The sequence below is a fragment of the Oncorhynchus mykiss genome, chromosome 9 (assembly GCF_013265735.2).
Source record: "Oncorhynchus mykiss isolate Arlee chromosome 9, USDA_OmykA_1.1, whole genome shotgun sequence".
Lineage (NCBI taxonomy): Eukaryota > Metazoa > Chordata > Actinopteri > Salmoniformes > Salmonidae > Oncorhynchus > Oncorhynchus mykiss.
In genome coordinates this window covers 44,113,907-44,177,359 of record NC_048573.1, presented here as the reverse complement: position 1 = coordinate 44,177,359, position 63,453 = coordinate 44,113,907, and the positions used below count along the sequence as shown (strand labels likewise).

The window sequence follows — 63,453 nt, the reverse complement described above, 5'->3', positions numbered from 1 at the left end:
GGCCATTGCCGCGTCCAGGACTTTAAGATGTTTTTGCTTCCCTTTCTCTTCTTGATTAGATTTGTATTGGTCTCTTTTCTTTTTCAGCTTGTCAAGTGTAGTTTCTGACTTACACTGCTAGTCAATGCTCAGTTGTCAAAGTTGTAAAGCATGTCCTGACTGATAAAGAGCTCTAAATCGGTCTTCAGCATCTCCTCTTGGTCTTCTTGTCAGTCTCTTCTTTTACTTGTGTGTCTACCTTTTTTATCATATCCTCCTGCATTTAGTTTATTTTTATTTTCTTTCATGACTTCTTTGCTTGTCCCTTTTACTATCTGCTCCCTTATGCTTCATTCCCCCATCCATCCCACTTCCCAGTATCTCTAGCTCTTGCATGAACAAGTCCTCGTTGTACTCTTATTTTGCTTGTCTACAGTCGTGGCCAAAAGTTGAGAAAGATACAAATATTCATTTTCACAAAGTCTGCTGCCTCAGTTTGCATGATGGCAATTTGCATATACTCCAGAATGGTATGAAGAGTGATCAGATGACTTGCAATTAATTGCGAAGTCCCTCTTTGCCATGCAAATGAACTGAATCCCCCCAAATAATTCCACTGCATTTCAGCCCTGCCACAAAAGGACCAGCTGACATGTTAGTGATTCTCTCGTTAACACAGGTTTGAGTGTTGACGAGGACCAGGCTGGAAATCACTCTGTCATGCTGATTGAGTTCGAATAACAGACTGGAAGCTTCAAAAGGAGGGTGGTGCTTGGAATCATTGTTCCTCCTCTCTCAACCATGGTTACCTGCAAGGAAACACGTGCCGTCGTCATTGCTTTGCACAAAAAGGGTTTCACAGGCAAGGACATTGCTGCTAGTAAGATTGCACCTAAATCAACCATTTATTGGATCATCAAGAACTTCAAGGAGGGCGGTTCAATTGCTGTGAAGAAGGCTTTAGTGCGCCCAAGAAAGACCAGCAAGCACCAGGACCGTCTCCTAAAGTTGATGCGTGATCGGGGCACCATCAGTACAGAGCTTGCTCAGGAATGGTAGCAGGCAGGTGTGAGTGCATCTGCACGCACAGTGAGGCGAAGACTTTTGGAGGATGGCCTGGTCTCAAGAAGGGCAGCAAAGAAGCCACTTCTCTCCAGGAAAAATAAGGACAGACTGATATTCTGCAAAAGGTACAGGGATTGGACTGCTGAGGAATGGGGTAAAGTCCTTTTCTCTGATGAATCCCCTTTGCGATTGTTTGGGGCATCCGGAAAAAAGCTTGTCCGGAGAAGACAAGGTGAGCGCTATCATCAGTCCTGTGTCATGCCAACAGTAAAGCATCCTAAGATCATTCATGTGTGGGGTTGCTTCTCAGCCAAGGGAGTGGGCTCACTCACAATTTTGCCTAAGAACACAGCCATGAATAAAGAATGGTACCAACACATCCTCCGAGAGCAACTTCTCCCAACCATCCAGGAACAGTTTGGTTACGAACATGACCTTTTCCAGCATGACAGAGCACCTTGCCATAAGGCAAAAGTGATAACTAAGTGGCTCGGGGAACAAAACATCAATATTTTGGGTCCATGGCCAGGAAACTCCCCAGACCTTAATCCCATTGAAAATGTGTGGTCAAACCTCAAGAGGCGCTTGGACAAAAAAAACCCCACAAATTCTGACAAACTCCAAGCATTGATTTATGCAAGAATGGGCTGCCATCAGTCAGGATGTGGCCCAGAAGTTCATTGACAGCATGCCAGGGCGGGTTGCAGAGGTCTTAAAAAAAGAAGGGTCAACTCTGCAAATATTGACTCGTTGCATCAACTTCATGTAATTGTCAATAAAAGCCTTTGACACTTATGAAATGCTTGTAATTATACTTCAGTATTCCATAGTAACATCTGACAAAAATATCTAAAGACACTGAAGCAGCGAACTTTGTGGAAATTAATATTTGTTTCATTCTCAAAACTTTTGGCCATGACTGAACTTTAACGTCTACTTTGACATTCTGTTCCTTTGGACTTTCTTGTGTGATTTTATTTTGTTTGTCGTCTTTTTTTTTTAACTCTCTCACGAATTCCTTGTTCAGATCTTCAGTGCCCCTTTTTCTTTTAGACATTTAAAATGTTTCATGCATCTTCCTCACCCTTTCCTGAAGGCTCTCTTCTCTCATTCTCTGCTTATACTCTCCATTTTCCTCTTCTCTCTCCCTCCCCCAAAGGCTCTCCCCTTGCATCCTCTGCTCATTTTCAATTGTTTCTCTATTTTTCTCCTGTCTCTTCCTCTCCCGAAGGCTCTTTCATTTTGTAATTTTCAATGGTGTTGCCTTTGTTCTCCATTTTCCTCCTCTCCTCTCCGTCTCAGTTTTTATTTTCCTTCTGAACTTCCTATTTTCTCAAGATTATTTCCTCTTCATTTCTCTCACCCATCACTTCCTTCTCTTTTTTTCATAACTTCACTGTCACTTGACAAGTCTGTCTCCTCCATGTTGTTGCTCTCACTTTTCTATCCCATCTCTTCCTTTTGCCTTTCCAGATCTTCCATGACACTTTTCATGTCTTTTCCGGCCATGTGTTTTTTGGTCTTCCCTTTTCGTTTAGACATTTAGATCTCCCACTCCTGCAAGCTCTCCTTAGTCATCCTCGATGCATTCTTCATTTTCCTACTTTTTACCTTATTTTCCTTCTGAACATCCTTTTCTTTTCCCAAAATTATCTCCCGAATCTCAGAAAATGTCTCTTTCTCCCATTATCACTGATTATTATCCCTTCTGTTTGAGGTTTTTTGCTTTTCTGCACCGTTTCTCTCTATCAGTTCTCTTCCTTCCCCCCATTCATTTTGTAATCTATTGATTATTTTATCCAGTTCACTCATTACAAGAACCTGGAGGTTATCAATTCGCTCGTCAACCCAAATCCTCTCCTGGAAAAACATGACCTCCATTGCCTCCCTATCCAAATGCCTTCTCATTATGAATGTATTCCATGACTGAAAGATAAATATTAATCGACATCAATGATTTTTAAAGTCACTTGTCACTCATACTAGCATACTAGGCCTTTATTATCGATGATAGAGGGAAGCTCTAGTGATGTGCGGGTTAACTCATGACCCCGCAGGTCAAGTGGGTTAAGGTCAGAAAATATCATATTTAAGATCGGGTAGGTGGCCAGTAAAATCTAAGGTTAAAGGAAAGCAAATATATAGCCTATTCAATAAATCAAATGTTATTTGTCACATGCGTCGAATACAACAGGTGTGACCTTAACCAACTAACAAGCCCTTAACTAGCAATGCAGAGTTGTTTTAAGGTAATGAAAATATTTACTGAAAGAAGTTACAAATAATACACAAGTTTTTTTTTTTAAAGTAACACAATAAAATAATGAGGCTAAAAACAGGGGGTACCGAGTCAATATGGGTAAGTAAAGTCGAGATAATTGAGGTACAGAAACATGAAGTGTGGTAGGTAGGGGTAACGTGACTATTCATAGATAATAAACAGCGAGTAGCAGCAGCGTAAAAAAGGGGGTCAATGCGAATAGTCCAGGTAGCCATCTGATTAACTGTTTAGCAGTCTTACGGCTTGGGGGTAGAAGCTGTTAAGGAGCCTTTCGGACCTAAACTTCGTGTTCCGGTACCGCTTGCCGTGCGGTAGCAGAGAGAATAGTATGACTTGGGTGGCTGGAGTCTTTGATCATTTTTAGAGCCTTCCTCTGACCCCGCCTGGTATAGAGCTAATGGGTGGCAGGAAGCTTGTCCACAGTGATGTACTGGGCCGTACGCACTACCATCTGTAGCGCCTTTCGATCGGATGCCCAGCAGTTGCCATACCATGCTCTCGATGGCGCAGCTGTAGGACATTTTGAGGATCTAAGGACCCATGCCAAATCTTTTCAGTCTCTTGAGGGGGAATAGGCATTGTCAAGCCCTCTTCACAACTATCTTGGTGTGTTTGGACCATGATAGTTTGATAGTGATGTGGACATCAAGGCACTTGAAGCTCTCGACCCACTCCACTACAGTCGTGTCGATGTGAATGGGGGCATGCTCGGCCCTCCTTTTCCTGTAGTCCACGATCAGCTCCTTTGTCTTGCTCATATTAAGGGAGAGGTTATTTTCCTGGCCCCACACTGCCAGGTCTCTGACTTCATCCCTATAGGCTGTCTCATCGTTGTTGGTGATCAGGCCTACCACCGTTGTGTCGTCGGCAAACTTAATGATGGTGTTGGAGACTTGCGTGGCCACACAGTTGTGGGTGAACAGGGAGTACAGGAGGGGATCATGGAGCAAGGAAGCCCTGGTGTGGCAGATGTGTTGTTTCCTACCCTTACCACCTGGGGGCGGCCTATCAGGTAGTCCAGGATCCAGTTGCAGAGGGAGGTGTAAGCTTAGCTTAGTGATGCGCTTTGAGGGCATTATGGTGTTGAACACTGAGCTGTAGTCAACAAACAGCATTCTTGCGTAGATGTTCCTTTTGTCCAGATGAGAAAGGGCTGTCAATTACCCATTGGATATTTTGACAGTATTATGATCGCAACCTTAAGTTGATTGTCTTTAGAATTCTACCTTACTGGCATATCAAAGAGGGAAAAAAGTCAAATATGAACAGCTATGAGAACTTACCAGTTTGTGAGTGTCCTCTGCCAGGTCTAATGGTCTGAATCAGCATCTGGTATCCAAACCACCCGTGGAATGTTTGATGGCATAGATCAACAACGCTCTACAATGCACCCGTATTTGTAATGTCATAGGCAAAGATCCCCAATTAAATGTCATCCTTTTATGACATAATGCCACCTCCATCTGTCCCTCTGTCATTATTTTCCACCCCTTTCCTCTGTTTATTTAAAAAACGTTTTTTGCTGTTCTTTAATTTCATCTGTATATACAGTGCCTTCAGAAATTATTCACACCCCTTGACTTTTTCCATATTATTTTGTGTTCCAGCCTGAATTTAAAATGGATTAAATTGAGATTTTGTGCCAATGATCTACACACAATACCCAACCATGTCAAAGTAGAATTACATTTTACTTCTAATTTAAAAAATGTACCTGAAATGTATTGAGTCAATTCAAACCCTTTGTTATAGCAAGCCTAAACACATTCAGGAGTAAAAATGTGCTTAAAAAGTCACAAGTTGCAATAATAGTGGTTAACGTGGTTTTTGAATGATTACCCTATCTCTGTACCCCACACATACAATGCCCTTACACAGCCTGAAGGTGTGTTTTGGGTCATTGTCCTGTTGAAAAACAAAGGATAGTCCCACTAAGCGCAAACCAGATGGTATGGCGTACCACTGCAGAATGCTGTGGTAGCCATGCTGGTTAAGTGTGCTTTGAATTCAAAATAAATTACATACAGTGTCACCAGCAAAGCACCCCAACACCATCACACCACCTCCTTCATGCTTCACAGTGGGAACCACATATGCGGAGATCATCCGTTCACCTATACTGCGTCTCACAAAGACACTGCGGTTGGAACCAAAAATCTCACATTTGGATTCATCAGACTAAAGGACAAATTTCCCCTGGTCTAATGTCCATTGCTCAGGTTTTTTGGCCGAAGCAAGTCTCTTCTTCTTATTGGTGTCCTTTAGTAGTGGTTTCTTTGCAGCAATTTGACCATCTGTACTGTTGATGTTGTAGGTTATTTGAACTCTGTGAAGACTTTATTTGGGCTGCAAGCTGAGGTACAGTTAACTCTAATGAACTTATACTCTGCAGCAGAGGTAACTCTAATGAACTTATCCTCTGCAGCAGAGGTAACTCTGGGTCTTCCTTTCCTGTGGGGGTCCTCATGAGAGGCAGTTTCATCATAGCGTTTGATGGTTTTTGCGACTACACTTGTAGAAACTTTCAAAGTTCTTAATTTTCCCGATTGACTGACCTTCATGTCTTGAAGTAATGATGGACTGTCATTTCTCTTTGCTTATTTGAGCTGTTCTTGCCATAATATGAACTTGTTTTTTTTACCAAATAGGGCTGTCTTCTGTATACCACCCCTACCTTCCACATTCCACAAATTAACAAGACACACCTGTCAATTGAAATGGATTCCAGGTGACTACCTCATGAAGCTGGTTGAGGGAATGCCAAGAGTGTGCAAAGCTGTCATCAAGGCAAAGGGTGGCTACTTTGAAGTATCTCAAATATGAAAGATATTTAGATTTGTTTAACACTTTTTTGGCTACGACATGATTCTTGATTCTTTCTGGTAAGAAGAAGGCCTTATGATTAACGAGACGTGGTGTGATCATAACAACACAGGAACTCAAGTCCTTCTGTTCACCTGATTTAGAATTCCTCACAATCAAATGCCGACCACATTATCTACCTAGAGAATTATCTTCGATTAGAATCACAGCCGCATATATCCCCCCCCCCTCCCAAGCAGACACATCGATGGCCCTGAACGAACTTAATTTGACTCTATGTAAACTGGAAAGCACATATCCTGAGGCTGCATTTATTGTAGCTGGGGATTTTGACAAGGCTAATCTGAAAACAAGGCTCCCTAAATTCTATCAGCACATCGATTGTGCAACCAGGGCTGGCAAAACCCTAGATCATTGTTATTCTAACTTCCGCGATGCATATAAGGCCCTCCCCCGCCCTCCTTTCGGAAAAGCTGACCACGACTCCATTTTGTTGCTCCCAGCCTATAGACAGAAACTAAAGCAGGAAGCTCCCGCGCTCAGGTCTGTTCACCGCTGGTCCGACTAATCTGATTCCACGCTTCAAGATTGCTTCGATCACGTGGACTGGGATATGGTCTTCATTGCGGCGAACAACAACATTGATGTGAGCGGATTTATTAGCAAGTGCATCGGCTATGTCGTACCCACAGCGTCTATTAAAACATTCCCAAACCAGAAACCGTGGATTGATGGCAGCATTCGCGCAAAACTGAAAGCGCGAACCACTGCTTTTAATCAGGGCAAGGTGACTGGAAACATGACTGAATACAAACAGTGTAGCTATTCCCTCCGCAAGGCAATCAAACAAGCTAAGCATCAGTATAGAGACATAGAGTTGCAATTCAACTGCTCAGACACGAGAGGTAGGCAGGGTCTACAGTCAATCACGGACTATAAAAGGAAAACCAGCCCCGTCGCGGACCAGGATGTCTTGCTCCCAGACAAACTAAACAACTTCTTTGCTCGCTTTGAGGACACTACAGTGCCACTGACACGGCCCGCTACCAAAACCTGCGTGCTCTCCTTCACTGCAGCCGATGTGAGCAAAACATTTAAAGGTGTCAACCCTCGCAAGGCGGCAGGCCCAGACGGAATCCCCAGCCGCGTCCTCAGAGCATGCGCAGACCAGCTGGCTGGTGTGTTTACGGACATATTCAATCAATCCTTATCCCAGTCTGCTGTCCCTACATGCTTCAAGAGGGCCACCATTGTTCCTGTTCCCAAGAAAGCTAAGGTAACTGAGCTAAATGACTACCACCCCGTAGCCCTCACTTCCGTCATCATGAAGTGCTTTGAGAGACTAATCAAGGACCATATCACCTCCACCCTACCTGACACCCTAGACCCACTCCAATTTGCTTACCGCCCCAACAGGTCCACAGACGACGCTATCGCAATGACACTGCACACTACCCTAACCCATCTGGACAAGAAGAATACCTATGTGAGAATGCTGTTCATCGACTACAGCTCAGCATTTAACACCATAGTACCCTCCAAACTCGTCATCAAGCTCGAGATCCTGGGTATCGACCCCGCCCTGTGCAACTGGGTCCTGGACTTCCTACCCGCCCCCAGGTGGTGAGGGTAGGTAACAACATCTCCACCCCGCTGATCCTCAACACTGGGGCCCCACAAGGGTGCGTTCGCAGACCTCTCCTGTACTCCCTGTTCACCCACGACTGCATGGCCATGAACGCCTCAAACTCAATCCTCAAGTTTGCAGACGACACTACAGTAGTAGTAGTAGCCCACTAGGCTTGATTACCAACAACAACGAGACTGCCTACAGGGAGGATGTGAGGGCCCTCGAAGTGTGGTGTCAGGAAAATAACCTCACACTCAACGTCAACAAAACAAAGGAGATGATCGTGGACTTCAGGAAACAGCAGAGGGAGCACCCCCCTATCCACATCGACGAGACAGTAGTGGAGAGGGTAGAAAGTTTTAAGTTCCTTGGCGTACACATCACGGACAAACTGAAATGGTCCACCCACACAGAGAGCGTGGTGAAGAAGGCACAGCAGTGTCTCTTCAACCTCAGGAGGCTGAAGAAATTTGGCTTGTCACCAAAAACATTCACAAACTTTTACAGATGCACAATCGAGAGCATCCTGTCGGGCTCTATCACCGCCTGGTACGGCAACTGCTCCTCCCAGAACCGCAAGGCTCTCCAGAGGGTAGTGAGGTCTGCACAACGCATCACCAGGGGCAAACTACCTGCCCTCCAGGACACCTACACCACCCGATGTCACAGGAAGGCCAAAAAGATCATCAAGGACAACAACCACCCGAGCCATTGCCTGTTCACCCTGCTATCATCCAGAAGGCGAGGTCAGTACAGGTGCATCAAAGCAGGGAGCGAGAGACTGAAAAACAGCTTCTGTCTCAAGGCCATCAGACTGTTAAACAGCCATCAATAACATTGGGTGGCTGCTGCCAACATACTGACTCAACTCCAGCCACTTTAATAATGGAAAAATTGATGTAAGAAATGTATCACTAGCCACTTTAAACAATGCCACTTCATATAATGTTTACATACCCTACATTACTCATCTCATATGTATATACTGTACTCTATACCATCCACTGCATCTTGCCTATGCCGTTCTATACCATCACTCATTCATATATTTTTTTATGTACATATTCTTATTCATTCCTTTACACTTGTGTGTATAAGGTAGTTGTTGTGAAATTGTTAGGTTAGATTACTCGTTCGACATTACTGCATTGTCGGAACTAGAAGCACAAGCATTTCGCTACACTTTCATTAACTAGCCATGTGTAGCCATATGCTAGCCATGTGTATGTGACAAATAACATTTGATTTGAAAATATCAAAACAAACTCTGAACCAATGACATTAATTTGGGGACAGGTCGAAAAGCATAAAACATGTATGGCAATTTAGCTAGCTAGCTTTCACTTGCTAGCTAATTTGTCCTATTTAGCTAGCTTGCTGTTGCTAGCTAATTTGTCCTGGGATATCAACATTGAGTTGTTATTTTATCTGAAATGCACAAGGTCCTCTACTCTGACAATTAATCCACACATAAAACGGCCAACCGAATCGTTTCTAGTCATCTCTCCTCCTTCCAGGCTTTTTCATCTTTGAACTTATATGGTGATCGGCATCTAAACTTTCATAGTATTACCAAGACTTCCGGCAAAACAGTTTGTCTTTCAATCACCCAAGTGGGAATAACCAATGAGGAGATGGCACGTGGGTACCTGCTTCTATAAACCAATGAGGAGATGGGAAAGGCAGGACTTTCAGCACGATCTGCGTCAGAAATAGAAAGGAGTTCTGTCTCGTTGGCGCGCGAGAGCAGTGTGTGTGCAATAATTGAATAACATGGATTTCTAAATTTATTTTGCGACGCTCGCGCACTCGACGAGTCCGTTCTGGTCAGCATGTAAGTAAGGTTGCCACTTCATATTTTCAAGCAGGTGGTGGCTGCATCATGTAATGGACTGCTCGTCATGTCATCAGCAAGAGAGTATTTTGGGGGGAATAAAAATTTACGGAATAAGCAAAAACTGGCAAAATCCTAGAGCAAATCCTGATTCAGTCTGCTTTCCAACATATATTGGGAGGCAAATGTACATTTCAGCAGGACAATAAGCTAAAACTCAAGGCCAAATATACACTGGAGTTGCATCCCAAGATGACATTGTATGTTCCTGAGTGGCCTGGTTAGTTTCGACTTAAATCGGCTTTAAAATCTATGGCAAGACATGAAAATGGTTGTCTAGCAATGTTCTACAACCAACTTGACAGAGCTTGAAAAATACAAAAAAAGTACCAATATTGTACAATCCAGGTGTCCAAAGCTCTTAGTGACTTGCCCCTACAGACTCGCTGCTGTAAGGGCTGCCAAAGATGATTCTTAACATGTATTATTGACTCGGGGTTGAATACTTATCTCATCAAGATAGTGTTTTATTCTTACAGAATATTGTGAGTAGATATTTTTGCTTAGCCTATTTCTTTTATTTTCATGTTTGTCTGTGCCTGGTCGGCGGAGGTCTCACTTTAAAGACTAATGGTGCAGTAAAAATCGTGCACTTGATGCAGCTGTTCTGGCCTACCGGGTCAACTAAAAACCTAATCAAGCTTCTCCAAAGTGGGCTTATTTTACTGGGTTGGGCGGGTTTTTGTGTCTGATTGGTCTACTAAGTGTCAATCAAATCTGGAAACACTTTAAGTACACAACTGTTTGACTAAAATCATATGGTATCGCCAAGGAAGTGTTAGGCTGAGGATTGGTGAAGATTTAACCCGAAAATGAGAGCTTTTTCCTTATTAATATTGGCCTGGATGTCCTTGCTTGTGGTTTTACCAGTGATACGTTGTAAAGAACAGCGAGAACTATCCGAAGGTAGGACAGCTCAAATAGCAACTCAACTTGCATTCCAACGTTTTAAATGTTGCTGAGTATTTTGCAATCTCGCTAGATATAAAGATGGAGTCATGGAAGTCGCTATTCAAACGTTATTACATTGTAATTTGCATGTAACTCTCTCGGACTGATAAAAAGCAATTGCATTGCAGATACAAAGTTCCACCGGGTGTTCTCGAGAGTTCCATGCCGCTGACGTGGACTGGATCGCGTCTGATTTAATTCAGACTTGTGCCTAATGTTCTATTGAAAACAAATACATGTCAAGAAAGATGCAATATAGGCCTACAATGCTTGATAGCATATTATGGATTTCATCAGGGGTTGAAGTACGTTATGCGCAAGTGGCAGATATCAGTTAACATTAGGCTACTTACTTTTAGCCTAGTTTAATATATTTTTTTCTTGCAGGAATTTTCTAGCTACTGTACACATACTAATGTTTTTTTCTACTTCAGTTTAGCATAATGTTTACTGAGCTATAAATCAACATTGCATGTGTGCTGGAAATATTTTTTTTATTGATAGAGATTGATGGAAAGTATCACTTCACAGTTTTAAGAAAACACTCATTAAACATACACTAATGACATACTACAGTATGCTATCATAAGAGAGAAGGGGAACATTTCAATGGTCAAGTAGACGCATCTATACATTCTCAGAGACCACCTCTGGATATATTATTCAATTGAACATGGTTGGTACAGACTGTTTACTTCAAGTTTTATGTGATTTTACATTGCACACACACTACACGGGCCAATTCTCGCATCAATTACATACTTCCATTGTTTTTCATTTCTTTCAGGCAACCTTTTAGTTGTGACTGTTGCGACCAAAGAGACAGATGGCTTCAGGCGTTTCATGAGGTCTGCCCGACACTTTAACTACACTATCAAGGTATGGAAAGTTCTGACAAGATAAAACTGATCCAACATTTGTGTCCAGACAATGACTAGCAACCATTCACTCTCTCCCGCTGGAAAATATCAATACCGTAGTGAGGAAACAAGCCTTTTTGAAGAAGGTATATCTTTTTGTTGTGGAGAATGTGTTTTGCAGTTGTTCTCTTTGGGTTTGAAGGTGCTTGGCAGAGGGGAGCCATGGAAAGGTGGGGACTATATGACCGAGCCAGGAGGGGGTCAGAAAGTGCGCCTTCTTAAAGCTGGTTTGCAGGAGATAGAGGAAGACAAGGTTGTCCTCTTCATTGACAGGTAGCCTTCAATCTGCCTTCACTCTTACCAGCATTATTGAATATATTATTGAGTATATTCACACACAAAATTCAGTGTACATCAAAATTCAGCTTGCCCAACGACTGGTTCAGCACTGGTCTTACCCCACATGTCACCAGGAGTCTTTTCTCAGTCCCAAGGTCCAAAACAAATTCAAGAAAATGTACAGTATTATACAGAGCCATGATTGCATGGAACTCCCTTCCATCTCATATAGGTGGAAGTGAACAGCAAACTTGGTTTCAAAAAACAAATAAAGCAACACCACATGGCCTCTTCCCTATGTGACCTACTTGTTGTGTGTATGTACTGACATGTATGTGTAACTGATATCTGCGCACACACACACACACACGCACACACTAAATGTTAAGGTTTTTAAATGTACGTCAATTGTAAAGTATTTAGTCTGTAATGTCTTTTTTGTTATGTGTCGGACCCCAGGAAGACTAGCTGTCGCCATTGGCGTCGGCTATTGGGGATCCTAATAAATCCCCACCTGAACAATGAGGCTCATAAAGGTTCTCTTTTCTCTCACTCTGACCAGCTATGATGTTGTCTTCGCTTCCGGTCCCAAAGAGCTGCTGAAGAAGTTCCAGCAGACAAGACACAAGGTGGTCTTCTCTGCAGAGACCCTCATCTGGCCCGACAGACACTTGGAGGACAAGCACCCCCACTTCCGAGAGGGAAAGAGGTTCTTGGGCTCAGGGGGTATGTAAACACACTTCTCTTGATCACCTAGCAATGGAAGGCAGCCATTTTGTTAACTGTCAACAGCAAGTTGTTGTCAGTTAAACACTAATACTAACAAACACAGCTTTGCTTTTTAAACGTTGACATGCAACAGTCCAGTTAGAAGTTGTCTCAGTCATTTTTATAGAAAGAAGGACATTGGGCCTAAGACATAGGAACTGGGCATGAATTCACCTGGCAGTTTATCCACTAAGGTTTGAGACTGAATGACAGTTTTATAATCTTAATGTTTAAGTCAGCTGCTGAAAACCAGAGCGACCGAAGTCCAAACACGAATATGAAATCACATAAATTGGACCTCTATTACATTGACCATTTGTTTTTGAAATTCCAGTTCTACTGTTCAAACTGCTTTGTCTTTGTCATATCAAATCAACTTTTTTTTGTCACATGTGCCGAATACAACAGGTGTAGAACGCACAAGCCCTTAACTAACAATGCAGTTTTAAGAAAAATAAGTGTTGAGTAAAAAATAGTTAAGTAAAAAATGTAAATAACAAATAATTGAAAAGCAGCAGTAAAATAACATTAGCGAGGCTATATACAGGGGGTACCGGTACAGAGTCAATGTGCAGGGGCACCGGTTAGTTGAGGTAATATGTACATGTAAGTGACTATGCATAGATAATAAACAGAGAGTAGCAACAGTGTAAAAGAGAGGGGGGGAGGACAATGCAAATAGTCTGGGTAGCCATTTGATTAGCTGTTCAGGAGTCTTATGGCTTGGGGTTAGAACCCGTATCGTTCACACGTTCTATCTTTGTCCCTAGGATTCATTGGCTATGTTCCTAACCTCAAAGAGATGGTTGCTGACTGGACTGGGGAGGACAGTGACAGTGATCAACTTTTCTTCACCAAGATTTATATCAACCCAGAGAAAAGAGTAGGAATCTACCTCTATACTGATCTTGTTATGGTTCTTTAAGTGGTCTCTCTCAGAACTACCTTAGCACTTTACTATCTATGCATTTCTTCTTGGTATGAGTACTGTATGTGTATTATACTGTAACATTATATCTATGCAGTATGTTTCCTCATGCTGTTTTTGTTTTCTTAATAAGTGCTATGTTTTTTCTCTCCAGAAATCCATCAATATAACACTGGACAACAGATGCAGAATGTTTCATAATCTTCATGGATCCCTTGGTGAGTTTTTAACAAATGACACATCTCTTTATGTCTTAGAGCATGTCTCGCCATTGTCTCCCACTTCACCTCTAGCCAACAAGTATACACATGTACTTCAACATTTTCGAATGAAAAGGCCACTGCACCACTGAAACCTACTGACATCAGCTTTTAAATTGTTGATCCTCCCCCCTCCTGGGACATCAAAACGGCTGTTTCAGTTTACACTTTTCCCCGTTCTGTAAAGAAATGCTTGGAGAAGAAAAGAGGAAAGTGCGACCTCCCTCTGGTTTCACTTCCTGACTGTGTTAGTCGTGATTGGCTGATTGAGGCTTTGATGAAGGTGTATGAGTGTGATGCAGGTTGTCATATCCTTAGGCTTTCTGGTTCAGCCGACAGACTGCTTTGAGCCTTTCTTCCCTCTCTTTTACTCTCTTTCTCTCCTCCTCTTCCCCGCCCTCTCTTTTTCCTGTATGCCGCTGGCTGAAGCTGAGCCTGCGTTAGGAATTTATGAGTTTGCTGTGAGAGAGGGATGTGTCTGAGCTCACGTAGACCAGAGAGGGAAGGGGGAGGGGTCGGGCACAGCTCCTCCATGCTTTTTCCAGATGCTCCCAAAGCACAGGGCTGGATGTGTATAAACTTTTTAAGCGGCTGCAGTTAGGTGGGCGTGCTGAGTAAACGCTACATCCTACCAACTCCACAGCAACGGCTTCCTGTTAATAGCTATAGACTTCTCTATAATAGTCAGCTTCTTGAGAGGGAGAGCAAGATCATGCTTGTTTGTGTTCATGTCTTGAAACCTACTTGAGGTGAAAAGGAGAGAGCTGAAATTGTCACAGCATCGTTGTAGAACCCAGCCTCCCAGAGAGAGACATGCATTCATTCGCAAAATGTAGTGAGTGGTGACGTCTCTGGTGGTTTGCCAGTTTCAACTGCAACGCCCCACAGTTGCTACATGTTTTTTTGGTGCAGGTCAGCTTTGGGAAAAGTGTTTTATTTTTAACCTTAATTTACACAGGTAAATTACATTGAGACCTAGGCATTGTTTATAAGTGAGCCCTGAAGACATTAAATACAGAGTTTGTTAGTTTTGTAACAAAATCTGTTGAATTACTGTGTAATGAAATCCATCTCCAACACATGATGTCCTGAGTGTATTGTATGTTTCAGTACTGTGGATTGATTAGCCACTGAGTGGCATGCTTCAAGTCTCTCTTGGAAGACACGTGGCCGGCCAACAATTGGCAGGCTTTACTGACTTTATTGTCCCCATGGGGAAAATTTGTTGCAGTGGCATGTACACGTTTATTTTTTAAAATTTCACCTTTATTTAACCAGTTAGGCCAGTTGAGAACAAGTTCTCATTTACAACTGCGACCTGGTCAAGATAAAGCAAAGCAGTGCGACAAAAACAACAACACAGAGTTACACATGGGATAGACAAACGTACAGTCAATAACACAATAGAAAAATCTATGTACAGTGTGTGCAAATGTAGTAAGATTAGGGAGGTAAGGTAATAAATAGGCCATAGTGGCGAAGTAATTACAATTTAGCATTAACACTGGAGTGATAGATGTGCAGATGATGATGTGCAAGTAGAGTTACTGGGGTGCAAAAGAGCAAAATAAAAAATAACAATATGGGGATGAGGTAGTTGGGTGGGCTATTTACAGATGGGCTGTGTACAGGTACAGTGATCGGTAAGCTGCTCTGACAGCTGATGCTTAAAGTTAGAGAGGGAGATATAAGTCTCCAGCTTCAGTGATTTTTGCAATTCGTTCCAGTCATTTTGTCGCAGGACTGGTACTGATGTTACGGTTTGTGTGTTTGCGCCTAGATGAGGTGGTGTTGAAGTTTGAGGACGGGCAAGTGCGGGCCAGAAATGTGTTGTATGATACATTACCTGTCGTTATTCATGGCAACGGGCCCACCAAGGTAACCTTCCAACTTTTGACCCTTTGACCCCTATTGACCGTTGTAATTCTATTGACCATTGAAATTCAGACACAATAAATAGAATGTAAATGTAAGACCAAAAGAATAATCCAAATATTTGGAAAAAGGTACATAAACAGTATCATGAAGTGGTAAAAATAAAATAAATGTTTCTTGTTTAAGCTCCAGATCAACTACTTGAGCAACTACATCCCCACAGTGTGGACGTTTGAGACGGGATGCAGTGTGTGTCTTGAGGACCTGCGGCCACTCTCAGGACTCAAGGTGGGTTGCCTGTCTGTTTATGTGAAATATTCTGGTAATACACTCTTAGGGCGTATTCTCATTGAAGAGAGTTGTAGCAGAGGTATCGTGATGAAATTTCAATTGACCTAATATGTACATAAACTTTTCAATTGACATGAGCAACGGAATTTCACGTGCCTAGAGAAGGTTCGGTGGATTGGCGATGGACATTCTTGCTTCGCAGCTTAAATTTACCGTAAATATCCCAGTATAGCCACCAGCCAGTAAGCATCCTTTTAACAAACTATTCAACTATGCAAGCAACTTCATCTTAACCAACTTTTCATCTTAAGCATATTACACTCTCTTGTATAATGCAACAATTCACAACCGTGTGCAGAGTATTAAAGGGTTTATTTTCTTATCTGTACACTCATTATATTTCAGGTTTAAAAAAGTCTTAAATATAAGGAACAGATTTCAGCTGTTTCAAAAGCATTGCTCTGCCATTTCGATTTTTACTGTAGGAGCATTTAGCTTGAAGAGACCATTCTGTTTACTGTTGACTGCTCAGATAGGGGTGACTTTCGAGCAAGGCTCGCCTGCGACCTCCGTAGGAGAAGTGACAAGTTTACATTACACTAAAAGGTCTAGCCGAGGTTATTTTCTCTAAACTTCTAATGTAGCTCTTGTAGTGAGAATACACTCTTAAGATGAATTGTAATACACCTGCGTCGGAAACGACACGCACGGCCGACACGCAATGTATACCGGTGCGATTAATGGTCACCCGTGGTGTGTGCCAATGGAGCTTGATTGCAGGTTGGGTGACAAGATTCTCTGGGGGGGATTGGATGGAAAGGCATTTGATTTTTATATGCAAGGTTTTCAAGTCGACTGCAATGTACATGACAATGTCATTACATTATTATTTTTAATACTGTACAGGAGAGCGACTACCCACTGGTGGTTATTGGAATCTTCATCCAGCAGCCCACCCCCTTTGTCAGTGTGTTCTTTGAGACCTTGCTCAAACTGGAATACCCAAAGAACCGACTCAAACTCTTCATCTACAACCAGGTGAGAGAAACATATTTTATTACATAGTACCATCGATCTAACATTTAAAGGGATACTTTGGGGTTTTGTCAATGAGGCCTTTTATCTACTTCCCCAGAGTCAGGTGAACCCATGGATACCATTTTGATGTCTCTGCATCCAGTATACAGGTAGTTTATTGATTGTTAGCGCAGCTAGCTGTTACCATAGACTTCTAGTCATGGCGCTATCGCTAGTTACTAACTTCCTTCAAACTGCACGCAGAGAAATACAAATTGTATCCACGAGTTCATCAGGCTCTGGGGAAGTAGATCATTGTAAGTAGATGCAAGTATCCCTTTAATAAATGTGTATAATTAAATATTTTCCCTTTTGATTTGAGTAACCGTTTGGTCTTGTATGAATGGAACACCGTGTTAGTTACACCCAGTAACCTCTTGTGCATTTCTCCCTCCGAATTGTTGCCAATCCACACATGTGCTCACATGCCTCTTTGGATAGTATAACAATGACGAGGAATGTGTCGGATCTGTGCAAGTACCAGTCAAGGGTCAACCGACTTAACTTCAGGGTCCGTGCATGAGATATGTTGACATGAATCAAAGTTGTATTACAACACTTGAAATGTGTTGTTAAAAGTTGATGCTTTCATAAGTTCTAGTCTTCCAGAATTGAAGTAGAGAGGAGATTCAGCAACTCTTAGTGGACAATAGAAGTTTGGGAAAACCCTGAAGAAGGCCGAAAGCTGGAACGCGCTGGTTTTCCTTTCATTAAAAAAAATAAGCGTTTCTATTCACTTCTAATTTCCATCAAGAGTTGCTGAATCTCTACTTCAGTTTTGCTCCTCAATTCATACACCTTGGTTGGAGAGCGAGGTAGCCATATTTATCAAGAATTGAAATGACAGATTTCATTGAACAGATTACCATATCCCACATTGTAGCTCAATGGCTTTGTTTAATATCAACCTCAAACATCTTGTGGGCTATAATGCTCTCATTGTAACTCTTTATTTTTCCTATGTGTGAATGTGAATAAGACTGTTACAGAAGCACAACAGCTCTTGTCTTTGCTACTGTCCCACAATGTCCTCTTTCAGGAGCAGCACCACGAGGTAGCGGTCAGCTCTTTCCTGAAGGACCATGGGGAAGAGTACCAGGATGTTAAGGTCATCGGGCCTGAGGAGAACATGGACAGGGTGGCTTCCCGCAACCTCGGCCTGTGAGTTCACCTTGGCTTTCTCTCTCATACTAGCTTTGGATGCGCACATACAACCTAGCTTGACATTATTCCCAAGTTTTTCAAAGATGTTCAGCATGTGACAAGGGGTAGTTTACTGATTAGGGCCGCTGCCTTCAGCGCATACATGCACTGTATCAATCTGGGTTCGAATCTCCAATGAAGAAAAAAAAATGTTAGGTTTGGGACTGCCCCATAAATGTGTGTTTACTATGTTTCATATTTTTTGGTTCCCAGTGATATGTGCCGACAGGACAAGGACTGTGAGTATTTCTTCAGCATGGATATCGAAGTGGTTCTGAAGAACAAGGACACCCTAAAGATTCTCATCGAGCAAAATGAGTAAGCGGCAATAAAAATGAGCCTGTCGATTATGCCTGACCAGATTCCCGATCTCTGATGACGCATGCAATAACTGCTCTCCTAAAAATACTGGACACACACACACACGTGTATTTGGGTGGATACACTTTCAAAGCTCAGCTGGTTTTCAGTGGGACGTGATTAATCATCCCCTGTCACCCTTCAGGCCTATAATTGCACCCATGATAACCCGAGAAGGCCGCCTGTGGACCAACTTCTGGGGAGCACTCAGTGCTGATGGTTACTACGCTAGGTCGGAGGACTATGTGGACATTGTGCAAGGACGCAGAGTGTAAGTCACACACACATTATTTCCCATAACTGATTATACCAATATGGTCATTATGGAACAATGTTATTTTATAGAGAGCTGAGGTCTGATGGGTTTTTGTTATGACTCTCCCCGGGGGGCAGAAATGCTTGTTTCCTGCTGTAGGATCATATTTTGCTAAACTCGGCAACACTACTACAGCTTCCATGCCAGTACCATAGTCTTGTTTAAGAGAGCGCTTCCAGCACAATGTATGGGAAGCCTGTTCTAAATATTGTTTATTGTCACTACAGTGGTGTGTGGAATGTCCCCTACCTGACCAAGGTGTACCTGGTGAAGGCCAGCCTCCTTCACGAGGAGCTCTCCAACAACGACCTCTTCAGCTCGGGCACTCTGGACCTCGACATGGCCTTCTGTCACAACGCCAGAAACAAAGTCAGTGTTGGAAAGCTATGATAGATTGATTGGTCAAATTCTCCATTTCATTTTGGGTATAAAATAATGCATGACAGGCCTCCAAGTGGCGCAGTGGTCTAAGGCACTGCATCGCAGTGCTAGCTGTGCCGCTAGAGATTCTGGGTTCGAATCCAGGTTCTATGGCAGCCGGCCGCGACTGGGAGACCCATGGGGCGGCGCACAATTGGCCCAGCATCGTCCGGGTTAGGGGAGGGTTTGGCCAGCAGGGATGTCCTTGTCCCATCGCGCACTAGCAACTCCTGTGGCGGGCCGGGCGCAGTGCACGCTGACACAGTGTTTCCTCCTACACATTGGTGCAGCTGGCTTCCAGGTTAAGTGGGCATTGTGTCAAGAAGCAGTGCGGCTTGGTTGGGTTTCAGAGGACGCACGGCTCTCGACCTTCGCCTCACCCGAGTCCATACGGGAGTTGCAGCGAAGAGACAAGACAGTAACTACAAATTGGATACCATGAAATTGGGCAGAAAAAGGGGTAAAATATAAAATAAAACAACAAATGTAAGAATACTTTACTGTCCATTACCTTGCAGAGAACTTAAATGTGTCTTTATGCTCACAACATAAAGCAATGGGTCAGCCGCAGTGCAGCACCCCTTGGAAAAATTTGAGGAATTAAGTGCCTTGCTCAAGGGCGCACCGGCAGGCAATGGCATGTAGGATTCCATCGTTATTTATTCTGAAGTCTCGTCTTGCTCTCAGTCCTTCAGTGTCCAGTATTAGTCACGGGTGCTTAGGTTTCAAAATATAGCAAAACTATGATTAGAAGTGAGACACCCAAACAGCGTCGAACCCGTAGAAGTCCCAAAACTTAAGCCAGGTAGCAAATATTTTAAAATTATAGCTTCAAACTAAATGATTTAAAAAAAAGTTAACGCCCTTTGCTTCAATTTCTCAGGGAGTCTTTATGTATGTTACGAATATGCACACCTTCGGACGGATGCTGTCGACAGAAAACTACCAGATGAGCCATCTCCACAACGATCTGTGGCAGATCTTTGAAAACCCTAAGGTGAGAATTGGGTTGTTACGTAGTCATTGGGGGGGTGGACAAAGGCTAGACAGCATCATGTACCTCACAACTTTGGATTAGTTTGTTTGAAGACTAATTGCAGCACTCAGCTGCAGAAGAGCTTATTCCATGTCATTACATGCATGTGTATTTTCTGCAGTGCTTTGCAACAGTAAGAATGCCATTGTCTTATATAAATCTGCTTATGTGGACACTTTGTATCTATTCATGTGTTAACTTGTCTAATCACAATAAATATCGTAATGCATCTCTACACTGAGTATACCAAACATTAGGAGCACCTTCCTAATATTTAGTTGCACCCCCTTTTGCCCTCAGAACAGCCCCAATTCGTTGAGGCTTGGGCTCTACAAGGTGTCGAAAGCGTTCCACAGGGATGCTGGCCCATGCTGACTCCAGTCTGATCGCCTTGAGATAGAAGCTGTTTTTCAGTCTCTCGGTCCCAGCTTTGATGCACCTGTACTGACCTGGCTTTCTGGATGTTAGTGGGGTGTACAGGCCGTGGCTCGGGTGGTTGATGTCCTTAATGATCTTTTTGGCCTTCCTGTGACATCAGGTGCTGTAGGTGTCCTGGAGGGCAGGTAGTTTGCCCCCAGTGATGCATTGGGCAGACCTCACTACCCTCTGGAGAGCACTGCGGTTGCGGGCGGTGCAGTTGCCGTACATGGCAGTGATACAGCCCGACAGGATGCTTTCAATTGTGCATCTGTAAAAGTTTGAGGGTTTTAGGGGCCAAGCCAACCTTCTTCACCACGCTGTCTGTGTGGGTGGACCATTTCAGATCATCAGTGATGTGTACGCCGAGGAACTCGACGCTTTCCACCTTCTCCACTGCGGTCCCGTCAATGTGGATAGGGGGTACTTCCTCTGCTGTTTCCTGAAATCCACGATCAGCTCCTTTGTTTTGTTGACATTGAGTAAGAGGTTATTTTCCTGACACCACACTTCGAGGGCCCTCACCTCCTCCCTGTAGGCTGTCTCGTCATTGTTGGTAATCAAGCCTACCACTGTAGTGTCGTCTGCAAACTTGATGATTGAGTAGGAGACGTGTGTGGCCTGCAGTTGTCGGTGAACAGGGAGTACAGGAGGGGGCTGAGCACGCACCCTTGTGGGGCCCCAGTGTTGAGGACCAGCGTAGTGGAGATGTTTCCTACCTTCACCACTTGGGGGTGACCCGTCAGGAAGTCCAGGAGCCAGTTGCACAGGGCGGGGTTCAGACCCATGGACCTGAGCTTAATGATGAGCTTGGAGGGTACTATGGTGTTGAATGCTGGGATAGGGTGAGATTGAATATGTCTGTAAACATTCCAGCCAGCTGGTCTGCACATGCTCTGATGACGTGGCTAGGGATGCCGTCTGGGCCGGCAGCCTTGCAAGGATTAACACGCTTAAATGTCTTACTCACGTCGGCCACGGAGGAGAGCCCACAGTCATTGGTAGCGGGCTGCGTTGGCACTGTGTTATCCTCAAAGAGGGCGAAGAAGCTGTTTAGCTTGTCCAGAAGCAAGACGTCGGTGTCCGCTACGTGGCTGGCTTTCCCTTTGTAGTCTGTGATTGTAGACCCTGCCACATACGTCTCATGTCTGAGTTGTTGAATTGCGACTCCACTTTGTCTCTGTACTAACATTTTGCCTGTTGGATTGCCTTACGTGGGGAATAACTACACTATTGGTATTCTGCTATATTCCCAGTCACCTTGCCATGGTTAAATGCGGTGGTTCGCGCTTTCAGTTTAGCTTTCAGCTGGTGAGTACGTGTCATGGAAAGAGCAGGTGTTCTTAATGTTTTGTACACTCAGTGTATATTCTTCATTTTCCTCAGGATTGGGAGGAGCGTTACATCCATGAGAACTACACAAAGATAATGAGAGACAAACTGATTGAAACAGTGAGTACTTGTTTTTCTAGTATAATATTTCAAAGCTCACTCAAGATCACTGACATTGCCTATTGCTCTATATAAAATGATGATAATGGCTAATAAAGGTGATAACCGAAGTTTCTTAATATATAATAATATATACCATGTAGCAGACCCTTTTATCCTAAGCGACTTACAAATCATGTGTGCATACATTTTACGTACTACGGGTGGCCTCGGAAATCGAACGCACTATTTCAAGCGTCATGCTCTACCAACTTAGCTACAGAAGACTATTTCCGGGTGGTCAAAGTCCAGTTGGCTACAAATGAAGACCACAAACTGCATGCTCAAAATATGAAAATGCAAGGTCACTCAATTGTACATTTTTTTTGCCCCCTTCCAGCCTTGCCCTGATGTATACTGGTTCCCGCTATTCTCTGATATTGGATGTGACCACATTGTTCAAGAAATGGAAAACTTTGGACAGTGGTCAGGTGGCCGAAATACGGTATGTATTTATACTCCTAAACCAATGTAGCCTACAATTATTATCTTACCTAACAAACCTGTAAATGTAGTAACTTGAGCATTGTGTCATGTTTTTACATGTTCTTATTTACTGAAGGACACAAGGATCCAGGGTGGCTATGAGAATGTGCCCACCATTGATATCCACATGACTCAAATCAATTATGAGAAAGAGTGGCAGAAGCTTCTGTTGGATTACATAGCCCCAATCACAGAGACAATGTATCCTGGATACTACACCAAGGTATGTTTTTTTTTTTTTTTTAAACACACATTTGTACTCATTTGTGATGGATTTATGCGCAGCTCAACAGAAATTCATATTTTCATTACTCTACACATTTTTCATGGATTTTAACTCCTGAATTATATCATGACAACGTGGAGAACAATAGAGAATGCATAAATGATCACGAAAGTTTCATTTTACATTCCACTTTCAGCTGGGGGGTTGTTTGTGTGGTTATAATGGTACATCGTGGTTCTTGCTTTAGAAAGTCCCACAAAATGTAAATATTTCTGCACATTTGTGCACCCTTCTGTTACCTATCGCCACCTTGTGGCCTGATATCCGTTGATTTAGCCAAGTAGAGTTATGTTTGTTTATCTAAATATGTTTAAATGCACACCGCTCCTGTTATTTTGATTAACTTTTGAATATTACTTTGTTCACAGGTTAACAATATTAATATTCTTATTTATGTTTTCAAAATGTAGAATTATACTGTATGCTGCAGGATTTACAGTAGAATGGTCTACATTTATACAATGCATCATTCATTTAATTCAAATGCAACAGACGTGTTTAATTATATTGCAAATATATATTTTGAATAGAATCTTATGTATAGAACAGGGTCCCTCTGTGATACCATGTTGACCCTGACATGCGTCTCTTCTCTTATCAGTGTATCTCTTACCTCAACTTCGTAGTGAGGTACAAACCTGACGAGCAGCCCCTGCTCACCCCTCACCACGATGCATCTACTTTCACTATTAATGTAGCTCTCAACAGCAAAGAAATTGACTATGAGGTAAATGAGTATTAGGGGTCCAGTCCAGTAAGACACACTAAACTGGCAGGTAACCTAGACAAATAACCCTTAAACCCTTGTTTGAGGACAGGGTGCAGGTGTATTGTCCTCTTTCCTGTCTCTTCTCTGGGAATGTATGCTGGAATCGGGGAGCTCTTTCTTTTCTTAGCTGAGGTTTCAACCAGGAGGTCAAGGGGCATGCGGCCTGTCCCGGCAGCCCTCCCGGCTCGTTTGTGAATGCTGCATGACTCTTTGCATCACTCTGGTATTTTCTGTCTGTCTCTCTCTTTGCAGGCTCAGTTTGACTTGGCGTTTGTAGTTAGATATAAGCCAGACGAGCAGCCCTTTTTAAGGCCACACCATGACGCGTCCACATTTACTATAAATATTGCACTCAATCAAAAAGTGCTTGATTACCAGGTGAGTGTGTTTGTGTGATGATTTACACATTGACTTGGGGAGTTGGCCTCTAAAGACTGGGTTGGACCAACTTTGATATGTGAACACTTGTAGGGCTACCCCCATGGTAATATTTGTAACACTTATGGATGTGCCCTGATTTGTTATACCCTCAGGCACCTCTGTAATTAAAACCCTGCGCCCCACTATTATTAACATCTATTACAATTGGTTAGGATAACCCGGCTACTGTATACGGTCATTTAGTGTGAAATTGGAACAGAAAGATCAGTGAAGTTGTGTGTTTTCCTGAAATGTTGCAATCAAGTTTGCCAATCAACTTATTTCAAGTAGGAATGCAAGTGTATGAATGTACAGTATGTCTTCTGAAATGTTCTAAGCATGCAGACCACTAGTTGCTTTGTATGTTTTCATCACTGTTTGTTTCTATGAATACAATTATTCCAGGGTGAGTTTCCCAGAAACATCAAGACCGTCTTTAGCATTAAGATACTCGTTCCTCCATTGCCCACCAATGGATTTAAGATGATCTTATTGCTAAAGAAACTCACCCCAGATTGCTTTCATCAGAATCATTTTGGTGACTCTCATTCTTTCTCCTTTGCACGTAAAAAAAACCCCAACCATCATTTGAAAGGCTTTTGAAGATGTGTTGTATTGCATCCGTGTCATTACCCTGCATCTTTCGAACTTGGACAAGAATAGGTGCATAATCTGGTTTGTTTTGAGAAGAAAGTGCTTTCCGCACAGTTACTGTTTCTCCACTGTTCACAATGTGTTATTTGCACATAGTTATGTACCTATGATGAAAGCCTTCAGTGTTCTCCTGTGCAGTATGACCTTGAGTCTTAGACAAGTTGACGTTTCTCTATGTATAGAATGTGAAGCATGTGTGAATCTCCTGGCTGGATATACTTTTCCTGACTTCATCTCTGTTTGCTTTCCCATTGAAGGGTGGGGGATGCAGGTTCATACGGTATAACTGCTCCGTCGAGGCACCCCGCAAAGGCTGGGCCCTCATGCACCCTGGACGGCTCACCCACTATCATGAGGGCCTGCGAACCACTGCAGGCACTCGATACATCGCAGTGTCATTTGTGGACCCCTGAGTGCCAATGGCAATGTGCTGCCACTTCCAGGTGTCAGCTGTTGTTTCTATGGTGCCTTTACTGAACTTTTGTTAATTCAGGAAAACTCCATTAGCCAAATCCAAGTGGGCGTTGCGGGAGACCTTTTCTCTTGAAACCCCTTTCCACTGAAAGTCATTTGAAACTTTTGTGAGACAAATGTACTGTTTTAGTATTATTATTTTAAATGTCAAAATAACTTGTTTTGTTGAATCAAGACACTCCTACATACAGTATGAGGCAATAAGAATAACTTTATTTGTAAAGTGCCCTTCATTTCTAAATACACTCCTAATACAGTATGCAATGCACCATGGTCTTGGAGATTATTAAAACATCTGTCCTATTTATTATTTTGATATTTGTATAAAAGGAGTTTATTCCAAAGATTCCGTGTGGCTTTCGAATGTGTAATATCTAAAGAACACAGCTCGTAACACATTCTCAGTCCCCTTGTCATTTTCATGTTGAAAACAAGTCCATGTTCAGCACCCAAACATTGTCGATGCAATGAATAGAGCCGACATGAGTCCTTATTCTACATGTCAGACAGGCATGTTTGTTCTACATTGCCTACTTCTATCAGAATGTTCCAAAACGTTGCATCCTGCTGAAAGCGCACCAGAATATATACTGTATGTTTCTCTTAAATAACTATACTTTTTTTTTTTTTTACATTCCATGACAAGTAATCATTGAGGACAAAGTTTGACTGAATTGATCTGATGCTGCCTGGGCATACTCTGAAAAATGTTGTAAACGCTAGTAGAGATAGTTGTGAGAATTTATATTTTGGTCATTTGTCAATAAAACACTGAACCAAACTATGATTCCATTGTGCAAACAATCATTTGAGTAGTTGGTACTGTATCAAAAGCCAAAACACCGTTTTTATTGTGGCCCTAACAAAGATAGCGGAATGAATGAGACAATTACAAAATGGACTGTTCAGTCAGAGGTTATTCCAATGACATGTCCTAAATAAATGTATATTCATTGATTGGTCCCAACATAGTGTATACAATACCTGCTTCTCTACAAATCTCATGGCCAAATGCCTTTACTTTGATGAATATTTAGACAGTAGCTGCTGTTTAGGCTGGGGTAGGGTGAAGTTGCCCCTAGGCTTAGATTCTGATCTTGGGTCAGTTTAGCATTTTCCCCACTAATAGTTAAGGTTTGGATTGGGGGTGGGGGAAATAATCCTAGATCTGTATCTTGGGGAAACAGCTTTTAGGCTGTGACTTTTCAACTGATGTGTTGTTATAGTGATTACAGTTTGTTTATTGATTACTCTATTTCCATACAAATTTTTTGAAGTATTTATTTGATCTTACTAGTTAATTATTTTTTTACTCTAAAGCCACAACGTATTGTCTCTCGAGATACAAGGCGTATATGGTTTCTTTATCTGGAATTATTTAAAAATGTGTTGATCTATCGATATTTTGTATTTATTTGCGTACTTTCTGAATACCCACGTTTACGTTAAATGATTAATTCATCTATTTACAGTGATTGTAGGTAGTTCCACTCCACTCCAATAGGTTGCGATAACGTGCCTTTGCTGTAGTTGTCAACCACCACAAAACTGATCAAGGACGTGAAAATTACCAAATTTACTCCTTTTCCATTCATTGGCTAGGTCATTTAATTGGATAGGTCGGAGAAAACAGCTAACTAACTAGATTTTGTAACATTTAAGTACATATTCATTGCTATAATCGAAGGACCAAGATGCAAGAAGACTGGTTATAAATCAGTCCACCCTTTCGTGGTAAGACTTCTCCAGTGATGCTAACGGTCGTTGGCTAATGTTAGCTAGCTGCTAACGTTGTTACATTCACGTGAGACAACGTGAAGCATCGGAGCCTTCTAGCTATCTACCTTTGTAGCTAACTCTTTAGCTAGTTATGTCATGTCCAAAGTCAGAGAGAAACTTGTAAAACCAGCGCAAATGTCACTTGTGGTTAGTTAACTGCAGCAAGCTACCCGCCATTAGCCAGTCTTTGGCAAATGACAGGAGTGGGATGTTCGCTAAAAGACCGGTAACCCAGACTACACAAACTAGCTACCCCACAATAATACCAAAGTCAATATCAGCATGTGAGATATTTAGCTAGCTATAAAATTTCACAATTGTCAACGTGATTCCAGTTTTCGCAAGGCCAACGGCCCTTTCACACAAAAACAAACCGGGCGAGTAGGACAAGACGAGAAGCGAAAATCACGGAAAACTGAGCTGATTAATTTGGTTCACTGTTTCGTTTTAGCACATGTCGGTGAAATATATACTCCGTCATGACGATATACAAGGTCTGTGGTCTATCTCTAGGCAAATTATCCCCTATCTCCAGTCATGAGAACGTTATCATGACGTCGCACGTTTCATTTTTAGGGTGGATTATCCCTTAGGTCACTGCGGTAACGTTAATGTAGTCTGTTTGACCACTGCAGCCTCAGCTGAGTCTCTTGCGAAATGTAGGTGAATGGTAACGATCAAGTTCTTGTCTAGCTAACTAGATAAAGTAGCATTAGCCTAATATTTTCCCTGAAGGTTGATCTAACAAGTAGGTAAGGTAAGTGGCACCTACCCTCAGTTTTACTCAATGCTGATGGGAATTTTTCTACTCTTTACACAAACGGTCAAATAGGGTCCGCTTATAGTTGTCCTTTTTCACATATGTACAAGTGTGAAATGTAAATGTTTTTTTTGCATATCCAGCTCTCCCTGAGGCACCCTAGGACAGTTGGATCAAGGGCCAGGGATCACAGGCAGTCATCCAGGGGGAGTGGTGCCTATGCACATAGTCAAGCAGTTAGCTACAGATTGTACATGCACCAGATAATGTGATTAATGCTTTCAAGACAACTAGGAATCCATTAGTTAACATTTGCATACAGCTTCCTATTAGTTGATTCTGATATTTTTCAAGTGGGAAACTGAGCCATTTTTTTTTGTCTCGAAAGTGGCATTAAAGGGAAAATCTACCCAAACTATCTTTAAAAAAAAAATCATTAGTCAACTGTTGATACAGTCCCAAATTGTTTTGCATGTCAGCAGTCACATTTTCAAGATATTGCACGTTTGACTGCTTTAATGCAAAACACATTTGAGGTTGCAATCTCATGCAATTGAGAATTGACTGCAAAGTGTAGGCTGTGGCTGAAGAAGACATCTGAATTTTACATGGGCTACAATATGCTTGTGGCTTGAACTTTGTCATTACTGACAGGGCAGTAGTCCATGTGAACCACGGCTGTCTGACACTGGGAATGGGGACAGCTGCCAAAAGCAAATCATGCTTGTCCTTACAGTGTAGGCCTTACTGAAGGTGACTCTCACTCTCTCTCTGTTGAACACTTATTGGCTGAGTCACTAGGGTTGGGTAGGTTTAGGATCATATTGAACAATAATAAATTAAGATTCTGTACTTTGAGGTTTTTACTATCATTATTAAGAGTGCACTCTAAGATCCTGTTCGATATCATGATATCCTGTTCGATATCATGCATTGCTTGCTGATGTCAAGTCAACAATATGACAAAAATAAGGTTTCAGGAGTTGTAGTTAACTCACTCAGGCACTCTAATCACAGATTATCATGGAGTTTTGGTAGATTATCAGATGGCAATGTCTAAGGCTTCTGTTAGGTTGACACCTGACACTAGTAACCTGGTGCCAAGAGCTCCTGGTGACAGTCAATTGGCTGTGAAGTCTGGCACTCCTGCAGAGCACGTACCAGTGCATGTGCTTTTTGGCTTAGACCTGTAGGCCTAAACTGTCTCTGTCTTTAGGACTACAAAAATGCTTTGATAGAAGACACATTATCTTTTTATATCTATCAGGAAGTCAAATGAACCCGGTTGAGATGTGTTTATGATGGTTGTGTGATTGACTAGGCTACTGCATGAGTAATATAGGCTATATGACGATGTCATTAGTTTAGATTAAAACTAGGGCCGGGAATTTAACCTTTATTTAACTAGGCAAGTCAGTTAAGAACAAATTCTTATTTAAAATGACGGCCTAGGAACAGTGGGTTAACTACCTTGTTCTGTGGCAGAACAACAGATTTTTTTCCTTTATCAGCTCGGGGATTCGATCTAGTAACCTTTCGGTTACTGCCCCAATGCGCTAACCACTAGGCTACCTTCCGATACGACATTATCACCATACTTAGGTGCCGATACTATATGTAGGCCTATTGCGATTCTCAAGATTTATTGTGATTTTATGTTCCAAAAATATTGCTCACCATATATTGCTCACCATGTGGGCCAATTCCACGGTAACAAAGTGATGCTGAGACTCGCGTTATTCACTTTAAAATGTATGCCAAACAAAAAGCAATGATTTCAAAGTGAAAACAACAACTCTATGCACAAGGACTAATTCAAAAAGAAAATCCTCGGACTTTTGACAAACACATTTTACTTGAAGAACAGTGCAGATGCGAAGTTTGTTAAAATAATGACAGTTTGTGCTTTTGGTGCCGTCATTCTGTTACCAAACTATGCATCTGCACTGATAAACATTTGAAAGTTGAAAATGTGAGTCGCGGCATCACTCTATTAATGTGGAATTGCCCAGAGAGACATGAGAAAACAAGTTTTCATCCGTCATGGAAATAAAAGTGCTGAAAACAAATTCGCTCACTTTTGAAAAAGATGGAGAACAAGATATGTAGGAAAAATACTGGTGTTTTTTATGCAGTTACAGCCAACTAACACAAGTAATATTGCGTTATAGCGTTAAATAATATCCCGATATGTGACTTGACCCCCCCCCCCCCCCCAATCACAAGTTAAAAGTCAGCTGATTGACCATTAGCCTATTGTTTGTCAATGTTATTTATGGAAACTAAATTGATTCTATTCTAGCTGGTTTTCATTCTGAAGTTGATGTTTCTCCTGTGTAATTGTCATCTGATAATGAGGTGTCGTTCAGCTCAAAAAAATATTCACAATCTATCTTGCTTGCATATGGTACCCAAATCTAAAGCAATCTCCTGAAAAAGTCAACTGTAAAACAAGTTTAGAGTGGATATTAGCCTATAGCCTAGGCTTACTAGCTGAAAAGGGATCTGGAAACATCCCGATTTCCTTTCTGTGGGATCCTAATAGGAGAGTGAATGTATTGTTTACATCCTCACCATTTTGAACAGAGCAGCATTTTTCCTATTAGCAGCTGCCATTCAAAGGATCGTTCTACTCTACATTTGACTCCCCAATGAACAATGTAGCCTATGTTTTAAATAGGGGTCAGTTAATGAAGTTTAGTTTTTCATTGAACGTCAGCCATTGTTCTGCTACTATTTGACTAGTAAGGTGTCTTGTCATTCCTTCTGTTTTCACTGTTGAAACATTTTGAATACCTTTTACAATTTGTATTTTACCGCAGGCAGGCTAAGAAATGTAGCCTAATCACATAACATGGTTTTATCTTTTTCAACTGGAATATGATAAGGATTTGTTTTTACTTTCTCCCTGGGTTTTGAACTTTCAGTTGGGATTAGTCGCTCGTTAAGCCTATCCTTCCAATGCCATCACCGTTTCAGAGGAAGCTAGGGCCTACATATTAGTGACAGCCTACATTTGTAAATGATTTCATCCTTTTTTCCCCTCTTTTCTTTTTTTAATTTATTATTTTTATATATTTTTTTTACCTAGGATGATTTGTTTTCAGTAATACACATTTTGTCTCTTTGCTCTCTTTTTCAGTGCAATGTCTCTGGTTTTCACACGACCTAACCCCAACGCTATTGGCAAGAAAGACAAAAGACTCATGGCGGAGGTGAACGCCAGCCCGCTCAAGCACTTTGTCACGGCCAAGAAGAAAATCAACGGCATCTTCGAGCAGCTGGCCGCGTACATCAAAGAAAGCTCCTACTTTCTGGAAGGTAGCTACCAGCCTTCCAACTTACCACAAGTTGTGATCGAGAGAGCTGGCTTTCTTTTACACGTTTACACCAATGAACAGCACAATGTTTTGTGGTGTGGAATTGATTGACACTTGCCTGTTTTATTGGCAGCTAGGTTTCAGTCCAAACAGTACAGTGTGTGGAGTACAACGGAAATATTATTCCGTCTGTCTTTGGCACTCAACACCCACACATGTCATTCACTAAGTGAATTATCCGGCTCAAGTTTGCGTCGTAGGGCTGATTTAAAATGTATTTATGCCAAATTCTCTGTGTTGGTCCAGTTTAGAGGTGTGTGTGTATGTATGTATATATATATAAAACACTTAAACAACACAATGTAACTCCAAGTCAATCACGCTTCTGTGAAATCAAACTGTCCACTTAGGAAGCAACACTGATTGACAATAAATTTCACATGCTGTTGTGCAAATGGAATAGACAACAGGTGGAAATTATAGGCATTTAGCAAGACGCCCCACCTGCAGAATCCCAGGAGTGGTTCTGCAGGTGGGGACCACTGACCACTTCTCAGTTCCTATGCTTCCTGGCTGATGTTTTGGTCACTTTTGAATGTTGGCGGTGCTTTCACTCTAGTGGTAGCATGAGATGGAGTCTACAACCCACACAAGTGGCTCGGGTAGTGCAGCTCATGCAGGATGGCACATCAATGCGAGATGTGGCAAGGTTTGCTGTATCTGTCAGCGTGGTGTCCAGAGCATGGAGGCGCTACCAGGAGACAGGCCAGTACATCAGGAGACGTGGAGGAGGCCGTAGGAGGGCAACAACCCAGCAGCAGGACCGCTACCTCCACCTTTGTGCAAGGAGGAGCAAAATGACCTCCAGCAGGCCACAAATGTGCATGTGTCTGCTCAAACGGTCAGAAACAGACTCCATGAGGGTGGTATGAGGGCCCGACTTCCACAGGTGGGGGTTGGGCTTACAGCCCAACACAGTGCAGGACGTTTGGCATTTGCCAGAGAACACCAAGATTGGCAAATTCGCCACTGGCGCCCTGTGCTCTTCACAGATGAAAGCAGGTTCACACTGAGCATATGTGACAGTCTGGAGACGCCGTGGAGAACGTTCTGCTGCCTGCAACATCCTCCAGCATGACCGGTTTGGCGGTGGGTCAGTCATGGTGTGGGGTGGCATTTCTTTGTGGGGCCGCACAGCCCTCCATGTGCTCGCCAGAGGTAGCCTGACTGCCATTAGGTACCGAGATGAGATCCTCAGACCCCTTGTGAGACCATATGCTGGTGCGGTTGGCCCTGGGTTCCTCCTAATGCAAGACAATGCTAGACCTCATGTGGCTGGAGTGTGTCAGCAGTTCCTGCAAGAGGAAGGCATTGATGCTATGGACTAGCCCGCCCGTTCCCCAGACCTGAATCCAATTGAGCACATCTGGGACATCATGTCTCGCTCCATCCACGTTGCACCACAGACTGTCCAGGAGTTGGCGGATGCTTTAGTCCAGGTGTGGGAGGAGATCCCTCAGACCATCCGCCACCTCATCAGGAGCATGCCCAGGCGTTGTAGGGAGGTCATACAGGCACGTGGAGGCCACACACACTACTGAGCCTCATTTTGACTTGTTTTAAGGACATTACATCAAAGTTGGATCAGCCTGTAGTGTGGTTTTCCACTTTAATTTTGAGTGTGACTCCAAATCCAGACCTCCATGGGTTGATCAATTTGATTTCCATTGATAATTTTTGTGTGATTTTGTTGTCAGCACATTCAACTATGTAAAGAAAAAAGTATTTAATAAGAATATTTCATTCATTCAGATCTAGGATGTGTTATTTTAGTGTTCCCTTTTATTTTTTTGAGATATATATATATATATTAGTAATAATTACAACAATACTGAATTAACACTTTTATTTTAACATAAAAAATACATCAATAAAATCATTTTAGCCTCAAATAAATAATGAAACATGTTCAATTTGGTTTAAATAATGCAAAAACAAAGTGTTGGAGAAGAAAGTAAAAGTGCAATATGTGCCATGTAAAAAAGCTAACGTTTAAGTTCCTTGCTCAGAACATGAGAACATAGGAAAGCTGGTGGTTCCTTTTAACATGAGTCTTCAATATTCCCAGTTAAGAAGTTTTAGGTTGTAGGAATTATAGGACTATTTCTCTCTATATTTCACTTGTATTTCATATACATTTGACTATTGGATGTTCTTATAGGCATTTTAGTATTGCCAGTGTAACAGTATAGCGTCTATCCCTCTCCTCGCCCCTACCTGGGCTCGAACCAGGGACACATCGACAACAGCCACCCTCGAAGCATCGTTACCCATCGCTCCACAAAAGCCACGGCACTTGCAGAGCAAGGGCAACAACTACTTCAAGGTCTCAGAGCAAGTGACGTCACCGATTGAAACGCTATTACCGCGCACCCTGCTAACTAGCTAGCCATTTCACATCGGTTACACCAGCCTAATCTCGGGAGTTGCTAGGCTTGAAGTCATAAACAGCTCAATGCTTGAAACACAGCGAAGAGCTGCTGGCAAATGCATGAAAGTGCTGTTTGAATGAATGCTTACGAGCCTGCTGCTGCCTACCACAGCTCAGACTGCTATATCAAGTCATAGACTTAATTATAACATAATAACACACACAGAAATACGAGCCGTAGGTCATTAATATGGTAAAATCTGGAAACTATCTTTTCGAAAACAAAACGTTTATTCTTTCAGTGAAATACGGAACCGTTCCCTATTTTATCGAACGGGTGGCATCCCTAAGTTTAAATATTGCAGTCACATTGCACAACCTTCAATGTTATGTCATAATTATGTACAATTCTGGCAAATGAATTACGGTCTTTGTTAGGAAGAAATGATCTTCACACAGTTGGCAACGAGCCAGGCGGCCCAAACTGCTGCATATACCCTGACTCTGCTTGCACGGAATGCAAGAAAAGTGACACAATTTCCCTAGTTAAAAGAAATTCATGTTAGCAGGCAATATTAACTAAATATGCAGGTTTAAAAATATATACTTGTGTATTGATTTTAAGAAAGACGTTGATATTTATGGTTGGGTACATTGGTACAACGACAGTGCTTTTTTTGCGAATGCACTTGTTAAATCATCACCCGTTTGGCGAAGTAGGCTGTGATTTGATGAGAAATTAACAGGCACCGCGTTATATGCAACCTAGGACCAGTTAGATAAACTAGTAATATCATCAACCATGTGTAGTTAACTAGTGTTTATGTTAAGATTGATTGTTTTTTATAAGATAAGTTTAATGCTAGCTAGCAACTTACCTTGGCTCCTTGCTGCACTCGCGTAACAGGTAGTCAGCCTGCCACGCAGTCTCCTCATGGAGTGCAATGTAATCGGCCACAATCGATGTCCAAAAATGCAGATTACCGATTGTTATAACTTCAAATCGGCCCTAATTAATCGGCCATTCCGATTTAAACGGTCGACCTCTCGTCTAGTTCCTAGGGGTTTGCAATGGTTGTGGGATTAATTTTTTTCTACTGCTCACAGACACCTATAGGAATGAGGAGCTGGACCCGGTCACGACAGAGGAGCAGGTTCAGGAGGTGCACGGTTACCTGTCAAAGGTGGCAGGGATCGGAGAGGTGCTGGCACGCAGACACATGAAGTGTGTCTTCTTCGGAAGGTACATTCCCTCCACCGCGTAATGACCACTGGCGATGCCGTCATTGGAGTTCGGAAGCTGCACGTTTTCCCCGCTATTAATTTTTCAATGAATCACACAATTTTGTCTCTCTAAAAATGGGTTGGACTACTGCACATTTCTGGAAAATACTCTAGACCTGTGTTAAATGTTCCTCACTCATCAGTGTGTTCTGCTTTATAGGACAAGTAACGGGAAGAGCTCAGTGATCAACGCCATGCTGTGTGATAAGGTGCTCCCCTCTGGGATAGGACATACCACCAACTGTTTCCTGCAGGTGGAGGGGACAGACGGCAACGAGTCCTTCCTGCTCACAGAGGGGTCAGAGGAGAAGAAGAGCATCAAAGTCAGTACCTCCACACGAGGTTGTAGAGAAACTTTTTAAAATAGCAACAGGAACAAGTGTTTCCTTTTTGGAATAAAATTGATTGTTGGTTAAAAAAAACAAACGAGACGTTACTTAAAGCTCTTTGAAGTTGGATACTGCACCCTGGAAGACTTCTCTGAACTCTTAGCACGCTAGCTAAGTGCACACACACACACAATACGTTTGTGAGGTGCTGACTAATGGGGGGGGGGGGGGGGGGGGGACATACTTTATGAAAAATAAAGTCGCACACGTGTCCTCCCAAAAATGTATTGAAGATAACAAATGTTTCGGCCCTGCGACTTCCTCGGGGTTTGCTCAGCACAACACACACATCTTTTTAGAGTAAGTTTAAGATTTAAATTGAATGTAGTTTGTTGAGACAAGAACATGCTCTCAACCTTTTGATGTGTTCAAATCTCCCAAGCCCATCTTAGTTTAGGCATTGTAATTACTGTGATGCAATGCCCATCTAAGTATAACAGCAGTAAAACAGGTGGCTTGTAATTGTCTGTACTGTATGAATACATTTCTGCTTGTCCTACAGCAGATGAAGTCAGATCTGTCACAGTGGCTTTCTGTTGAGCAGTTGTCTTATTTAGTAAACGGTGGGTGGCCCGGTAAACCAACAGTCCTCCCTCAAAACCATGACGCTCACTGGTTATCCAGCACCTATTTTTATTTTACATTGTACGCAAGCAAACCTCTCTTAGCCAGTTGCACCACAGTTTAACGAGTACCACACCTTTGTCACTTGGAAAGTAGACATCTCTTAATGGAATATATATATTATTTTTTTATTTAAGCTACTTCTTATCAATGTTATTTTATTCTTTAAAATACCAGCATCCCAAAATGTTGGTGCAATGTATCACATAATCACCTAAAGGAGCCCAGAAATATCCCCTTCCCTGTTGACTGTAGTTTATGACCCAGAAATGGCCGTGTGCCTATGATATGCATCCTGATCAAACCTGTTCCTGACCCGCGTGTCCAAACATAGCAACAGAATCAACAAAACACCAGCAACCCTGAATGCTCTCAGCCGCTCTTATCATGTGTTCACATTCCAGCTGTGTAAGTCCTAACCAGATGGGATGGTGTACCGCTGTGATAGCCATGCTGGTTAAGTGTGCCTTGAATTCTAAATAAATCAGTGTCACCAGCAAAGCACCCCCCCAAACCATAACACCACCTCCTCCATGCTTCACAGTGGGAACCACACATGCAAAGATCATCAGACCAAAGGACAGATTTCCCCTGGTCTAATGTCCATTCTTCGTATTTCTTTGTTCAAGCAAGTCTCTTCTTATTGGTGTCCTTTAGTAGTGGTTTCTTTGCAGCAATTCCACCATGAAGTCCTGATTTCACGCAGTCTCTGAATAGTTCATGTTGAGATCTGTTGTGTCTGTTACTTGAACTCTGAAGCATTTATTTGGGCTGTAATTTCTGAGGCTGGTAACTAATGAACTTATCCTCTGCAGCAAAGGTAACTCTGGGTCTTCCTTTCCTGTGGCGGTCCTCATGAGAGCCAATTTCATCATAGCACTTGATGGTTTTTGCGACTGCACTTGAAGAAACTTTCAAAGTTCTTAAATTTCCGAATTGACAGACCTTGTCTTAAACTAATAATGGACTGTCGTTTCTCTTTGTTTATTTCAGCTGTTCTTTGCCATATGGACTTGGTCTTTTACCAAATAGGGCAATCTTCTGTATACCACCCCTACCTTGTCACAACACAACTGATTGGCTGAAACTCATTAAGAAGGAACAAAATTCCACAAATGTAACTTTGAACAAGGCACACCTGTTAATTTAAACGCATTGCAGGGGACTACCTGCAATGAAGCTGGTTGAGAGAATGCCAAGCAAGTGCAAAGCTGTCAAGGCAAAGGGTAGCTACTTTGAAGAATCTCAAATATAAAATAAACAAATCATAAGTATAACACTTTTTTTTTGTTGTTATTTCATAGTTTTAATGTCTTCACTGTTATTCTTCAATGTAAAAATACAAATCTTGAATGAGAAGGTGTATCCAAACTTGTGACTGTACTGTAGGTTTGTGTGAAGCATGTTGGCTGCTAACAGCTTCCCCAGGCCTCTCCTCTCTCCCCATGGGGACTAAACCCCGGAAAGCTGGTCATTTCCGCTGGCTAATGATCAACACAGACCTCTGCTCTGCTCATAGGAAAAATCTCTGCCTGTCTACTTTATTTGTTGGCACAGATGAGTAACCTTTTTGATGCAACCTTTTCCCTCGAACCCTTATCTCTATGGAAATATGTTATGTCATCGTGGTATTGTTGCTATGGGTTTAAATAGGGACACATGCCAATAGATTATGAATATATTTCCTTCCTAGTAATCTGTCCTTTTTATTACAATAACTCATACAATCAAATGTAGTCGAAGTTCAAATGTGAACACATGTTATTGCATGTTTTGTCTCTCTCTTGCACAATCACTTTCTATTTCTGTCTCGCTCACTGTTTCTCAGACGGTGAACCAGCTAGCCCATGCTCTACATCAGGATGAGGACCTGGATGCAGGAAGCCTGGTGTGTGTCATGTGGCCTAAAGTCAAGTGTGCCCTGCTTAGGGACGACCTGGTGCTGGTGGACAGGTGAGGGCAACACACACCACACATCTAAAAGGATCAGGTAGACCATTCCCTTCTGGCATTCAGTTATTTTAGCACAACCAGGGGTCCTCTGGAAGTGCTCGGAGGTTGATGTTGGAATGGGTACCACTCTTCACTTCGCCCTTCAATTTTCTATGCCTACTCCTCCTCTACAAACTACATTATCCTCATATACACTGAAACGCAACATGTATAGTGTTGGTCCCACGAGCTGAAATAAAAGATTCCAGAATTGTTTCATACGCAGAAAGTGTATTTATCTCAAGTTTTGTGCACAAATTTGTTTACATCCCTGTTAGTGAGCATTTCTACTTTGCGGAGATAATCCATCCACCTGACGGGTGTGGCATATCAAGAAGCTGATTAAACAGCATGATCATTACACAGGTGCACCTTGTGCTGGGGGACAATAAAAGGCCACTCTAAAATGTGCAGTTGTGTCACACAACACAATGCCACAGATGTCTCCAGTTTTGAGGGAGCGTGCAATTGGCATGCTGACTGCAGGAATGTCCACCAGAGCTGTTACCAGAATTGAATGTTAATTTCTCTACCGTAAGCCGCCTCAAATTGTTTTAGAGTATTTGGCAGTACGTCCAACCGGCCTCACAACCGCAGACCACGTGTATGGCGTCGTGTGTGCGAGCAGTTTGCTGATGTCAACATTGTGAACAGTGCCCCCTGGTGGCAGTGGGGTTATGGTATGGGCAAACAAGCTACGGACCACAAACAGAATTGCATTTTGTTGATGGCAATTTGAATGCACAGAGATACCGTGACGAGATCCTGAGGCCCATTGTGCCATTCATCCACAGCCATCACCCCATGTTTCAGCATGATAATGCATGTTGAAAGGATCTGAACACAATTCCTGGAAGCTGAAAATGTCCCAGTTCCTCCCTGTCCTGCATACTCACCAGACATGTCACCCATTTGAGCGTGTTTGGGATGCTCTGGAACGACGTGTACGACAACTTGTTCCAGTTCCCGCCAATATCCAGCAACTTCGCACAGCCAGTGACGAGGAGTGGGACAACATTCCACAGGCCACAATCAACAGCTTGATCAACTCTATGCGAAGGAGATGTCGTGCTGCATGAGGCAAATGGTGTTCACACCAGATACTGACTGGTTTTCTGATCCACGCGTCTACTTTTTGTTTTTGTTTAAAGGTGTCCGACTAAGAGATGCATATCTGAAATCCATAGATTAGGGCCTAAGTCATTTACTTCATTTGACGGATATGACCTGTAAAATCATTGACATTTTTACATGTTGCGTTTTATTTTAGTTCAGTATAGTTTCTACTGTGGCCTTGTGACCTGAAGTCATCCCATATTTCTGCTCCTACAGCCCCGGTATTGACGTCACGACAGAGCTGGACAGCTGGATCGACAAGTTCTGCCTGGACGCCGACGTCTTTGTCCTGGTGGCAAACTCTGAGTCCACTTTGATGCAGACGGTAAGAAACATGTTTCTACTCTAGAAAAACATCCACTCGGCCCGAACTTGCATGTTGACCAAATGCCAGTCAGGATGTCTGAGGGTATATTGGATTTTGAATAGACAAATGCTACTCTTTGCAGGAGAAGTCATTCTTCCACAAGGTCAACGAGCGTCTCTCCAGTCCAAACATCTTCATCTTAAACAACCGCTGGGATGCCTCTGCCTCGGAGCCGGAGTACATGGAGGAGGTGAGTTAGCGTTGGCAGTCATTGCCACGCTGAGGTTAGTTTTAGCGTTGGCAGTCATTGCCACGCTGAGGTTAGTTATTGCGTTGGCAGCTTCAATGTTGCCCTAATGGAATGTCTAGAAACATACAAGATGCCATGTCGAAAAGTTGTGACGGTCCGGATGGAGAAATTGTACAAAGCGCACCATACGTGGCTTTAACAGATTGTTGGACGTCTATGAACACGCTGTTACATATATCACTGCAACGATCCATCACAATGATTAGAAGTGAGAACATGGAGAGGCACACAGCAGATAATTGTTGCTGAATGGGTGGGGAACACTGGTAAGGGTTTGGACTAGATGGCACAACCACAGTCAATTGGCTATATTGTAAAGATTCATGAATTTTTGTTGCTTTTCGGTTTTAATCAAATAAAAATAGTTGTCACATACACATGGTTAGCAGATGTTAATGCGAGTGGAGAGATGCTTGTGCTTCTAGTTCCGACAATGCAGTAATATCCAACGAGTAATCTAGCCTAACAATTTCACAACAACTACCTTACACACACACACACACACACACACACACACACACACACACACACACACGTGTAAAGGAATGAATAAGAATACGGACATAAAAAATGCAGTGGATGGTATAGAGTACAGTATATACATATGAGATGAGTAATGTAGGGTAAGTAAACATTATATGAAGTGTCATTGTTTAAAGTGGCTAGTGATATATTTATTACATACATTTTTCCATTATTAAAGTGGCTGGAGTTGAGTCAGTATGTTGGCAGCTGTTGGCTGTTTAAGTCTGATGGCTTTGAGATAGAAGCTGTTTTTTAGTCTCTCGGTCCCTGCTTTGATGCACCTGTACTGACCTCGCCTTCTGGATGATAGTGGGGTGAACAGGCAGTGGCTCGGGTGGTTGTTGTCCTTGATGATCTTTTTGGCCTTCCTGAGACATCGAGTGGTGTAGGTGTCCTGGGGGGCAGATAGTTTGCCCCCGGTAATGCGTTGTACAGACCGTACTACCCTCTTGAGAGCCTTACGGTTATGGGCGGAGCAGTTGCCGTACCAGGCGGTGATACAGCCCGACAGGATGCTCTCGATTGTGCATCTGTAAAAGTTTGTGAATGTTTTTGGTGACAAGCCAAATTTCTTCAGCCTCCTGATGTTGAAGAGACGCTGCTGCTCTTTCACCACGCTCTCTGTGTGGGTGGACCATTTCAGTTTGTCCGTGATGTGTGCGCCGAGGAACTTAACTTTCTACCCTCTCTGTGGATAGGGGGGTGCTCCCTCTGCTGTTTCCTGTCAAGTCATTGTTGGTAATCAAGCCTACCACTGTAGTGTCGTCTGCAAACTTGATGATCGAGTTGGAGGCGTGCATGGCCACGCAGTCGTGGGTGAACAGGTAGTACAGGAGAGGACTGAGAACGCACCCTTGTGGGGCCCCAGTGTTGAGGATCAGCAGGGTGGAGATGTTGTTACCTACCCTCACCACCTGGGGGCGGCCTGTCAGGCAGTCCAGGACCCAGTTGCACAGGGCGAGGTCGAGACCCAGGATCTCGAGTTTGAAGATGAGTTTGGAGGGTACCATTATGTTAAATGCTGAGCTGTAGTCGATGAACAGCATTCTCACATAGGTATTCCTCTTGTCCAGATGTGTTAGGGTAGTGTGATTGCGTCGTCTGTGGCCCTTTTGGGGCGGTAAGCAAATTTGAGTGGGTCTAGGGTGTCAGGTAGGGTGAAGGTGATATGGTCCTTGACTAGTCTGTCAAAGCACTTCATGTTGACGGAAGTGCTACGGGGCGGTAGTCATTTAGCTCAGTTACCTTAGCTTTCTTGGGAACAGGAACAATGGTGGCCCTCTTGAAGCATGTGGGGACACTCTTGAAGCATGTGGGGACAGAAGACTGGGATAAGGATTGATTGAATATGTCCGTAAACACACCATCCAGGTTAGGCATAAAGTTATCAGTGTGGTTAGGTTTAAAATCAAATTTTTAAGACCATCAATTGTAGAAATAGACAGGGTTTATAACTTTGTGGCTGTGGTAACTAGTGACAATCCTATGGTAGGTTGACAGAACTGTGGTAGATTGATTTGCGTGATTAGCGGTCATACACAGGACCTTATCTGAATTGTGAATTCACGTCATTTTTTTATTTTTATCGTTTGAACGAGAGAAGTTTGAAACATGAATATTTTTACATTTGTCACATACCCAGACCGGACCTTCTCAAATAGTATTTAAAATAGATGGTGAACAATCTATTCCTATTATTGACTGAATCTCTCTTACCAAATGAATCCGGTTGCGAATGGAGTTTGGACGGTTTTAAAATTGTGTACATTGTGAACTGTGAACTCTCAGGTGAGTTAGAATTAGCCGTCAGGGTTACAATGAGAATTCTGAGCTGAATTAGCGTTAGCTTTGACCCTTAGATCACGGTTACACCAGAGAATTAGCTATATATTTTTGGGCTAATAATTGCACTATTAAATGGAAGAGGTGAAAGCTGTTCTGGGTAACATTATACAAGGAGAGGCTAGATGGGTTTGTGCCAGATTCTGGGTCGTGGTTGAGCCGAGTACATGGGGTAACTACTCCCTGCAAAAGTACAGTATTAGATTCAGCAATTAAGTTAATGGTGAGGTAGGCTTGGCACTAGGGTCTGCCAAAGTGTTGATTTCAAGTATAGGGTTGCACCTCACATGGCCGTATCATGCCGGTGGTTGAGCAAGACCTTGTGGGACTGCCTGCCTTTCGGGCTTGTGATACTCAACCCACCTCTCTCTGTGCCGTCTACTTCACCCAAAGAAGTTGGATGTTATCTTGAACGTCTTCTATGGGCCAGGAGAGGTTGTAATCCACCATAGTCTTGTTAATAACTAACACATTTACATTTGAGTCATTTTAGCAGATGCTCTTATCCAGAGAGACTATTAAGGTTACATTTAGGTTAAAGTGCCTTTCTCAAGGGTTATGGACATTTTAGGTAACTTGGGTAAATTATCCATTTTTAAACGGTTATCTGAGTCGTCCAACAAGGGAAACACTTCAGATGTTTGATATAAAACAACACAACACGGACACCTGGAGATTAGCCAGGAGACTGAACTGAGACTGACTGCCCTCAGTCTGGCTTTATGCCCTTGAAATAAATGTCAGGTTGAACATGAGGGCTGTAACGATGCCAGTATCGTAAGACTTTTTCCATGGGGAGAAATAAAAACATAACTGACTCTCTGGTCCTTTTTAAAAACAAGCTGTACGTAAATTGTTGTGTGCTATAGACTTGAAAGTAATACATTTCGACTCTGGATGACAACATAATGATGTTTGTTTTCAACGTTAGGTCCGTTTTCCTAAAGAAGTTAATACCGCTTGGCGTTTTTGTTTCCTTGGCACGACACTAACAAGTATCGCGATACTGGTAACTTCTCGGCCCTTTAGTGAACATCCCATATGTTGTGATCATTTCAGGTCTGCCAATACAACTTGTTGAAGGAAGAGCATGTGCCTGTAGGCTTGTGTTTACACGTATGTATGTATGTATGTATGTACAGTGCCTTGCGAAAGTATTCGGCCCCCTTGAACTTTGTGACCTTTTGCCACATTTCAGGCTTCAAACATAAAGATATAAAACTGTATTTTTTTGTGAAGAATCAACAACAAGTGGGACACAATCATGAAGTGGAACAACATTTATTGGATATTTCAAACTTTTTTTAACAAATCAAAAACTGAAAAATTGGGCGTGCAAAATGATTCAGCCCCCTTAAGTTAATACTTTGTAGCGCCACCTTTTGCTGCGATTACAGCTGTAAGTCGCTTGGGGTATGTCTCTATCAGTTTTGCACATCGAGAGACTGACATTTTTTCCCATTCCTCCTTGCAAAACAGCTCGAGCTCAGTGAGGTTGGATGGAGAGCATTTGTGAACAGCAGTTTTCAGTTCTTTCCACAGATTCTTGATTGGATTCAGGTCTGGACTTTGACTTGGCCATTCTAACACCTGGATATGTTTATTTTTGAACCATTCCATTGTAGATTTTGCTTTATGTTTTAGATCATTGTCTTGTTGGAAGACAAATCTCCGTCCCAGTCTCAGGTCTTTTGCAGACTAAATCAGGTTTTCTTCCAGAATGGTCCTGTATTTGGCTCCATCCATCTTCCCATCAATTTTAACCATCTTCCCTGTCCCTGCTGAAGAAAAGCAGGCCCAAACCATGATGCTGCCACCACCATGTTTGACAGTGGGGATGGTGTGTTTAGGGTGATGAGCTGTGTTGCTTTTACGCCAAACATAACGTTTTGCATTGTTGCCAAAAAGTTCAATTTTGGTTTCATCTGACCAGAGCACCTTCTTCCACATGTTTGGTGTGTCTCCCAGGTGGCTTGTGGCAAACTTTAAACGACACTTTTTATGGATATCTTTAAGAAATGGCTTTCTTCTTGCCACTCTTCCATAAAGGCCAGATTTGTGCAATATACGACTGATTGTTGTCCTATGGACAGAGTCTCCCACCTCAGCTGTAGATCTCTGCAGTTCATCCAGAGTGATCATGGGCCTCTTGGCTGCATCTCTGATCAGTCTTCTCCTTGTATGAGCTTAAAGTTTAGAGGGACGGCCAGGTCTTGGTAGATTTGCAGTGGTCTGATACTCCTTCCATTTCAATATTATCGCTTGCACAGTGCTCCTTGGGATGTTTAAAGCTTGGGAAATCTTTTTGTATCCAAATCCGGCTTTAAACTTCTTCACAACAGTATCTCGGACCTGCCTGGTGTGTTCCTTGTTCTTCATGATGCTCTCTGCGCTTTTAACGGACCTCTGAGACTATCACAGTGCAGGTGCATTTATACGGAGACTTGATTACACACAGGTGGATTGTATTTATCATCATTAGTCATTTAGGTCAACATTGGATCATTCAGAGATCCTCACTGAACTTCTGGAGAGAGTTTGCTGCACTAAAAGTAAAGGGGCTGAATAATTTTGCACGCCCAATTTTTCAGTTTTTGATTTGTTAAAAAAGTTAGAAATATCCAATAAATGTCGTTCCACTTCATGATTGTGTCCCACTTGTTGTTGATTCTTCACAAAACAAATACAGTTTTATATCTTTATGTTTGAAGCCTGAAATGTGGCAAAAGGTCGCAAAGTTCAAGGGGGCCGAATACTTTCGCAAGGCACTGTATATAACATTTTCCCTGCTGTGTGTGTTTGAAAAGTTGCGTGCGCATCAGAAAGCGGTTTGTTTACATGGAAGTTGATACGGCCACTTGCAACTTCAAATGGCGCTCGTGTGAGTTAACATGTAATCAGACTGTCGACATATGTTAGAGGTTTGATAACCTAGAAACCTGCTACATGCCAGTGAGGCAAGGTACAATATCCCAGATAAAGCAAGATGAATACTATTGTTGAACATAGCCATCAGTCTTACATGTCCTCATGAGCCTCACTCACGCAGTGCAAATTTGTCAAGGTCCTGACGTCAGCTATCCAGCTACAGAGCGTTCTGACGTCGGGATGCGCACACATCACTCGAACGTGACGTTTGATGGTAAACACAAAATAGCTCTATTGAACCCGGTCACTCTGTGCCCCCCCCCCAGGTGAGGAGGCAGCACATGGACCGCTGCAGCAGTTTCCTGGTGGACGAGCTGGGCGTGGTGGACCGGGCCCAGGCCAGCGACCGCATCTTCTTTGTGTCTGCAAAGGAGGTCCTACAGGCCCGCGTTCAGAAGGCCCAGGGGATGCCAGAAGCAGGTATATACACACACACACACACACACACACACACACACACACACACACACACACACACCCACCCACCCACCCACCCACCCACTTGGGTACGACACGACAAGCTTGGCATACCTGTATTTGGAGAGTTTCTCCCATTCTTCTCTGCAGATCCTCTCAAGCTCTGTCAGGTTGGATGGGGAGCCTTGCTGCACAGCTATTTTCAGGTCTCTCCAGAGATTTTCGATCGGGTTCAAGTCCGGGCTCTGGCTGGGCCACTCGAACATTCAGAGACTTGTCCCGAAGCCACTCCTGCGTTGTCTTGGCTGTGCTTAGTGTTGTTGTCCTGCTGGAAGGGGAACCTTTTCCCCGGTCTGGGGTCCTGGAGCAGGTTTTCATCAAGGATCTCTACTTTGCTCCGTTCATCTTTACCTCGATCCCGACTATTTTCCCAGTCCCTGCCGCTGAAAACATCCCCACAGCATGATGCTGCCACCACCATGTTTCACCGTAGGCATGGTGCCAGGTTTCCTCCAGATGTGACTCTTGGCATTCTGGCAAAATAGTTCAATGTTGTTTCTCAAGTTCTGAGAGTACTTCAGGTGCCTTTTTGCAAACTCCAAATGGGCTGTCATGTGCCTTTTACTGAGGAGTGGCTTCTGTCTGGCCACTCTACCATAAGGGGCTGATTGGCGGAGTGCTGCAGAGATGGTTGTCCTTCTGGAAGGTTCTTCCATCTCCACAGAGGAATTCTGGAGCTCTGTCAGTGACCATCGGGTTCTTGGTCACCTCTCTGACCAAGGCTCTTCTCCGCCGATTGCTCAGTTTGACTGTCCGGCCAGCTCTAGTGGTTCTAAGCTTCTTCCATTTAAGAATGATGGAGGCCACTGTTCTTAGGGACCTTCAATGTTGCAGAAATGTTTTGGTACCCTTCCCCAGATCTGTGCCTCGACACAATCTCTACGGATTATTCCTTCGACCTCATGTTTTTTTTTTCTCTGACATGCACTGTCAACTGTGGGACCTTTATATAGACAGGTGTGCCTTTCCAAATCATGTCCAATCAATTGATTTTACCACAGGTGGATTTCAATAAAGATGTAGAAACATCTCAAGGATGATCAATGGAAATTGAAAGGGTCTGAATACTTATGTGAATAAGCCATTTCTGTTGTTTTTTTAATACATTTTCAAAAATGTTTAAACCTGTTTTTGCTTTGTCATTGTGGGGTATTCTGTGTAGATTAAGATTTTAATCAATTTTAGAATAAGGCTGTAACATAATAAAATGTGGAAAAGGTCCAGGGGTCTGAATACTTCCCAAATGCACTGTAAGCCACACAGGTAGACATTCACAGAAAAACAATCATCTAATATCCAAGAAAATTTGATTCCCCCCCCCCCCCCCCCAAAAAAAAATAAACACACTCCTTACTTGTTCAGGTGGTGCTCTGGCCGAGGGATTCCAGGCCAGGATGTTTGAGTTCCAGAACTTTGAGAGGCGCTTCGAGGTAAGGCTTTCTAATGAAAGAACCTCTCTGAGTGAATGGGGTTTTCAGTTTACAAAACTTCGTCTCGGTTCCCATTAGAGATGTACCGAACTCTGCTCAAATGCCGGTGCAGTTCACTTCCACATCATGTCTGCATGCTCTAGTTAGGAGAGAGTGAGCTCTACAGTTGAAAGCCTTTGAATGTGTCATGATATTTCTGCCCATTCACTAGGCCCTCTTGTGAAACGCTCTGTTTTTCCCTGTTCTTGTAGGAGTGTATCTCTCAGTCTGCGGTGAAGACCAAGTTTGAGCAGCACACTGTGAGGGCCAAGCAGATCTCGGAGACCCTACGGCTCATCATGGACTCTGTGCACGTGGCGGCTCAGGAGCAGAGGTGAGTTCTCGGGTCAAGCCAAGTACCCAGGCTGCCTCAATTGTTAATGTCTTCCTTGTCTCCTTTCCTTCATTGGAACCGATATGATAGAAGTGATGGGGAACGGCTGCCGTGCGAGGCAACCGGTTGTGCTCCATGTTTTGTGAACCTTGTGTGTTCAGGATTCACTGCCTAGAAACCAGGGAGGAGCGCCAGGACCGCATGGAGTTCATCGACAAACAGCTGGACCTGCTGACGCTGGACTGCAAGAGCAAGATCAAGAAGATCACAGAGGAAGTAGAGCGACAGGTAGGTTTAAAATGGGCTCCCGCGCTACGATTGAATTCTAAGAATGGTCTAGTGAACGTTGTTCTTCCTTCCCTGTGTGTGTGTGTTTACCTGTGTGTAGGTGTCCAACGCCATGGCAGAGGAGATCAGGCGACTCTTTGTGCTGGTGGATGACTTCCACATGGACTTCCATCCGTCTCAGGTGGTGCTCAAGGTGTACAAGAACGTGAGTGATTCCCTGGCCTCCAACACAAACGAGCGCTCGCACGAGTGCGCACACACACCTCCTCCTGCTCCTTTTGCTACCGGGTGTTTATGCTTGATTCTACTAATCGGCTGTCATCGGGACTTTGATTAGCTGAATCAGGTGTGTTTGAGCAGGGCTGGAACAAAAGCCTGTATACCCAGTAGGTCTCTAGGAGGAGGATGGGCCACTGTTTCCGTAGGCCTCAATCCTTTTCAGAGTGTTAGTGGAATTCTCCCTAGGGCCTGTTTTGTCCTGGTGTCTATCTTCTCTAAGAGAACAACCTGTTGCAGGGAATTACCTAAACACATCCTTTGACATTTTAAGGGTGTTCAGATTGGCAAACTTCCATGAACTTGGATTGTTTTATATTTTAGTGTGTGTTCAGAATGTCATACTGTGCAGTTTGTTTTCTCTCTGACCAAATGTGTTGCACTATGTACAGAATAGGGTGCACATTTTGGAAGTGGCTGTAGTGTAAGGGTCAGGCCAAAAGCAGTGCATCACATAGGTAATAGAGTGTCCATTTTGGACTGAACCATTGAGATTGCGGTGGTGATGTTGTACTGTGTGCGTGTTCTTTCCAGGAGCTCCATAGGCACATTGAGGAGGGCCTGGGCAGGAACATGTCTGAGAGGTGTTCCACAGCCATCACCGCCGCCCTGCAGTCCACCCAGACAGAGATGATCGGTCAGTCCCGCAGCAGCGGCACTCACACAATTCCAAACCGCATCCCATTCTTAAAGGAACCGTTTGGTCCACCAGCCACACTGGCTGAAATATTCCCAGTAAATTAAATTGTTGTTCAATTGTGAAACCACGTGGAGATGTCCTCAACTAGCATCCCTCTTCTCAGATGGTCTGAAGCCCCTGCTGCCAGGGCCGGTCCAGGAGCAGGTGGACAAGCTGGTGCCGAGGCAGCAGATCTTCACCCTCAGCTACGACCTGGCCTGTGACAAGTTGTGCAGTGACTTCCAGGAGGACATTGGCTTCCACTTCTCCCTGGGCTGGACCATGCTGGTCAACCGCTTTCTGGGACCCAAGAACACACGACGTGCCCTCATGGGCTACAACGACCAGGTGTGTGTGCGTGTTATTTCCCTAAGAAAAGGGTTAGGTAGAGGTAGCTCTTCACCACACATCTAGGATCAGGTTTACGCCAGCCCCCAATCCTGACCCTAAAGGCGTCATTGTGATCGCTTCCTCAATTTTTCGACTTTTTAAATGTATTTATTCTTAAGGAATAGAATTTACAATGCCTCTAGTTTTATTTAAATTTTCTTACCCCATCAGAACCCCCAAAATAAATATAAGCTTGTTTTATGACGTAATTGTAAGCAAACACTGTATAGGCTCAAAACATGGTTAAAACTATCATTTTGATCTCATGGATGGTCATCCATAGCTCTTGTCTATTCATTTTGAGTGGTTCCATTTCTCCAGCACCATCCCTCAGCTATTTACCAAGTCATTGGCTGGGTGACCGCTTTGTTGTTGTTTGAAAAGCATCTTGTCCCTGTAAAGAGAGAAGATAAAATAATACCTTTCTCAGTGGAACAAGGGGCGAATCCTCTTTGGGAGCAGACAAGCATACTCCATTCTGGGTTGTTATTCCTGTGCTTCCTCAGTGCTTTGAGATCACGCTGATGTCAAGTTAATCCCCCATGAAGGCAGTAAAAAGAGCCATGAATTACTATCAGTACAATAAACGTAGGAACTGTTTCACTCATGGATGGGTTGGTTGTTTAGCTACAAAACCGACGTGTGCGCAACTATGGGTCAGAACGGACTGTGTTGGCTGAGATTGTTGACATGTAAGCTATATTTCATCTATGTTTATTGAAATCAAATACATTTGCACAATGAGCACTTGTCTCTCAAATACATTTGTTACAGTTGTTGGTTAGCGAGTGAATTTTTGCCCAAATGACGTTGACATAAAATCCAGTCAAAACGCCTCAAAACAAGACATGGTGTCAAGAACGAAGTGAAATGAGCTGAAACGAGCCACTTCCGATTCTCCACATGGCAGTTTGTCTTTGTTGCAAGCGATCTGGCCCTCCAGAATCGCAACAGCACTCCGACTTCTGCCCCATTTGAAGCGCGCACGTGGTTTTGTGACGTCAGCTAACCCACCTATAGACTGTAAACACGGAGTTCACTGGTGGCCTCTTTCCATACAGCATGTCACAGAGCAGCACCAGGCTGGCTGCTGACGTGAACTACATTCATTGTCAATGCACAATATTTGTTCAACCGCTGTGAAAGGACAATTAGAACATCCATAAGAATAGCAGTTTAATTTCACACACGTATCGCCACGTCATCCGTGCTTCGTATCGCTTTTTAAGCTAGCTAGCATACAGACATTGGCTTACGTGCGTTGCTATGGTTACACTGTACCACAAGCTGTCAGGAGCAGTCTCTCTTAAAATGGACCATAAAGTACTACATTCGATATTTGCATATGAAATGTCTTCCCGCATCGCTTGAATTGGTGTTGGCTGCATCCATATTCCGCACATTGTGGCATTGCTGACAAGTTGGTTATTTTAATGTGGGGATATTGTTCCCCCCCCCCCCCCCCCCCATTCACTTCCGTTTATCAAATCTCAAAGGAGGAGTGATGATGGCGTAACGGTGGCTTTTGAAGGCTCTTATTGGTCAAGACGTAGCATCAGCTACGCAGGGTTTATTTACTTCATTGGTGTCTGTCCTGTAGGTTCCTCGGCCCATGGCCCTCACCCCGGTCAGCACCAGCATGCCCCCGTTCCCCCAGAACTCCATGACCCAGGAGGAGCTGATGGTTTCCATGGTGACCGGCCTGGCCTCCCTCACCTCCCGTACATCCATGGGCATCATAGTCGTCGGTGGCGTGGTAAGGATAGTGGTGACACACTCCGTGAAGGCTTTAAAGAATGTTCAAATGGTTGTTGACAATGCCCTAAACCAAAAGTATCGTCTCTGAAAACAAGTAGGAAAGTAGTTGACACTTTCAGTGTTTTCCCCTGTTTAACCCAGGCATGAAATGTATGTTCTTCCTTTGCACTCAACAACGGTTCATTTGAAAATGTGTGTGTCAGATCTGGAAGGCAGTGGGCTGGCGTCTGATTGCCCTTTCGGTAGGGTTGTACGGCCTGCTGTACGTGTACGAGCGCCTCACTTGGACCACCAAGGCCAAGGAGAGGGCCTTCAAGCGCCAGTTTGTGGACTACGCCAGCGAGAAGCTGCAGCTCATCGTCAGCTACACCGGCTCCAACTGCAGCCACCAGGTTCAGCAGTGAGTAAAGGACACCCCATCTACAGCGGTCTGTTTCATCTGACTCCCTCACTCCTTCTCTCACTACATCCCCTCTTTTTTTTCTCTTTTTTTTAACATTTATTTCACCTTTATTGAACCCGGTAGGCAAGTTGAGAACAAGTTCTCGTTTACAATTGCGTCCTGGCCAAGACGCAATTGCAGTGTGAACAGACAACAACAGAGTTACACATGGAGTAAAACAAACATACAGTCAATAATACAGTAGAAAAATAAGTCTATGAGGTGAGATAAAAAAAAAACATCCCTATCTATCTATCTTTCTCCCTCTATCCATTTGCTCTCTCCATCTATTTCTCTATCTGCCCGCTGCCCTCCTCCTCCACCACAACCGAGTCTTACAAGGCCAATATAATCCCCTCAACAAAGAGATGGGATGTTTGGCAGGGCTCCACACTGCCACTCTCCGTAGTTCAGTTCTGCATGTTTGACAGCTAGGATAGAATTTGCTAAAGCCTCTTCGTAGAACCACTGGCCAGTCAATCTGTCACACAACGTTATGTAAGCCTGCTTTATATAAATAGATTGTCTCCTGCAGTGTCTCTGAACATGCCTCATAGAGGCCCTCTGGTGGTGAGAGGGGACTGGCAGTGGGATCTGGTTTGCCTATAAGCTACAGAGTGAGCCTATTGCTCTTTGCAGTTGTAGGTCATTCTGGAAACAAAGCTGACTTAACAGTCGTAAGTAGGACCCAAGGACTCCTGATTTACGATCAGTTTTCGTTTTTTATATCACGAGGCCTAAAATGACAAGGATAGGGGCTAACCGATCCTAGATGAGCACCTCTACTCAGAGATGCTTGGTACACATATGGCCCCTGAATCTGAAGAGCGCTATTCCTCAAAATGCCTAAACGCTTGAGGACATGCTGAAGTTGACATGGCTCTACAGGAATTTTGTTCAGCGAGTTCACTAAGTAGAGTTGAGACTGCGTGGCCCTGAGCTGCTGGTGTGTGTCTGTCTGTGCAGGGAGCTGGCCGGCACCTTTGCTCAGCTGTGTCAGCAGGTGGACGTGACGCGGCAGAACTTGGAGGATGAGATCACCGACATGAACACGAAGATAGAGCTGCTGGATGCGCTGCAGAGCAAGGCCAAACTGCTCCGGTAAGACACTGGTTGCGTCTGAAATGGCACCCTATTCCCTATAGAACCAAGTGCCCAAAAGACTCTGGTCAGAAGTAGAGCACTGCATAGGGGATAGGATACTATTTCGGACACTGCTCAGTCAACATTGCTCAGTGATCAAGGCTCCTTTGCATTCTCAATAACTACAACGGGCTCATAGTAAAGGGGGAAAAATAATTGGGCTTAACTGCACTGAACAAAAATAGAAACGCAACATGTAAAGTGTTGGTCCCATGTTTGATGACCTGAAATAAGAAATGTTCTGTGTGCTCAAATTGGTTTACTTCCCTGTTAGTGAGCAATTTATCCTTTTGTCAAGATAATCCATCCACCTGACAGGCATATCAAGAAGCTGATTAAACAGCATGAACATTAAACGGGTGCACCTTGTGCTGGGGTATATAAAAGGCCACTCTAAAATGTGCATTTTTGTCACGCCACAATATGCCACAGATGTCTCAAGTTTTGAGGGAGTGTGCAATTGGCATGCTGACTGCATGAATGTCCACCAGAGCTGTTACCACAGAGAAATGATCTACCATAAACCTCCAATGTTTTAGAGAATATGGCAATAGGTTGAACCGGCTTCACAACCGCAGACCACATGTAACTACACCAGGCAAGGACCTCTACATCCAGCTTCTTCACCTGTGTGATTGAGAGGGGTGAGGGGTGCTGAGGAGTATTTCTGTCTGTAATAAAGACCTTTTGTGGGGGAAAAACTGATAAGAGAATTATGTTCTCCAGGTACATCACCCAATTTAATTATTCTGCAAACCAGAATGTGTAAGATCCTGGTCAAATGAAACAGACGGAAGCCCAGCTAAATAGTCAAAGGTTTATTCACGGAACGTTCTAAAATCAAGAATACAATTCATTTTATACTGACTTCTCACGCCCACACATTCACACAGCCATGCTCGCACACACACACACACACAGACACAGACGCACATACACACATACCCACACACATGCACACAGACGCACACACATATCCTGCAATGTCTGTCTCACTACCCAGCCGACAGAGATAGTGACCCTGTCCTGCTACACACACTGTCTCTCACTACCCAGCCGACAGAGATAGTGACCCTGTCCTGCTACACACACTGTCTGTCTCACTACCCAGCCGACAGAGATGGTGACCCTGTCCTGCTACACACACTGTCTGTCTCACTACCCAGCCGACAGAGATAGTGACCTTGTCCTTGAGACATATTGTTTTACCCTAATTCTGACTAGGACTACACATTCTAATCAATTCCATACAATTCTATGTTTCAGGGCAGAATATTCTAATCATTCAATTAACAGACAATTCTCACCTATCAAAAACGCATTCTGATTGGCTGGGCCTGGCTCCCACACATGGCTGTGCCCCTGCCCAGTCATGTAAAGTCCATAGATTAGGGCTTAATTAATTAATTTCAATTGACTGATTTTACTTAAATGAACTGTAACGCAATCTTTGAAATTGTTGCATGTTGCGATTTTATTTCTGTGCAGTGTGATATTAAAGTACCATCTGTTTTCATTGAAGACAAGGCACTACTACTATCTTGATGGTGTGTACCTATCTCTGTACCTGAGTATGGTGTTGCCTTGTCCCCTGGCAGGAATAAGGCTGGCTGGCTGGACAGTGAGTTGAACATGTTCACCCAGCAGTACTTGCAGCAGGGCCGGTAGAAGTGACCACTGACCGGCCGTGAGATGAACCATGGAGAGAACGTTGACCGCGAAAAGACCACGACTGTTCTGTGTTAACCCGAGGGAGTCCTCGCTACCTAGACAATGGGGTCGGGGTCAATTTGGTTTTCAATGTGGTCAAATCAGGAAGTGAACTGAAATTCAATGAATGAATTTGAAAATGCCGTATCGTAACAAAATACAACAACAAAAAGTGGAATGGCTTGAAAATGAATTGACACCCAACCCTGCTAGACATGGACGACCCCTTCAAATCATTCACTCTCTCCTTTAGGACATTTTAGAATATTTTTTTTTTGCACCCTCACTAATTTAAAGATAACATCTTTTATCAGTACATTTTATGGAAGAGGAATTTATTTGATACCAAATACAGCCATATGATATGTTGTCATGCGTTGCAAAAGAGGTTTCATATCGTTTGTGTACTTGATTTGACGTTACATGCCTTTGAACACAGAAGATGATTTAAGTGCCACCCTGAAATGATGGCAATCTGAAGGTGGTCACACACACAAAAAACTAAACCTTTTTGTTGTAAATACCAGGGAACATCCAAAAGTGCAGCAGAAATGCAAAGTGATTTATTCCTATAAGCTTACTGCACCACGGTGTGGTGGTAACTCTATATTCAGACTATGAAATGACACTGGCTATATGAAAGAGCGTAGACTAGCATACTAGGTGATGGAGGCGTTAGTCCGTTCTGAATGCACTTGCATGCCTTGGGGTCGTGCACTGTATTATGTCCTGCTTGCTTTCTTTGAGTTGTCTGCTGCTCCGTGTAAATCAGTGTTGGACAGAGTGGATCACGCTCTGTCCGCGCCGTTGCCTGTAGCAATTCAGCGATCATTGTTGAGAAGTTGTAGCTGTTTAGACTGCTTGTTTAGCGCTAAGACACTAAACAACCCTTTTTGGGCTTTATAATCATTTACAAACAGGCTTCTATTTAAAATGACAAATGCAAATAAACTACAAGTAAGGATCTTTTTAAAAAAGAACTTTCAGTGTGTGGTCATTGAGCCTGTGCTTTTTCATCATTAGTGACTCTAAAGGATCGTTATAGTGGAAACATCACCATTTATTTATCATGATCAAACCTCTGCACCCCAAAAAGCCTTGCTTCTTAGCAGGTGATATTTTAGATGGCGAAAGGTACATGTACTTGCTATGTTGGCATAATCCTTTTTTTTGTCTTCTCTCTTTTAAATATGATATTCAGGCATTAGCACTATCATTGAAAGGCCTATTTATGACTTGTAAATGTCTCTCAACCTTAATGTCTGAATAGTGTCACTAATGGCAGTTGTCCTTCAGGTATATGTCTGGCTGTGCGTGCGTTGGGTCGTAGTTGTGCCAAGGCAGTTGGAAAGTGGTCTGGAAAGTTCTGAATTAAAATGTGCACTTTATACTTTGCTGCTTCTGTTAAATTTTTTGTACTTGACAATTTGGCTTTTAGTTTATTCCCCCCCCCTAGTTACAAAGCAAATACAATGTTGGATAGATGTTTGAAAGATTGTAATGTGTAAACTTGCATGCAGTGACTGTTGTAATTTTGTCATGTTAACCATTCATGTAAATAAGATAGTTAAGTGCATTAAAGAAGTGTTGATGAAGAAGAAGGACATGTGTATGGAGAAGGTGTTCATTGTATTTGGCTTAACCCTTGGAGTTGCAGGGATCTGCGTTATGGTGGAATCGGTGGCTTGTATTGATTAACATTAGTTTCAGCTCAGGGGAGCATAATTGAATATACAGGATAATGACATTTACAGTCCAATTAGCTCCTTTTCCTTTAAGATACATTTGTATTGGCTGTAAATCACAGTAATGAGTCCCCTTGCACCTGTCAGGAGCTGGATATGGAAATATAGTGCTTAATTAAAGAACTATAGGATTTAAAGTGATTAAAGATAACTTATTTAAATTGCTGTTGAATGTAATAGAGAGAAAGTTTAACCAAATGTATAATGTTACTATACCAGAGAGAATATTCTATGGTGCGAGTACTTCATATGTATACTGAACAAAAATATAAATGCAACATGTAAAGTGTTGGTCCCTAATTTTCATGAGCTGAAATAAAAGATCCCAGAAATGTTTCCTTATGCACAAAGATTTTCTCTCATTTTGTGCACAAATTTGTTTTCATCCCTGTTAGTGAGGATTTCTACTTTGCTACGATAATCCATCCTCCTGACAGGTGTGGCATATCAAAAAGCTTGTTAAACAGCATGATCATTACACAGGTGCACCTTGTGCTGGGAAGGGTAAAAGGCCACTAAAATGTGTAGTTATGTCACACAACACAATGCCACAGATGTCTCAAGTTTTGAGGGAGCGTGCAATTGGCATGCTCACTACAATGTCCCCCATAGCTGTTACCAGTGAATTGAATGTTCAATTCTCTACCATAAACCACCTCTAACATTGTTTTAGAGAATTTGGCAGTACATCCAACCTGCTTCGCAACCGTAGACCACATGTAACCATGCCAGCCCATGACCTCCACATCCGGCTGCTTCACCTGCGGGATCGTCCGAGAGCAGCCACCCAGACAGCTGATGAAACTTGAGTAGTATTTCTGTCTGTAATGATGCCCTTTTGTGGAGAAAACTAATTTTGATTGGCTGGGCCTGGCTCCCCTGCTCAGCCATGTGAAATCCATAGATTCAGGCCTAATTAATTTATTACAATTGACTGATTTCCTTATGAACTGTAACTCAGTAAAATCATTGCATGTTGCATTTATATTTTTCAGTATTAATTCTAGGACTGACTGGCCATTCACTTGAGCACCTAATAAATTAACATTAACTTTTGTCTCATCAAACATCAGTCCAGCTGTCACTTTGCAGAATCTCTTAGTTGGTCTAATGATCAGTTCAAACAGAGTGTATTAACCACTGTCCACTTCACCTTTACAGTATATCAAGCCAAGTAAGTCATGTGCTCAATGGCTGTGGCATCAGTTCGCTGGGGCACCAACAACGGAGCATTTCTCTAGGTGTCATAACCCTAATTATTGTCCTGCCCATTACCTGAAACGCTCCCATTTATAACCATGGTATTCCACTGTTCAAACAGTAATTAAGTCAGTAATGAACAGAGAACCACTGTGCCTCCTTTACGATCCCCAGACTCATTTGCATGTTAATTATCATTAGTGGTGGGGGAAACAAGCCCTATCAGCCAAATTAGCAATTTAATAATTCTCTCCACCAACATTTCTCTCAGATTTGAAGTGTTGGCTGTAAGCCCCGGGAATGTATTAAATTAGATTAGGGTTTTGCTACCTTTGTTGCCATTGTTTTGGATGGCTCTGAGGTCAACATTATTACATGTAATTTCCCCATAATTCATTCTCTATAAGCTATATCTCTCTTAATTGTGCTTTGATGCAAATCACATTTAATGTAATTTCAATGAAAAGACTCACAAATTTGCATTTAAGTAGTGGTAGTGTGAGAATAAAGAATACAGCATATACTGTCTCTATTATGTCGAAGCCAACAAAGTCTGTGTGGAAAGTCATAGAACTCTTTTTATTTTATTTTTATGTCTATATGTAAAAGTGTACAAAATAGTATGCATATTACTGTACAACCGTTCAGTTTCTGTCTTGATTTTTTACAATTTATTTGCTATGCTCTGTGGTGATGCGTGGCCCACACTTACCAGAGGAGGGCGACGAAATCTAGTTTTTGGCCACTACACTTCCTCCGTCTGAGAGAGGAGTAATATGTGTCCAACTGAAACAAACCTATATTTAAGAAGATGAGCGACTTACATTTTAATGTCATATACTAATGCTTTTTATCATGGTAAACATCAATATAACATTTTCGTAGAGCATGTTACTCTTTTTTTAGGATTAAAACCTAACTTTCAAAGTACATATATAACATGAGGGGCAAAATTGTTTAGAAGATTAAATGTAATCTGTCAAATATGTTTATTTATCGAATATTATATTAGTAGGCAATTAGTATTTTTATTTTATTTAAGGACGCATACCTGAATGAATGGTGCGTAATGACGTTAAACAGGTAATAAATAATATTTTAGTTAAATAGGCGAGCATTGAGGAGGAACCACCACAATAGCAACATTTATCAACGGGCTATTTGAACGATCCAAAACCATTTAAATTACAAATGTCTGTTTACAACTCAGTGACCGTAGTAGTAGGTAATTTATTCAATCTCGGTGGATTTGTGGGGACTGGGGATAATTGAAGTTTCCAATTAATGAAAAGACGCTTAAATGACAACGAAAACCCTTTGCGCGAGACCGAATCGACAAGCACCAGACAGAGTGAGTAATGATTTTTATTTTATCATTAGATTGAATTTTGGTGTAATTTCGAAACCTAAATTGAAATAGTTTTTTTTGTTGTTAATTCCATTTTCTTAACTCTGCTTATATTGGATAGTTCAGTCAGGTCGTTATCCCTTCAATTGTATTAGGTCTAGTCTGGTTTTATGGGACCTTTTTAGGCCTATCCACCAAATGTTCACCCTCCTGGATTATATATTAGAACAATTATGCTATCAATATGACAATTCACACAGATTGTAGAGGATGAGTTTCTCCCATTCACTTTTGTTGAGTGGGCCAGGTATATATTAGAACAGTTATGCTATCAATATGACAATTCACACAGATTGTAGAGGATGAGTTTCTCCCATTCACTTTTGTTGAGTGGGCCAGGTACAACCCCATAACACCTGGGGTCTAGACCTATTCATTAGTCAGATTCCGTTGTAAAACGTTTTATGTTTACCGTTTTCTCTAGGAATCATATTGAAGCAAACCGAGTAAGCGAAACGGGGAAGGACCTACTTGAATTTGTCCAATATAAAATCGCGTTTTTGTGGCAAAGCGTTTTCTAAATGTACCTATTGTCCCTCCTCGTTTCGTCCGTTTGCTTCTGTTTAAGAGACGTTTTGCAACAGAATTGGTGTAATGAATACACCCCTGGTAGGTCTCGTTCAGTTTGATTCCGTTTGGTTCCTAGAGTAATGGTAAACAGTTTTTGCAACGGAAACCGTTTACTCCAAAGAGCAGAGTTTCTATTGGACAATGTAGGTAGGTCCCTCCCTGTTTGGCTAAGTTTGTGTCCGCTTGGTTCCTAAAGTAAACGGTAAAGGATTTCCGTTGCAAAACGTTTTGCCTCGGAATCCAATTAATGAATACACCCATATAAAAACTTGCTAATTTACTGTAGGCCTAGGCCCTACTTTAAAGGGACAATCTGTGGGTGCGACATTAATTTTTGGACTTATAAATGAATAATTTGTAGCAATTGATTCTTGAAGAATATAACTTATAAAAATGCCACATAAGCTTAGTTCAACTGTTGTACCCCATCATAACTCAAAATATAAGCTTTGTTTTACTCTGTTTGTGAACAAAGAAAATGTAAACAAACACTGCATGATTAAAACTATAATTTTGATATACTACATGGCCAAATGTATGTGGACACCCTTTCAAATGAGTGGATATGGCTATTTCAGCCATACCTGTTGCTGACAGGCATACAAAATTGAACATACAACCAAGCAATCTCCATAGACAAACATTGGGGCAGCGGGTAGCCTAGTGGTTAGTGTTGGATCAGTAACTGAAATATTGAATCCCCGAGCCGACAAGGTAAAAATCTGTCGTTCTGCCCCTGAACAAGGCAGTTAACGCACTGTTCCTTGGCCGCCATTGAAAATAAGAATTTGTTCTTAACTGACTTGCCTAGTTAAATAAAGGTTAAATAAAGGTTAAATAAAAAGATTGGCAGCAGAATGGTCCGTACTGAAGTGCTCAGTGACTTTCAATGTGGCACCGTCATAGGATGCCACCTTTCCAACAAGTCAGTTTATGAAGTGTCTACTCTGCTGGAGCTGCCCCGGTCAACTGTAAGTATTGTTATTGTGAAGTGGAAATGTGTGCATGACAATGCCCCTGTGCACAAAGCGAGGTCCATACAGAAATGGTTTGTTGAGATCGGTGTGGAAGAACTTTGCTGGCCTGCAAAGAGCCCTGACCTCAACCCCATCGAACACCTTGATGTATTGGAACGCTGACTGCAAGCCTGGCTTACTCGCCCAACATCAGTGCCCGACCTCACTAATGGTGTTGTGGCTGAATGGAAGCAAGTCCCTGCAGCAATGTTCCAACATCTAGTGGAAAGCCTTCCCAGAAGAGATGATTTTGGAATGAGACATTCAACGAACCGGTGTCCACATACTTTTGGCCCTGTAGTGTGTCTCGGATGCTCTCTCCTTGTATCCATTGAACTGTTTAGGAATGTAAGTAGTTCCATTTCCCCAGCCCCATCTCTCAACTTTTATACCGAAGCAGTGGGGGGGGGGCACTATTGTTTCAGCTGCAGATTATCACTGTGAATCTGACTTTATAGTAGATTGCATGTTATGGCATGAAAGTGAAACCAATGTAATGACACGTGAACTTTACACATGCACACTTATCACATCACAGACATTTCAGCTGCCTGTGTTCACATGTCAGCAGATAAGAAGCTTTGAGGGCGATGAAACAGAAACATTTCAATTTTTATTCACATTCAAGTTTGATTTGTGAGATCTGTCAAAGCTAAAGCAACTGCACAGATGTCAAGCTGAATACATGAACATCTAATGCCTTTACAGAAGCATTGAGGTCTGTGTTGATATTATGCGCTTTCCCTCCGAGGCGAAGTCTCAAGTGACAACAATGGCAGAGCTTTGGGCACTGGCAGGTGTGAGGATTCACCAGCCGGGCGCCAAACCTTACATGCGGTAATGTCGAACGAATGCCACCTTTCGGCTTCTCCCAAAGCTGAGCGGAGATGTTCTTTTGACCCACTCCTCTCTTCGTGCTGCAGAATTCCTGTGGCTCTGTTGCTCTACTCTGACCTGGCTCCGTCTGTTGGCGTGTTCAGGGGTTGGGAGGGCAGAGTGTGTGTCACATGTTTTTGGCCTGGTTAGATGATGACCTCCCATCACATGGAGAAAGTGATATGGACATGGTGAAGGAGTAGGTAGACATGTATGTCTGCCCATCAACCAAGTTCAAGTGGTTTAACCTATACTCTGTGGGGTATCAAAGTACCAGCAAGGTTTATTTTATTGGTGTAAAATATTCCCTATCAATTGATACAATATCTGGATCATGGTGTGGTATCATAACCATGGACAGCAACTTTCAGTAAGAGGTGAAATCCCCGTCCCATTATGAGTATGCGCTGCAACTCGATGCAATAGCAGTAGCCTTACAGGTGTGACAGGGTGCTCTCGATTTGGACTGAACCCGAGTATCAGCCGTCATGTGAGCAGCAGGGATGCGGCTGAGAAATGGAGTTTGAATGTGATGCCGTTAGTAGTGGTGTGCGGGTCAGTTGTTTGTTCAACCGTACCTGCCCACAATGGCTAACAACCAACCCATCCGCAACCGCCCGACTATATGTGAAAATCTGAAGCTACAGTCAGCCAGCGGAACAGTTTTTCGACAGGGGGTGCAGATTTTGGGGGAGTGATTTTAGATAAGAAATAGCAAAAATTCTATCTATTTTTAACTTCAATTTATTTGAGTAAATAATTTCTTATCACTTTTTTTCTTAACTGCATTGTTGGTTAATTAAGGGCTTGTAAGTAAGCATTTCACAGTTAGGTCTAAACCTGTTGTATTCGGCGCATGTGACAAATCAAATTTGATTTGATGTTACCCTAGAAGACAAAATAAACCCTTACTCACCAGAATATCATAAATCAGTAGAAGGAATGCTTCAATGAATGCTGGTTGAAATACTATCAGCTTTTATGATGTTGATGATGATGGATACCATCTGTAGAGGTGCTAAAAAAAAACTAAATTACATTCTAGATATAAATTGCACTAGAATGATAACTTTACCTTTAAAAAAACAAAAATCCATAAATGTTTCTGTGTATTCAACCCGCCCGCCACCCACCCGCCCTTCATCCGCACAATATTTCATGGCCCTAAACCTGCCCTCCCCGCGTATATAACCGGGTGGACTGTGGGTTACGAGTCAACCCGTGCATCACTAGCCGTTACATACAGCAGCTGTGTCAATGCATGTGAATGAGCCATGGAGAGGTGCTGAGAAACAGGAGTGACGTCATGCCAGGCCTGGCCCCCTTTCCCCCTGCACCCCTGGGTGTACTAGTCACCTGCGCTCTCATCATCGTCATCTCATTCACTTTACACCTTTTTGGATGAATGGAGCCACATTGGTCATGTTTTTGCTGGTCACATTGAATACTTGTCTCTTGAAGTTGTGCCGTTTTTCTCGCAGCATATTGGCTGTTGCGATCCCATTGTTATAATTTGGTAATTTGTCATTCCCTTTGTAGTTTTATTTGGCTTTTACATGCGCCTATGTAATTCAATTTTTTTGTAGTTCTTGTTTCATTATTTTTTTATACGACCCTACCGCTCAGTACGTCTGATCTTTATTCGTTTCAGTCCGGAGCACTTGGCTCTCTGCAGCATTCTGCTGTTCTCACTTTGATCCAATGATCCATCTGTCATAGAGCAGGGGTTTGGTAGCTTGTGCTCGGTCCTTTTTTTACAACCAGGACCTGGTGCAGCAGAGGCAGCAGCAGACACATTTCCCTTAACATCACCTCACTGCAAATGGACACATCAGCACACAGACGTCAGTCAGACAAAGGAAAAAGGGGAGGAATTATGGGAATACGAGGGGCACGGCACTAACACACTCGCTCTGATAGGCGGGTGAAAAAGGCTTTATCGTCGCGGGCCTCGCCAGCACGAGCTGCTGATGTCATCATGGCCCAGTGTGTGTGTGTGTGTGTGTGATGGGGTGGACTTCTTCCCGTGTGGGCACCAGGGACAAAGTGCCCTTTATGCGGTGTGCCGAGCTCCAAGGCAGACACATTGTTCAGCAGTAAAACATTCTGTAACCAAAAGCACATGTTCCAGAGTGGAGGACAGACGGACAGACGCAGGCAGGCCCCTGCAGTATGCTCCACAGAGCAGGGGGGAGCTGTTGTCCTGTCTGGGACGGTGGGGCTCTCTGACTCCAGTGCCACACTCTTGTTAGACGTTGTTCATGAAGACCCGGTTGTCTCACCATCAATGATGTGCAGACAAAAAGCACATTTGGCTCAACGCATTTGAACCACAGTTGAACATGTGGTTTACCGCTGAATGTTTTGATGTTGTAAAATATATCTGATTTTTAACAGGAGCCTGGCATTTTTACCACGATGAGTTTGGATTTTTACCAGAATGGAACACTTCCTAGACTGTCATATTTTCTGAGGCTTTAAGCGTCATTACAAGTGTTGCTGGTGCTGCAGATGCTTGTACATGAACACGTAATGTTATCTCCAGTGAAACCAATAATGATGCATGTAAACTTGGCAAGGCCATGCCCCTTGGTCTGGACAAATGTTGCAAATTAAAATCGTGTCGATTTACCAGCGACGATCTCAATGCCACATTACGTCTCGTAGTGTAAATGACCTTTTGACCTTTTTGTATTCTCTGATGCACTTCCC

At 42.9% G+C, this 63,453-nt stretch overlaps 2 protein-coding genes across 6 annotated transcripts; both read left to right on the top strand.

Annotated features, from left to right (window-relative positions):
* The first annotated feature begins 10,371 nt into the window (after positions 1-10,371).
* plod1a (procollagen-lysine, 2-oxoglutarate 5-dioxygenase 1a) lies at positions 10,372-26,140 on the top strand. 3 transcript variants are annotated; one of them, XM_036988099.1, is made up of 20 exons: positions 10,372-10,578; positions 11,411-11,502; positions 11,686-11,816; positions 12,385-12,548; positions 13,361-13,473; positions 13,673-13,736; positions 15,559-15,656; positions 15,840-15,941; positions 16,851-16,982; positions 18,061-18,182; positions 18,438-18,542; positions 18,730-18,855; positions 19,128-19,269; positions 20,204-20,317; positions 22,160-22,225; positions 22,605-22,709; positions 22,827-22,973; positions 23,638-23,763; positions 24,058-24,183; positions 25,137-26,140. In XM_036988099.1, the coding sequence occupies exons 1-20, from the start codon at positions 10,485-10,487 to the stop codon at positions 25,290-25,292; spliced, it is 2,325 nt and encodes a 774-aa protein (XP_036843994.1). In that variant the 5' UTR covers positions 10,372-10,484; the 3' UTR covers positions 25,293-26,140. The 3 variants fall into 3 exon arrangements, with proteins under 3 accessions (XP_036843994.1, XP_021471515.1, XP_021471514.1); XM_021615840.2 differs by lacking the exon at positions 23,638-23,763 and having other exon boundaries at positions 10,373-10,578; XM_021615839.2 differs by lacking the exon at positions 24,058-24,183 and having other exon boundaries at positions 10,374-10,578.
* Positions 26,141-26,873: 733 nt separating this feature from the next.
* mfn2 (mitofusin 2) lies at positions 26,874-55,530 on the top strand. Of its 3 annotated transcripts, none has more exons than XM_021615837.2 (18): positions 26,874-27,087; positions 31,035-31,213; positions 34,751-34,886; positions 35,088-35,250; positions 37,769-37,893; positions 39,265-39,373; positions 39,498-39,605; positions 45,227-45,380; positions 46,800-46,867; positions 47,119-47,240; positions 47,402-47,528; positions 47,629-47,733; positions 48,339-48,441; positions 48,608-48,831; positions 50,474-50,629; positions 50,835-51,031; positions 52,040-52,174; positions 53,815-55,530. In XM_021615837.2, exons 2-18 carry the CDS (start codon positions 31,039-31,041, stop codon positions 53,882-53,884), a joined length of 2,277 nt encoding a protein of 758 aa, XP_021471512.1. In that variant the 5' UTR covers positions 26,874-27,087; positions 31,035-31,038; the 3' UTR covers positions 53,885-55,530. The 3 variants fall into 3 exon arrangements, with proteins under 3 accessions (XP_021471512.1, XP_021471513.1, XP_036843993.1); XM_021615838.2 differs by lacking the exon at positions 26,874-27,087 and adding an exon at positions 27,691-27,889; XM_036988098.1 differs by lacking the exon at positions 26,874-27,087 and adding an exon at positions 27,771-27,791.
* Positions 55,531-63,453: the final 7,923 nt, after the last annotated feature.

What these genes read in the sequence shown, in the direction of transcription:
- plod1a (XM_036988099.1), top strand. Translation starts at nt 10,485, where the DNA reads ATGAGAGCTTTTTCCTTATTAATATTGGCCTGGATGTCCTTGCTTGTG. An exon ending in TAATCTTCATGGATCCCTTG is followed by an intron (nt 13,737 to 15,558) that starts GTGAGTTTTTAA and finishes GTTTGCGCCTAG; the next exon opens with ATGAGGTGGTGTTGAAGTTT. An exon ending in GTCACAACGCCAGAAACAAA is followed by an intron (nt 19,270 to 20,203) that starts GTCAGTGTTGGA and finishes TCAATTTCTCAG; the next exon opens with GGAGTCTTTATGTATGTTAC.
- mfn2 (XM_021615837.2), top strand. Translation starts at nt 31,039, where the DNA reads ATGTCTCTGGTTTTCACACGACCTAACCCCAACGCTATTGGCAAGAAA. An exon ending in AAGCTCCTACTTTCTGGAAG is followed by an intron (nt 31,214 to 34,750) that starts GTAGCTACCAGC and finishes TACTGCTCACAG; the next exon opens with ACACCTATAGGAATGAGGAG. An exon ending in TCATGGGCTACAACGACCAG is followed by an intron (nt 48,832 to 50,473) that starts GTGTGTGTGCGT and finishes TCTGTCCTGTAG; the next exon opens with GTTCCTCGGCCCATGGCCCT.